Genomic DNA, 72,089 nt, shown 5'->3' on the forward strand with positions numbered 1-72,089 from the left:
ATAGATAAGAGTAAAAAAAATTAAAAAAATCGAATTAGTAATGTTTTATTAGTTATTTGAGGTGTTATTTGAAAAAATAGTAAAATAAAGAATAATTTATTGTGTTTATGAATTTGTAAATTAAAAAAATGAATTTGTATTGTATAGTAAGTGATTTTATGTGTAATTTCAAAATATAAAATTCAATTTAATTTTAAATTTTGTTTCATAATTTGTGAAGTATGAATTTTTTTTAATATGTGTTAACAAAAATTGGAATTATAAGCTTCTTTTAATTTTGGATAATTGTTAAAAATTTTATATTTTAAACATTGTAAATTTGTCTAAATTAATTTAGAAATGAAGGAAATAATTAAAATAATTTAAAACGATTTTATTATTGTATATGAAATTAATTTTTTATATGTTTTTGGTTTATGTAAAATAAGTAAGAATGAAAGATAATAAGAAAAGATGTGCCATTGAATTGAATGAAGTTTATATTTATTGAAAACAAATCAAAGTACAACATAAACTAAGTGGTTTGATGCAGATCATGAAAGTGAAGAGTTATTAGGACAATGATTTCTTGTGTGCCCTTCAGTTCTACAATAGGAACACTTTCTTGATTGTCTTCCTTCCCTAATGTCCATCTCAGTCCTAATTCTACTTGATTTAGGACGACCCTTCTCAGTCCTTTTTGTGGCAGGATGAGGCCAAACCTGTGGCCCTTGGTATGGTGGCCAATATTCTTCATGTCTTAACTCGCCAAATAAATTGTCATATACTTTGACGATGACATCCAGCCTGTAATGTGGACTTATGTACATGCTAAATTCGTGATGTGCATGCTTGCAAGCTGCAATAACATGTGAACATGGTAGATGTAGTTTTTGAAACTTTCCACAATCGCACCACCTTTCATCTAACCTGACTACAAATTTTCCTACCGAACGAACCTCTCTGGGATTGACCATCTCCTCCACTCTAAATCTTATGGTATTTCTATCAAATTCAAGGACGTGGTGCGTGTTGGACTTGGAGTCTGCATCTTGTAGGAAGTTCGTCGCATATTCAGAATACACATGACAAGCACTAAGCATTGCAGTTATTTGTCTACCTCTTTTGGTAAAGTATGTGTTGCACCTGGTGTACGTGGCCAATACTATGGATGAAATTGGCAAATTTCTTGTCTTCTTCAAGATAGAATTTATTGCTTCAGCCAAATTTGTTGTTACGTGACCCCACCTTCTTCCTTGATCATATGCAAGACACCATTGTTCCCTTGGGCCACTTCAACACACAATGGAGTACATGTCATGGTATACTTCAAACTCATTTTTATATTTGTCAGTTCCACAAATGTTAAATGATCCTAAAATGCATCGTCAATCAACATCGACAAATGTCCCTCCACCACCACAAGGTATGGAGGGAACAAGGAATTCAGTTTCACCAAACTCAGAACTAGGCATACCAAGTATGTTTGCAACTTATGATGAAACTCCACCTTCTGCACAACCGTGGTTGCATACATATTCCCAAAGTCCAAATTTCTTTGAAGGTCCGCATCAGCCACAACAAGACTCAGTTTACTACGTCCACAATCCTTACACACAAGCATCATCATCTACTGCAAATGATGATCATGAACCTGATGAGGAACATGAACGACAATCTTCACTGGTTGAAGAACCTAGACCTGAAGTGCATAGGAGGAACCCCACCAGAAACAAGCGTCGACCTCGGTGTGGAACTAGACACCATTATGGTGATTAAAAGGACAAATATGTACTTTAATATTGTATTACATATGTATTAGGTCGTCTTTATGTGTTTGTAAGAGTTTGCCATGTTTAACACAAATTCGCATATCAATAATGCAAGAACTTAATCATTCCAAATGCTTCATTGCTAAATAGTGAACAACAACTTCTTTAGATAAAGTGAACAAGTTCAACCATCTTAAAGTACAATGTTAAAACATATAAAAGAAAACTAAATATGAACAAAGTTGTCACACTTCTCAAGGCATGAAAGTGCCACTATTGAAGTTCATGTGCAAAACATTGCACTTGGGTTACCATTTACTAAGTCACGGGTTGACACATAGGGAATGAATTCATATGTTGTTAATTAAATTACAAAAATTTTATTCCTTAACTCACCAACATATACTCCCCACTGGTAATGACGAGAGTGAAGATTGAAATAAGTTTTGTACATCCTTTCACACATGTTCAAAATGTATACCACAGGTTAGCACTTATGTAGCAATGGGTAACCAAAAATACTGCAAACTGGTAGTGAAGAAGAAATATATACACCTTTATTTTCCTTTTCCAAACAACAAATAGGGGCAAACTAGACTCACTTGAAGGAATATGAGTATGAAGATTTAACTTTATCATATGAACTCAAGGCATGAAAGTGCCACTATTGAAGTTATTGAAGAAAGAAAAAATTCATGTGCAAAACATTGCACCTGGGTTACCATTTATTAAGTCACGGGTTGGCACATAGGGAATGAATTCATATCTTGTTAATTAAATTACAAAAATTTTATTCCTTGACTCACCAACATATACTCCCCACTGATAATGAAGAGAGTGAAGATTGAAATAAGTTTTGTACATCCTTTCACACATGTTCAAAATGTATACCATAGGTTAGCACTTATGTAGCCATGGGTAACCAAAAATATTGCACAGTGGTTTCACACATCCTTTCACACTTTCTGTTTTTTCCCTTCCAATTTGCATTTCCACCTTTTATTTTTTCTCTTTTTGCTTGCTTCCAAAGAAAACCAACGTGAAAATTGAAAAAAATTAAAAAAAAAAGAAAGTGATAAAAAAACGTCAAGTTGTGAGTGAAGTTCTCAATAAATGGATGTTAATATATCATTTTCCTTAAACTTAATACCTACTATAAATTCTAACAATAAATTTTACATTATTTATTTTTGTGTAAAAATAAATATTTTATCAATAAAATTCTTATAAACAAATCAAAATATAAATATATAAATAAAAAATAATTCGTACTTCAAACAAATTTTTTAATTTAAAATATTTAATAAACATTAAAAAATAAATAATACAACATCACATTAAACATTATATATTAAATAATTTATTTAATTATTTCTATTTTATTAATAACAAAAATAAAAATTAATTATATTTATTTTAAAAAAACTTTATGTTTTCATCATTTAAAAAAAAAACCAGTACAGAATTCGGGTCCCTAGGGATCGAATTCAGACTGGTATAAGAAAAAAAAATTGCAAAATTGAATTTAGAATTCAGTTGCCCGGAAACTGAATTCTCAACGGAAAATAAAACTGTGCTATGCATATAAATATTGTGCACAGTATACTATCCAGGGAATATTTTGGAAAAAGTGTGCTACATGGGAAAAAAAAAATCAGAAAGAAAGAGATATAAGCTAATTTTGGGGGAACAATCTTTCTTTTATTTTTCTTTCTTCTTCCCGCAATTGTGAAATTTGTCACGGGCACAACACATGGGCACCATCACTCATAATCAGAGACCATACATAACTTCTCATCATTACACTCTAACGCCTTTTCAGTTTTCTCTCCTTATAACGTACCAGAACACAGATCCAGGATCCACTCCATTTTCACTCTTCATACACTCCACCATCAAGGTTCGTCTTCTCCACACCGCCTAACCCTTGCCGGAGTGGCTACTTCCCGAGGAAAGCCACCGCGCGCCGCCCTTGCCTTAGCCCGTTCGCTTCTCCTTTTGGCGTCGCTATAAAGCGTCGGAGCTCGGGCCTGTCTCTACCATTTCCAGCGTCGATGAGAACAATCTGCCTCCGTTCTCAAGTAAGCCTGATCCTCTCCTGGCCTTGCTCTCTATCCCCTGTTTTAATACCTTTATCTTTATAGTCTGGTCTCTATCAGATTCGCTGCTTACCATTTTGTTTCATAATTGTTCGAATTTGGTGTTTTTGGATAGATGTGATTTTAGTTGGTACATGTTTTTATGATTCTGAGTTTTATTTGGAATCGGAGGAAGCCTATTTTGAATGTTGGTGACGTGACCAGTTTCCAATGGAAGGATGCTTTTGTAAAATTAATTAAGGATCTTTAAGAGTTATGATTCTCACTCCATAAAACATAATAGAGCACTAACCTTGATCCATGAGAGATCCTGTGAATATGCGTTCTTCAAATTTGTAATCTTGTGTGCTCTTCAACCACCGTTTCTCAATCTATCTCTTTCCCTTTCTTTCTCTTCTCACACGTTCTTGATGGGTTACCGTGAAAAGAACCTTATGGCCAGAGACAGAACCCCAAAATCCTTTTATACCAACGTCCATCAAGTTGGTTTTATTTTATCTTTATCTTTATTTTATTTTATTATCACTTCCCATAATAATAACCAATAAGTCTTTATATTTTTTTATTAAATCACAGTTGGGTCCATCATAATATTTCAAATGAGTCACTAATAGAATTAATTTGTCAATTAATTCTAACATTCTCCCACTTGACTCATAACATTATGTGATTTAATACATAAACATAATGCACAATAAAAGACCTTGCATAAATTGGTTCCATCATTATTCATAATTAAAGATACAGAAATAATAAGAGTCATGGCGGTCACACATCATTTGAGATATGATCCCTTCCATGTACTACTATATCATCCCTTTCTCCTTAACATGACCTTAAAAAATGAGAAGTCCATAATGGGTTCAAACATAATATCATTTTACAAAGCAATAACATAACATAATTTGTTTTCTTCATCATAATTTGCATGCATAAACATAAAGAAGAAAACACAGATTTCAGAAATTTATACATTAAGGAGCTCAGAGTGTCACATAAACATTAAAAAACATTAACATTCAACATTTAACATTCACTAGTAGACATAATGCCCATATTCTTTACACGACCATCATACAATTTGGGCGGTAACCCTTTTGTTAAAGGGTCAGCAATCATAAGATTTGTGCTAATATGTTCTATTGACACTTTACATTTCTGAACTTCTTCTTTAACGACAAAGTATTTCAACTCCATATGTTTAGCACCTTTAGAATACTTGTCGTTTTTAGAAAAGAAGACTGTTGCGGAATTATCACAATAAATTTTCAGCGGCTTGGAAATACTGTTGACTACTCCAAGTCCTGAAATAAAGTTCCGCAACCAATTAGCCTGAACTGTGGCCTCAAAGCATGCCATAAATTCAGCTTCCATGGTGGATGCAGCAATGACAGACTGCTTCGCACTTTTCCATGAAATCGCTCCTCTGGCTAAAAGATACACATAACCAAATGTAGACTTTCTTCTATCCACACAGCCGGCAAAGTCTGAATCTGTATAACCTATCACCTCAAGGTGATCAGATTTTCTATAAATAAGCATGTGATTCTTTATTCCTTGTAAGTATCTTAAAACTTTCTTTGCAGCTTTCCAATGCTCCAGACCTGGATTACTTTGGTATCTACCAAGCATACCAACTGCAAAGCTAATATCTGGCCTCGTACAGGTTTGAGCATACATCAAACTCCCAACAACAGATGCATAAGGGATATTTTCCATCTGTTTCCATTCCAAATCATTCTTTGGACATTGCATGAGACTAAACTTGTATCCTTTTCTGTATTGGAACAGGAGATGCTGAACATTTATCCATTCTGAATCTCTTTAAAACTTTATTAATATATGCATTCTGAGACAAACCTAACAGTCCTTGTGATCTGTCACAGAATATTTCTATTCCTATCACATAGTATGCCTCACCCATATCTTTCATTTCAAAGTTATTAGAGAGAAACCTTAGTCTCAATTAATAGACCAAGATCACTAGTCGCAAGCAAGATATCATCAACATACAGAATCAGAAATATAAACTTACTCCCACTGACCTTCAGATATATATACCGATCAACGGTGTTTTCCTTAAATCCAAAGGACATAATAGTATCATTGAACTTAAGATACCATTGCCGAGAAGCTTGTTTAAGTCCATATATCGATCTCTTAAGTTTACACACCATGTGCTCCTTTCCTTCTTCAGCGAACCCCACCGGTTGGTCCATATAGACATCTTCTTCTAAATCCCCATTCAGAAAAACAGTTTTAACATCCATTTGATGCAACTCAAGATCATAATAAGCTACTAATGCCATGATAATTCTAAAAGAATCTTTCTTAGAAACAGGCAAAAATGTTTCCTTATAGTCAATGTCATCCTTTTGAGTAAAACCTTTGGCAACAAGACGGGCCTTGTAACGTTCAATATTGCCTTGAGAGTCACGCTTAGTCTTAAAGACCCATTTACACCCAACTCTCTTGCATCCTTCTGGCAATTCCACAAGGTTCCATACGTCATTATGTGCCATTGATTTAAGCTCATCTTTCATGGCATCTAACCACTTATTAGAATTATCACCATTAATGGCTTCTGAAAAAGAAATTGGATCATTATCAATGCTTAAGTCATTTTCTGGCTCTTGTAGATAAACCACATAGTCATTCGAAATAGCAGACTTTCTATCTTTGTGAGATCTTCTTAATACTATTTCTTGTGGTTGTTCTACTATCGGTTCATTATTAACCTCGGGATCATTAATTTGTTGTTCTTCTTGATTGTTGTGAGTTTCTACAACATGTGGAACAACTACTCTTGATAAAGAAGTACTAGTTATAGGAACTTGTACTCTAACTTCCTTAATCTCCACATTTCGTGAAGCTTCACTCTCACTGGTTTCACCATTTTCAATGAACTGAGCATTTCCAGTTTCAACGATTCTTGTACTATGGGTAGGACAGTAAAACATATACCCTTTTGATTTTTCTGGATAACCAATGAAAAATCCACTAATTGTTCTTTCATCCAGTTTCTTTTCTTGCGGATTGTATATTCTTACTTCTACCTAACAACCTCAAACATGCAAGTGTCTCAAATTGGGTTTCCTATTCGTCCATAACTCAAAAGGAGTCTTTTGAACAACTTTACTAGGAACTCTGTTCAACAAATACATGGCAGTTTTTAAAGCATACATCCACAATGATACAGGTAAACATGAATTACTTAACATACTCCTAACCATATCTATTAAAGTTCGATTACGCCTTTCTGATATACCATTTTGTTGTGATGTGCCTGACATTGTGTATTGAGCACAAATACCACGTTTCTCAAGAAACTTAGCGAACGGACCAGGGTGTTGTCCACTTTTATCATATCTTCCAAGGCATTTACTGACTGAGATTTCTCATGCAGTAGATAGACATGTCCATAACGCGAAAAATCATCAATAAAGGTGATGAAGTACTTTTCTTTATTGAAAGAATTTATATCAAACAGACCACATATATCGGTGTGTATGATTTCAAGAAGCTGAGTACTTCTCGTGGCTCCTTTCTTTGTGTGTTTAGTTTGTTTGCCTTTAATACAATCCACACACACATTCAGATCAGTAAAATCTAAATCCGGAAGGATTTCATTTTTTACTAATCTTTGCATTCTTTCTTTGGAAATATGTCCCAAACATTTATGCCACAAGTAAGCAGATCGTTCATCCATTAAACTACGTTTAGTGCCAACATTGTGATGCAAAGTCATAAGTTTATGGTTCGGGTTGTAAGAAATCCCTGCATCACATTAGAAACATGAGTCGTACATCCAGAATCAATCCACCACGTATTATGGGGAACTTCAGTTAAGTTTGATTCAAAACATACGTAAGCATTATGCTCACCTTTCTTTTTGAACCAAGCCTTATGCTTTATGCAGTCCTTCTGGAAATGTCCAGACTTCCCGCAGAAATGACATTTGTCATTTTTCTTCTGGATTTTGGTTGAGGACTCGTCAATCTTCAGTGGTCCTTTACCCTTTCCATGTTTCTTAGCAACTTTCTTTCCAACAGCTCATTGATTCTTCACATACTGAATATAGTGGCTTCCTAAGTTCTTCAGTCGGGTCTCCTCCTGAACTAGCATACTGTGCAACTCATGCACATTCCACTTGTCTTTCATGGTGTTATAGTTCATCTGGAACGGACCATACTCAGACGGTAATGAGTTCAGAATGAACTGCACGAGAAAACCTTCATCCACTGCCATTCCTAAAGACTTAAGTTTTGCTGCGATATTTGTCATCTCGATCACATGCTCATGCATAGTACGCGAACCGTCAAACTTCATAGTGGTCAACGTACTCATCAGTGTCCCAGCGAGAGACTTATCAGCAGTTTGGGAGCGCTCTTCCACAAATTTCATAAATTCTTTTACGTCATCAGTTTTGGGAAGAGCTGACTTTATATTGCTTGCTATGCTCATTCTCATAAACATTAAGCTAAGTCTGTTTGATCTTGCCCAAGCTTTGTAATGGGCTTTCTCTTCATTGCTACTAGCATCCATGATAGCAGCCGACTTTTCAACTAGAAGAGCTAGATCAAGATCCAACACACCTAAGTGAAATTGGACTTGCTCACTCCAGTCAGGGAAATTCAACCCATTAAAGACTGGAACAGACGAAGCATGCAAGTGTAAAGATACCGGAACAGAGACTGCAATTAACACATGCCTAACATCAATGCTTTGAGTCATAAAACTAAACGTAAAAAAAAACAGATTCAGATATAAACAATCCTTCTATGCATACTAATGTTCTCCTTTGGGAGATCCACTAATACACAAACATAAACATAATGATGTTAATCACATTATAACATTATTGATAATTAAAATATGCATCAACTAGAATCACCTACTACCTTTGGGTATATAAATAAAACTAGTGACACATACAAAATTATCTACAATCATGTTCATTAATTATGAGAACAATTAATCAACCTTTGGGCGATCCTTAAATGTCTTATAATTAATGAATTTTAATTAACCCATAAATTTAATTATTCATAATTTAGCATCCATACTATGCGTAATTAAAATAAAAAACATTAATAATTTGAAATCATATAAACTTTAAAATTTTGGCCACTTTGGTGACTAACAAAATTTATCATACTTAATTTCAAATAAATAAATACACATTTAATTGCTATAAACTTTATATAGCATCTTCATTAATTTTAATTTAACAATAACAAACATAAATATTATTGTAAATTAAAATAAATTATTAATTATTTATATAAATAAAATAATTAATATTATTTATATAAATAAAATAAATATTATTGCAACTTAACTAATGCACGATGCACACATTGGCAGTTCATTCCATTCACATTCCACACATTATCCATTCAAGTTCACACATTATTCCATTTATTATATTTGATTCCAAAAGAAAAAACAACTGATGCATTCACTTAAAAACCATATCATGTGACTCCACGCATGCACTATTCAAATCATGGAAAAAGATAAATCTCCTTTGACATACGCACGTAATTGAGAAGCTTGATCCAAAAACAGTGACAACGTTTTAACACGCTGCTTTATCCCATCAAAAAGAGAAACAATTATAATTTACATGAACGCAGCAGAAAACAATTAAACCCTTAAATCTTTAATTAGGGTTTATAACATTAGGGGAAAACATCATAAGGGATCACATAATAGGAGAATCATAAATCCTAACGTTCTTCAAATTTGTAATCTTGTGTGCTCTTCAACTAACGTTTCCCAATCTATCTCTTTGCCTTTTTTTCTCTTCTCACACATTCTTGATGGGTTACCCTTTTATACCAACGTCCATCAAGTTGGTTTTATTTTATCTTTATTTTTATTTTATTTTATTATCACTTCGCATAATAATAACCAATAAGTCTTTATATTTTTTTATTAAATCACAGTTGGGTCCATCATAATATTTCAAATGAGTCACTAATAGAATTAATTCGTCAATTAATCTTAAACATTCTTAGGAATATAAATTATTATAAACTTTCTTTACTTACTAATATAAATTATTATAAACTTTCTTTACTTATTATCTTTGTCACGTATTCAATTAATTAAATTAATTTTAAATATTAAATTAATGAAATAAAACTCCATCAAACATATATCATTAAAATATTAGTGAGATTACAACTATAACTACCAATATATTTCTGAATGTTATTCATCATGAAATTTATTGTCAAATAAAAAAATTTTATTTTTGCAGAGTCACTAATACTAGAAATTATATTTTTCACAAATTCTCAACAGAAAATAAAATTGTGCTATGCATGTAAATATTTTGCACAGTATACTATCCAGAAAATATTTTGGAAAAAATGTGCTGCATGGGAAAAAAATTCGAGAACTCATCAGTTGGAAAGTTCAAAACCAATTTTTGCAAAAAAGGGCATTCTCATGATATATTTTATTTTTTAGTCTGTTCATAATTTATAGCCACCAAACAGCTCTCACATCACCACTCATAGCACAAATCTATGTTCTCGTGCAGAAATATACTTAAGGGAAGAGCAAGGAGAAAAACAAACTAAAGAAAAACCAACACTGGAAACACCAAATTACACAAGTATGAGTTGGGGTGTTCTAAACTCATGATCACAAATGCCCTCAAAAAAAAAACTTAGTCCTCTTTCCCCAACAGAGTGAGAAGGAACTTCTTGTAATCCCCTGAAGTTTCCTTGGCAATAGCATGCTCAAGAAGAACACTGTTTCTCTTGTAGTAAACCTCTGAGATTATCTTCAGATCCTTCTCAGCCCTACTCACAATCACACGGGTGACTGCATCTTCATCAGTTCCAACCTTCTTGATAGCATTTCTCACCACCTAAGCATTGCAAAAACAAAAATCAAGGTGAAACATCAAGTTAACAATTTCAAAAGTGGGTTCATGTTTCATGACATCAATCAATATGTTATAGGAGCATCTAAAAGACTAATGTTGTGATCAAAGTGATCAAAGTCCAGAGTTCAGGTTCTCTACTGAATTTTTTGTTATCTTCTGTGTGGAGAGACAACACCAAAAATCCTGGATAGGACTATTATCTTGATGCAAGCCAAAATTCAATGATGGAAATACAGTGAGATTGGATAGGAATTAGAGAAAAAAATTGAGTTCAACCATCAAACCTTTTCATAGTACTTGAAATGATCATTGATGGAACGGATGGTGGTGTACAATGCCTGCTCAAAATCATTAGATCCTTCATCCACCAGTTTCTGCAACCATAAGAAATATCAGATATAGGGTCATAAAGTAAAGCATTTAAACTTTTACTTGTTTCTCTTTTGAATGGCATATGTAGAAAACTATGATAATTTTGGTGATATGTTAGTGTTTCCATTTTGTGTACCTTAGAGATGGAAGTGCCATGGATCTCTCTGTAGCGGTTGAAAGTTGCAATCAGTTGAGTCTTGCTCCTTGTAGTCAAGACCCTGATGGCCTCTTCATAGGAACCCTTCTTCTCTTTCACAGCATCATGAAGAATTTCAGCCTCACTTTGTGCCAATTTTGGATTGATCTCATCACCAACATATCTAAATGATGTCACCAACCCCACTAGAAGCTGCTCAATATCAGCCACAAAAACTCAAATCATAAGCACCATAACATTCTGTTTTTTTTATAAAGTCAGAAACTTATACTTACAATTACATATGATATCTGATTAAAATAGAAATTGGTTAAAAAAAAAATAATCTTTTCTATCTTTTCACACTCATCAATTAGGAAAATTCATCCAAAGGGACTATGATGAATATCTGGTGTATCTGAAAAACTAGCAGCTCACACAATCAATCAATCCTCATTGTCCAAATGAACTTTTCCAAAAGTAAAGTGAAGCAAAAACTCAGATCATATGCACCATAACATTCCCTTTACTTATAATTCAGAAACCTTACCTAACTACTTCTGATCAAACCCTTGTTTCCACATGTCTAACAAAAAAACCCATCATGCAACTGAAGCAAAATTGGCATCTGATTTGGCTACTTAGCCTTCAATCTTAAATGTGATCAGATTGTAAACATTGAACAAAAAGTGATCTCTTAAGAAATCGATCAAAAGACCCTTGCTTTTTCAAGACAGAGTGGATCAAACATGTATTCAATGCAGAAGAACTTGCCTGGCGTGTATGGCCAGTGGTGTGTGCTGCAAGATCTTCTTCCAAAGAGTGCTTGTAGCGGTTGAGATAAGCACGTCTAACAGCCAAAAGCTCTTCTGGGGAAGAGATAGTGGCAATTTCCACAATGACATTGTAGTTTTTGCCACTCTTGATAACAACATTGGCCAAAACAGCATCACGATCTGCAGGTTCTAGAATCCATCGGTACACAGCTTTCTGTTCAGTAAGATTAACACAGAACACAGTTCAATTAGCACACAAGAATTTCAAAAGAAACATGCAAAACTAACAAGAACTTGTGAAGGTACCTCAAAGTCTCCTTTGATCTCAGACTCTAAGCGCTTCACAAGATCCTCCTGGTAAATTTCCTCGTACGCTCTTCTGATTTGTTGTCTCTGATGAACAGTTCTATGACCCAGTATTGTTATTATAAGGTTCTCATCAGTACCCCATCCTACAAAATTGAAATCAGTCGATCACAATCATTCCAAACACCCATTCATAGATACACAGAAATACATCAGGTTCACCACTCTCAAGGCAACACTGAAATTACATGGTTAATCAATATTACGATCACAGTTTTCTCATCCTACAAAGATAAAAATCACTTGAGATCGTTCATTTTTAAAGACCCTTTTCAAGCATTTACACAGACATATCAGATTCAACACCTGAGATGCAAAAAAAAAAAATTGTACTTTATAGTTTAAACTGGTTAATCAAGATTGCAAATTTGTCACAGATTTTCATTAGATGAACTATTCAAAATCAACCAAGTTCATGAATAAGTATGATCCAAACAACAAAGGGGATCGTGATGATGGTGTGATAAGCCACCTTCAAAAGCCTTTCTGAGAGCTTCAGCATCTTCTTGGGGAGAGTGGTTGCTGGGAGCAATAAGGGTAGCCATTAATGAGAGTGTGTGTGTTTTCTCTAAAGTGCTCACTATGATGGTGTGATGAAGAAAGCTATGCTCACATACTTTCTATTTATAACAAGGTATGTAGACAAATACCTTATACATGTATATAACTTTTACTGTAATTTTTCTATTGGGATGAGTAAAAATCTATCTAGTACCAATCCAAGGCTTGAAATCCGATAAGGTTTCTGGCTTTTTTCAGACAATAATTTATTAACTTTGATTTTCTTTCCCTTTCTCTTTCACACTATTTTCAAACTTCAAGCCATTCTGGCATTAAGTAATCAACTGCAGAAATAGTTTATTTATTGGTGAAAATTTTGTGCCGACCCATCTGTGATCAAATCAATGCCACATGGAAGGTTGAAATTTGATTCAAAGAATAAAGCAGAATTGTAATCATGGGAATGATGTGGCGCATCTAGAATTTTCTGAGATGTAATCAAGTTCTTAATTTGCTGTTACTACTATTTGGGAAATAAAATAAACACCATTCATAATTGATTACTACCTTTTCTTAATCCTTAATTGTTCTTAATTTCAACACTTAACAATGGGATTACTGAAAGGTTATTACTGAAAAATAAAAAACATGAAATTATTGAATAATATTTAGAAGCATGGCATGGGTAAGAATGGAATGATTGAACAGTGCAATGAATCTGGTCAAGATTATGCTTTGATTCATACACAATTTTCATTCTCACATGCAAAACGAGCTTTTGCAGATTGCTTTTATTTAAAATATTATATATAATATTTTAGGAGTCTCATTTTATAAATTACTTAATATTCAAAACTAAATATAACTTTTTTTTAGTCAATAGCTTTTTATTTTTTTTCTGACCGTACATAGAAAGTTAGGTCCAAAAAGGAAAATATTACCCAACTATATTTTAAAAAAAAGAGTTCTCTAATTTTTTTTTCTACAAAAGGATATATTGTACCAAATTATTTTAAGAAAAATGCTGTTGGAAGCCACGAGTTTTTGCTTCATCTTTAATTATTAACTCATTTCATTTGCTCACAATGAAAAATAAAAAATAAAAACCTTAAAATTAATACAAATTCCTAAGTAATTCACAATATAAAGTTACTCTTTTCTTCAATTTTCTCCTTCCTGGCCGTCAAAAGACTAAATAAATTCTTAGTAAAGAAAACTTCATAGATTTTAAAATTATAGGCTAATTTTATTGGTTAAATATTATTATTTTACAAATTTTATTACCTAAATATGAATCTGTTTATTACTTTTTAGGAATTGTCAATTATCTAAAGCCGTACTTCTGTCTCAATATTTTTTAAATAAAAACAACTGCTAAAATCATGTCATCAGTGGCGGAACTTGAAGAAAATATTTAGGGGTGCCAAACTATATTTTTTATATATAATTTTCTTAATTAAAAAAAAATTATTTCTTCTTAAACCATGCAATTCAAATTTTTCAATTTTTAATCTTTCTAATTTATTGAATTCACATGAATGAGTATTCTAATTTTTATTTCAATTGAAGACTATTCAACTAATTCATTACATGCAGTTGAAAATACAAAACATCAATGGGTTATACTAATTTGAGAAAATATAATTAGGCTTCATGCCAATTTCATACAAAAAATTCCTAAAATCATAATTAGGGTTCATACTAATTTGGGGAAACTTAATTTGGGAGAAATATCGTAATAGAAGAATCATAATCTAACATACATATATCATACTAGGATACTTATTCATGAGATCGTGTGAGTATGCATTATTTATCTTCTATATTTTCCAATTTCTTTTTCCTAATTTGTCTTTGTTTTATTTCACACTTTTTTGATGACTTATTTTGAAAAACCTTATAACCAGATATAGAACTTTAATTTCTTTAATCCAATTATTAATCCATCAAATTAATTTTTATTTTACTTTTTAAACACTAAAATAATATATATATATATATATATATATATATATAACTTAATAAAAATAATATAATAATATAAAATTTAAATATATATATATATATATATATATATATATAATAAAATTAAAAAGTTTGGGGAAGCCATGGCTCTCCCTAATCCCTAAATAGGTCCGCCAATGCATGTCATGTCATGTTACTAAAATTTATAACAGAACAATATTATTTCAATTTTTTTTTCACATGTCAACACTTCGTTGAGTATTTAAAAGATTAATAAAAGTATATAATTTAAAAAAATGTGATACTAAAATAAAAGAAAAGCAACTAGTAAATTCCTAAAAAATAATAAATATTAAAATATAGAACTAAACTCAGATTGAATGGATAACTATTAAAAATATTAGAATATCTCTAATTGCAAGATTTTGTAAAATTTTCTTCACAATCAAGTCTTATTTTACATTAAAATGAATTTTACTACATTACATTATTTTTAAAACTTTTGTTCAGGTCTTATTTTAACGGTAAGATTTTATTGGAACAACATTTCTACAATATTTCAATTTGCAATTCAATATTCTAAAATTTTAAAAATTAATTTAATTATATAACTAAATATTTTCTGTTCTTAAAATGGGCAATATGAAAATAAGACCAAAATTAAGATCCAAAGTATCTCATATCAACAAGTTTCATAATATTTAACTCTTAAATTTAAGAATATTGCCATTAAAATTCTTTGATGATGATAACATACAACTCATAACCTAATCTGGCATGACGTGGCAATTAAAAAAAGTTAAATAATTTTAAAAAAATGAAAATGGTACGTTACGTTCTTATTGAAAACGAACACTTCATCTTATAGATCCAAATAAAGAAATAAAAAGAAAAATAGTTACAATCATGCATTGTTTAAACTTGTCACATGGTAGGTATATTCTAATTAAGAATGTTTTGGTTTGTTCAACTAATCTTGTTCGAATTTTCAAGAAGCTCTTTTTACTTTCTTTTCTTTATTTAATCATTTTTTTTTCATTTTGTATTAATTATTTTCCTGACATGACTTGTTTAAATCGAAGATCAATGTATCAGACATTATTATAAAGGGAAAAGAATGTAAAATCTACTTAATTTGAAACGTTAATATATTTTAAAAGAGAATAAAAAAATCAACTTTTCATAGTGACTCATACCGTGGAATCTTGAGCTGTCTGTTTTTTATTTTCTTTTTACTTTTTTTAAACTATTTGTTTACTCGGGACTCCTTCATGTTCAAGGAGACATTTTGTCCACAAATTTAATTAGCTTAATTGATTAATTAAGAAAACACTTGAATTGAACAATAACACGTGAAACTTAATTATTTAGCGTAGGATGAAATTATACAAATTAATGGGTTAAATAATTTTTTTATCTCTTAGTCCATTTCGAAACTTTAGACCAATTTAGTTCTTCATCTTTCGAAATAAGTTAATTTAGTCATTTAAATCAAATTTTGTTAAGTTTATTTGATATTTCAAACACATCTCATGATAGTATTTGACTTAACATTAAAGCAAACATGTATCAAACATTATAAACAATTCAAATACAATTCTAAATATTACAAAACATCAATAAACCTAATAAAATTTAATTAAAATGACTAAATCCACGTATTTCGAGAGATGAATGATTAAATTTATCCAAAGTTTAGAGATGAACTAATTCCACGATTCACTTAAAATTAAGGAACCAAAAACATATTTAACTCGAAATTAAATTATGGATCTTTTGAGTGAGATATAATACCAATAAGATATCAGTTTATAAATCATTTCTAACTTGAATTCTTAAAACAATAAATATATGATTTTGTTTACATAATATTAAACTTTTTAATTTTATTCTATATAAGACTTAAATTTATATTTAAATTTTTTTAATATTTCAATTCAAATACAATTACAATTAAAAGTTACATGAAAAGTAATAAAGCAAATGTACATGCAAAAAATTAGAGAAAAAAAATATGAATAATACCTTGGAAGGAGTTGTGAAGAGTCTCAGCATCTTGAGAAGGTGAAGTTAAGAATGAAACATGAAGAGTAGCCATTGTAGATGACTAGATTTGTTCATGTTTGTGATTAATTTAATAAAGTTAAGAAAATTTTGTTGATGGATTTGTTAACTATGGTTAAAGGTGATGGTGATGTTATGATTTATAGGTATATGGTAATTTTGGAATTAATATCATGGTTTTGAAATTTGGGTGTTACTTTTTATGAGTAAATTAATTATTTTATGCGTTAAAGAATGAGCAACTTTTGGTTTCAAAAGTTAAAAAAACTGATGAAATATTTCGGAGTTGTTAGTTTTTGTCCCTTGTGAATGGAAATGAAATGGAGGATTCTCATCGCTTGTACAGGGATTTGGAGCAAAAACACAAGTGAGTATTTCTGTCTTAAAAAAAATAAAAAAATAAAAACAATTATGTATTTATACGTGACACATAATTAATATCATATTAATGTATTATTAAAAGAAATGATCCGATTGTAACGAAATTTTTAAAATAAAAACTCAATTAAATCAAATAAAAAATGAAAGATCTATTTAAAATTTTGAAACAAAAATTAGAACATTTAAAATGATTTAACCATAAAAATATTAATTTTAAATCATTCATAAGTTATTTTTTACTATAAATATAAAAATTATAAGAAAAAACTTACAAATTAGAAACCATACAAAAAGAACATATGTGAAAACAAGGACTAAATATACTTCCTAACCATGTAATGAAGGAGTTTTCACTTTTTCTATGATTCGGTATAAACTCAAGTACCCGTACAAACAAAAAAAAATAGCATTTATTCTTATTTATTGTCATCGCACAGTCAAAACGACCTTCTGGTGCCGACGTTTCCAAAGATACTCTATAGCATAAATAATGGGTTTTTGTAATAAAAACAATTGATTTATTTTTTGCTAAAATGTCATTCAAAATAAACATAAAATTCATACAAGAACATCTATAAATCAATTTGAATGTGATAAATGAAAACTCACGATTAAAATAAAAAACATGTATTACACGAGCGGGACAGGACAAGAACCAAAGACACGTAAATAATAGTAAAAGAAAAGAAGATAAGGTTTGAGGCTCATAATAATTTAATATTGTCTATAAAAACAAAACATAAAATAAGTAATAATATAACTTTTTTTACAAAATACTACGATACTTTTCTCTTTAATTGAAAAGGAAAAAAGAATAAAACTCTATACTAAAAATAGAAAATATAATTACAAAGAGAACCGTTAAAAGAGAAATTAGTTATTTTTTTCTCAAATATTAAAGCAATAAAAAAAGATTTTGGTGTATTTTTAATAAGTTATTAATAAAGTAGAAAAAAAAAAGTCACCAGTTCAAAATACAAATTTTTATGTCATTCTTCGTTTTTGAATTTTGAAAAAAAAAACACGTAAATAGAATTAAAAGTTTTTAAAAAATCCGATATTTACATATGAAATGGTAATAAAGGAGTTTCTGTGTCTAAACAAAACAAAAAATGTGCATATCATTACTAAAACTTCATATTTATTTAAAAATAGAAGAAAAAAAATGCATGAGTGTGTTGAAAAAGAGATTAGCATAATTTTCTCAAAATTTATTATAGTACTCAAACATCACAAACAGAGATCTTACACAGAAGTTTACACTGACATAACAAAGACAACAGATACATAACTGATAAAAGCACACTCAGAATTGGGAAATTAACCAAATCATGCACAATAAACCAACAACAATAGCAGATACAAGAAATGTTTCAATGTTGTTGTCGAGTGCAATCACTTCAAACATCCTTCCCCAACAAAGTGAGGATGAATTTCTTGTAGTCCCCTGAGATTTCTTTGGCCACTGCATCCTCAAGATGAACACTGTTTCTCTTGTAATAAAGCTCTGCAATGTTCCTCAGATCCTTCTCTGCTCTTGAAACCACCACACGGGTGAGTGCATCCTCATCAGTTCCAACCCTTTTCATTGCATTGCGCAGAACCTACACATCATGGCCAAAAATTAATGAAGTTTAGGATTGTTAAGATACAAGATTTCAATTAAAACTTGTTAAGAATTTAAAGGGTGTAAGAAGTCTCATCGGATAGAAATAAGTAAGATGACTAATATATAAGTAAAATGACTCATAAACTCATTTTTTAAGGTTTTGAGTTAAAAATGATGTCTTAATCTCTTATAGAGACTTGTTTTACGACTTATTAGTATCGAATCTCCTGGTGTTCTCTATTTGGGAAAACCTCACTCTAGTAAGATACCGAGGGAGGTGTTCCAAGAGAGACTTACACTTGGCTCCCCTCTTGAAAAAACCTCATAAAACAATGTAAAATTGCAAGCAAGAAAATAACATGGTTCCTTTTAAAATGATGACTGGTATACTTAATGCAGGTATAAAGATGGAATCTGACCTTTTCATAGTACTTTTTGTGGTCATTGATGCATCTAATAGCAGTGTGCAATGCCTTCCTGAAATCATCGGATGCATCATCCAACAATTTCTGTGACAAGTACATAAATGTTCATACACATGTTAACTATTTATCCAAAGATGTATATTGAGCAATCAAGAAAGAAAAGTGTTTTGTATTGTACCTTAGTTATGGAAGCGCCATGATCATCTCTGTAGCGGTTGAAAGTTGCAAGAAGTTGAGTCTTGCTCCTTGTGGTAAGGATCCTGATGGCTTCTTCATGGTTTCCCTTCTTCTCTTTGATAGATGAATGAAGAATATCAGATTCAGTTTTTGCCAATCTTGCATTGATCTCATCACCACCATACCTATATGAGGTCACCAACCCAACCAACAGCTGCATAAACCAACCAACCACAAACTTAAAAGTCAAAACCATTAGCATGCACCTAACATTTCATTAAGCATGTACTTTTGACCACCAAAGTTTTCAAAATGGTCCAAATTTGGGATAGTGAATCATATCCACAGTGTTGACATGAACAAACAGATTATGATACTATGTTAAGAAGTGGACTATAAACCTAACTCAACCTTACAAAATCAACTTATAAGGTGAGATTTGTATCTATTTATACTATGCAATCATATGAAATCATATACAATCATCTTATCTTTAATCGATGTGAGATTATTCACCTGTCGAAGATCACCAGAGGTATAAGTAGCTACATCTTCTTCCAAAGATCGTTTGTAGCGGTGGTGATAGGCACGTCTAGCTGCCAAAAGCTCTTCAGATGAAAGCACACAAGCAATCTCCACAATCACATGATAGCCCTTGCTTCCATCCTTGATTGCCACATTGGCCAAAACAGCATCACGATCTGCAGGTTCCAGCATCCAACGGTACACTGATCTCTGTTTTGTTGTTTTGTTCAGACCCATGATTCAAAATCATTAGTACTCTTGAGACTTTATGTCACAAAATCATGTGATGTTTTACTAAATTCTGCTTTAGATCCCTCCATTTTCAGTCAAAACCAGCTTTAGTTTGATCTCAATATGTTCAAATTCAAACAAGACCATGATTTCAATCATCCAATTTTTTCAGTAATTGCAAAGCCATGATTCAAACACAACTCAACACTAATTGATAGGTATGAACACTAAGATCAATTGTAAGAGAAACTAAGGGACTCAAAACAAATTTTATAGTATTTTTTAAAGAAAAAGCCATGTTTTTACAATGGTTACCTCAAAGTCACCAGTTAGTTCAGACTCTAGGCGTTTGATGAGGTCTTCTTGGTACATTTCTTCATAAACCTTTCTGATTTGTTGCCTCTGATAAACATTTCTGTGACCCAATATTGCAATAACAGTTTTTTCATCAGTTCCCCATCCTGCACAGTTCAAAACCATAGATTTTAAATACTGTATTTGTCAAAAGTTACACCATATTGATGATCAATTTTTTTAAAAAAATGGTGGAAGGTTTGAGACAAAAATGTTTTTCCATCACAGAATCCTTGATGGATGTTCACCATGGCAAGAAAACGATAACAAATTGGTAAATCAGAGAACTTTTTTTTTTTTTTAATTCAAGGAAAATGGGAAGAGAAATTATGCACATATATATATATTTATGAACCTTTGAAAGCTTTGTTAAGAGCCTCTGCATCTGCACCAGGTGAAAAAGTGATGGGGGCAATGAGGGTAGCCATTGTTGATTATGATTTCCTCAGAAAGGGGTTTGGTATGTTAGATAGAGTTTGGTTTCCAACTCTATATTTATAGTGTAATTAATACAATTTTTACAGCTCTGAACTCTGCCTTTTACAGTGTCCAAATTTATTTTATTTTATTTTCATTTCAGTGACAATATCAATAATTCAAATTATTAATCTTCCAGAAAAGTTTACCTACTTTTGTTAAAAGTTTTACAAAATTTACCCAGAAAAGTTTGTTTAGAACAATGCCAAGAGGCTGTCACTGTCTATATGAAGCTTCTTGTGATACAATGAATAACCTATAGCTACACAGCTATTATGTACAATGCTTTTACAGAGTCTAATTTGGTAAAGAGCAATGCCATAATCTTCAATTGTGCGGTATTTTTTGACCTTATAGCAGAGGGAAATCGAAGAATCGTGTTGCAACATTATTCGAATTTATTGGTATTAAGTACCATACCAATTCGTTGAAATTGGATGGAATATAAACTTCTTGTACTTTAAAATAGTAAAAAAAAAAAAACTAAAAACAGCACTTTTTAAATTTTATTAAAAAGGTAAAAGAACTTATTATTATATTATAATATAAAGTTAACTTAATGGTAAAGACTAAACGGAATCCATGACAAACATATGAGACTACAAGATTGATTTAAAGATAATAGATCTAAGATAGGTTGGGAGTTCAGTTCTCTTGGTATCAAAATATTAAGACAAATTTCAATTCAAAACTAATACAATAAATTCATACATTTTGTTCATATATAATTAGAGACGTCACACGAGCCGGACCGCAAGCTCGTCACAAAAAGGACGGGCCGTATTAAAATCTCTAACCCGCCAACATACTGTAGTATGGTCTGCTTAGCCTGCTTAACTGGCGGACCAAAGGCAAACCTGTCCATCCTGTTTCGCTAATTCATTTTTTTTATATTTAAAAGTTTTAAAAAATTATATTATATATATATATAATTTATAAACAAAAATTTAAAAAAAAAACAAAAAAAAGGTGACGGATCAGTTCGCCGACTCGTCAACCTCTTTAGGCGGGATGGATTGAATTGTCCAACCCGTTTCTTAGCGGCGAGCTAGTCCAACCTGATCCGTTTTTTGCATACCAAAAACAGGATAAGTCAAAATAGACTGAATTGACCCATTTTGTCATCCCTATATATAATACTCAACTTTATCATATTTTCATATTTGAGACTTGTAATCGCTTCGAATTTTAACCGTATCTCTATCATTCTCTATAGACACATCTAAATCCAAAGAAGACAAGCACTTTTTTTTCTGGTTTAATTTTAATGTAAGAAAAACATTTGTGTTGAATAAGATGAATGATACCTTTGACAGCCTTATGTAGAGCCTCAGCGTCTTCAAGTGTTGATGTGTGATTGGGAACAGAAAGGGTAGCCATAGAAGCTCTCGAAATTGAGCTCTTAATTTCTGCACTCTGAAATTGACAAAGATATGTTGAACTATTATTATGTGTGATGTTATAGTTTGGTTTCTTCGCAGCCCCAAATGAATTAACATTTATATTGCGTTTGATTCCTAGTTGTTATCGCCTTAACACGGTCATTAAATCTCAACGTTAATTTTCATGAGATAATTATTCATTAATTAAGTGCATTAAATATTAAGTAATTAAGAGCACTAACTTTGCCATTAGGAAATAGATTTTAAAGTTTAGAAACTGCCATCAAACGGTGCAATGAAACTTATTAAGGTAGAATTTGACTCTTTAAGAAACTGCCATTTTTATGAATACTTTACAGAGTCTGCACTTTTCATATGAACACGAGGCACGCACAAAGAGCGAGTGAACACTGTCCTCTTCCACATTCCTAACTTATATTATATTATCTTGCGGAAACATATATCCTAATGAGTTGGTAGGTTCGCATTCTTTTATCTTAAAAAATATAAGAGTTAAATATGTTTTTATCCTCAAGTTTTAGTAAAATTTGAAATTAGTTTATTTCTAAAATTTTTGATCAATTTAGTCATTCAATTTTTAAAATACGTGAATTTAGTTATTTTAACTAAATTTTGTTAAGTTTATCTGACATTTCAAGCACATATCATGATAGTATTTGAATCGTTTACCCTGTTTGATATATTTTCGCTTCAATATTAACTCAAATATTATCATAAAATACGTCTAAAATGTCATAAACTTAACAAAATTTGATAAGAATGACTAAATTCACGCATTTCTAAAAATAAATGACTAAATTGGTATAAAGTTTCGAAAATGGACTAATTACAAAATTCAGTTAAACTTGAGAGACAAAAACATATTTAACCCAAAATATAATTTTAAAAATAAAATATAGATAACTTGAGGAGCTGTGTTGTTATTTTTTTATTTGAAGAGTTATGTTTTTTTTTGCTTTTTAATTCAAGAGACTCCACGGTTATATATATTTTATCGAATAATGTATTTGTTTCAATTTAATAAACTATTTATCTAGTTAAATATACTAAAAACAGTTATAAAAATCTTAGGACTTGTGTGTTTTTTTAATAAAAGATATGGAATAGATATAATTAAATTTAAATTATGTTTATGTTTAAGTATTGATTTGCGTTTAAGTAGGGGTAGTGTGCAAAACAAATTGAAATATACGATTAAGGTTAAGGGTGATATAATGAACCATGATAATATGATTGAGTTGGAATTTTTAACTCTTCAGTTCCATTTTTATTATCTACATTTAATTCGTTAAATTAACATATTAAAAGCGAAATATGATAATTTTTTTAAACTAAAGTTAAAATATGTGTGCGTGAGTTTGATATCAATGGATATTTTGCATATATGTGATTGATTGAGATTGGTAATGATTTTTGTTAGTATCAATGATTTTAGTATTTGAATTTATTGATCAATTGTGGATGTTTGTTTGTTTGATCTTGTGCTAATTGGGAAAAAATGGAGATTTGAGTCATTGATCAAATTGGTACCAACTATTATGATTTAAAAACTGTTTTGGACCAATACCTAAAAGAGGAGTATCGATTTGAGCCATGAAACATGTCCAGATTGCCCAAAAATCACAAAATGCATTTGTTGATATCTGATATGGCTCTGAGCGGCAAGTTTCACAGCTAAGCGCAACATTTTGGAAGTTGATTGGCGTTGAGTGTCGCCCAAGTGGCGTTGAACGCTAGTGACCACTACAAGTGTGGCAGCATTTTGGCTCTTGGAAGTTGAGCGATGACTAGGGATGGCAACGGGTCGGGTCGGGCACGGATAATGCCTACTCGCAACTCGACCCGCCAAAAAAAAATTCGCTCGCTACCCGTCGGGTATCCATTTAAAAAATACTCGCGGATATTTTTAAAATTCGCGGGTACCTATGGATACCCGATACCTGCAAATATTTAAAAAAATATATATCTTATAAATTTTTAATATAAAATTATAAAAATTAAATTTTAATTATAATTATAATTAAATTTGACATAATAAAATATACTGTTAATTTTAATTTTAATTAAATTTAACTTAATAAAATATAAATTAAATTTTAATTTTAATTTTTTGCGGGTAACGAATCTGCGGGTACGGATAGTATGATACCGTACCCGACCCGTTTATAAGCGGGTATTAAAATACCCGCTACCCGTTGCTCGCGGATAATAAATACCCGCGGGTAGTAACTATCCACCACGGATTTTATCCGTGGATATCTGCGGGCACGAGTATTTTTGTCATCCCTAGCGATGACATGCTAGTGTTGAACGCCAATTTTTGCGAGGCAAATGGCGTTGAACCTAAATGCCCTATTTTTCCTATTCTTTATTCTTTGCTATTTTTGTATGTTTTGTGATTGATGTGAAGCATGCTTATGGTTTTCATTATGATAAATTTAAGAGAATATGTTGTTGTGAGCATGTATGACGAGGTTTGAAGAATTTCAAGGGAAATTCTTAGTGATGGTATTGGTAGTGTATGCCTTGATATAGGAGATATCTAGAAGGAGGTATCCTGAACTCTAATAATCATTCACACTTAAATAGAGTCTAATGAGTTATGTGGTGAGAGTAATAAGAGATCTTAGTCTTTAGACTTATTTGGTCCTAGGTGTGAAAGAGGATTTACCTTGTGTGGTTAGGTGATAAACCCTTGAGGCTATGAACTATGCGGAGTCTAAGAACCATCATAAGTGCACACCCCTAGTGAATTTTATATCAATGGCATGCATTTGGATAATTGAGTTAGCGTCAACTATGATTAGTAATATTTAATATGCTTTAATTGTATAGGATAACTCTTATATATAATAGCTTACCATTTTGTGTGCTTGTGTTATTTGTCTTTTTCTTTTGTAATGATCATCTACTTGGTGAAAGCGAATGAATATGCATTTTTAGAGATACCTATGGAGGAGGAGGAACCATCATCTAGAGTAGTAGAAGATTTCAGGGAGATCTAGTAGTGGTTAGTCTTCAAATAGTGTTTTATTGGTTTTAGATAGTGTCTATAAATGTTATATTTTTATAGTCTTATATTTTATAAGATTGTATTAATATTTATACTTTGGATTACATGTTTTTGAATATTATGATGAAGTGTCCTATTTTATTAGTTTTAAGCTGCTAAAATGGGGTGTTCAATTTTCATGTAAAGTTAATGAAAAAAAAAACATATTGAACCCTTTAAATTAAAATAATGATCTTTCTAATTTTACCCATTAAATAACCATTTTCTAAAATTTTACCATTTTTTTTTACGATTGTTTTGTTTTTCTAATTTTACCATTTTTTCAGAACTAAACTAACTATTTATAATAAAAAATATTTATAAAATAAATAAATTGTCTTTTTATTATAATCATTATTTATATATTTTTTTAATTATAACTTTATTATTTTTTATTATGGTGAACACCCGTACGCATAGATGCGTTTTCCCTATTATTAACATACAAGAAATGGTGGCTTATTTGAGTCAATCTTATTAAGTGGATCAAAATCATACTTTTTTTTTGAATTAGGTCAAGGTGGATCAAATTAATTCATTTTATCACTCATAATTTTTATACTTTTAAAATTTCACACTATTATATTTTTAAAGTTTAATTAAGATTTAAATTCTTAATAAATTTAAGTTATTTTAATTGAATATCTATTAAATTTTCTTGATATGTCAAGTACTTAAAATATTTTTTACTTTTCAACTAAGCAATTTATTTTGTTTACATTTAAACAATGTAATTTATTTTTTTATTTTGTTTTCACATTCTTTCTCCATTTCTAATCATTGTTTTTTATTTTAAATCCTTTTTACATTATTTTAAAACGTTTAAGAAAAAAAATCATCAATCTTACCCGGTGAATTGATATAAATGACCTTACATATTATAATTTTCAATTTTCGTAAAATAAAATTAATTAATTCCTTCCTTGGTAAAAGAAAAGTAATTAAATCCCTGCAACTATTTCTGACCACGTTTTTGTTTGTTAAGTTGGTAAACTTTAGATATATAAAAAAATATATTGAAAGTTTTAGACTTAGTAATCGAACCAAGACTCCATGGCCCAATGGATAAGGCGCTGGTCTACGGAACCAGAGATTCTGGGTTCGATCCCCAGTGGAGTCGTTTTGAATTTTTATTTTCTGCTTTTTAATATAATATTATTTCTTATTGTTGAGTTCACGTTAATTCTAACTCTTGTAAAAATTTATTATGTTTGTATACTCTTTGTATTTTCTAATACTTAGTCATTTTGATTTCTTACCAAAGATAAATATGTATTTTATTAATATATAATCTACAAAACTAATGTTTTTTTTTAATGAAAACTAAAAGTAATATTATTTTAAAGTCTTGAAAAAAACGAAATATGTTCTATTATAAAAATGAAAACTACGGCTATAATTTCATAAAGGGTTAACGAAAAAGATGGGAGTAATTAAATACATTAATTTTATCTGGAAAAAACGTTATATATTATTTACACTATCATCCATATTAAATTATATATATATATATATAGATATAAGTTTTTTAGTATTTATATTTGTAACACTTCAGGTTAATGAAATTATCATACTAATTTAAAGTATTCCATAATTAGTATTGAACAATATCCCTGTACATGTTTAACCTAAGTATTATAGTATTCCATGTTCATAACAACTTTAAATAAAACAAAAACCTTTATCAAGTAAAGAAGAATTATGTAATTAAAAAATAAAAATAGAAAATAAAAGTAGTTTATAAAGGTTTGCACTCTATTACGAATGATGTCTCTCACTTGCATTATCTCCAACTTTTGTTTTGGCAAAAAGAAACACACTTACAGGATAAGCTGATATATTTAATATATTTAAAAGTAAATAATTCATAATTATTTAAAAAGAATTTATATATCAAACATTCAAAATCAAATCATATATTATAAACACAAATATTTAAATAAATTATCAGCTCTGCCTCTAGAGAATTTTTTTTGTGTTAATAGAACTCTGTGATTATGCACCTGTTATGAATCCAGATAGAGTTAGGTACGTTTTACCTAGGTCCTACCTAACCTTAAAATGGATCTAAGTCCATTCCATATAACATGGTTAGTTCACTATGACATGCTAGAAAGGTTGTCTTTCAAACCAATTTTCATTATAGAAACCTTCATGAACTTACACCATCTAAGTATCTTATTTTATGCGAGTTAGAACACTTAATAGAGTCTGTATAATCCCCTGTAGAATCCTTATTCGAGGTACCACAACATATTGTACAATTTTCAATTGGGTCGGCCTTGCTTGAACGGTCTTGAAACAATATTTTCACCCCTCATTTGACGATAAAGTTCCCCTTAAAAAAAGATATTGTAATTATACATTTCAATTAGAAAAAAAAGAAGAAGAAGAAAATACTATGTAGAGAACTGAGATCTAAACCTAAATAGCTAAAGTAATGCCGATTACGAAGTGATTGAACCTCAATTAGACCTAATTGATAGTCTAGATAAAATTTCATCACGAATTAAATAGATAGTCTAGATAAGGTATTTATGGCTTTTAAAAATAACATCTATTACAACCTAATTGAAAACAAACTTGAACATTAGAGTGAGTCATGCAGGTATTCTTTAAAAAACTGAAAAGACTAAAAAGATAACAAAGCATAAAACTTCTAAAAAAACGTAAATTTAAAAAAACCAATAATTATTGAGAGACAATCGACTTTATAGAAATAAAACCTATAAATCAAAACATCACAATTTGCTTAATTGAACAATTTAAAAACATCCTATTCTTATTCATGCAAATAAAGTAAGAACTTTAAAAAAAATCAACTTTAGAAGAATTCGAACTTATTCAAATCAAAGTTCTAATTCTTCTATCTTGATCTATATACAATTACATTATAAACTGTGGAGTCTAATCATGAAAAATAATAAATAATCAGTCCATAATTTTAAAGAGAATATACAACAATTTAGAATTCATACTAAAATACTAAAATGACATTTTAAAATTTATTAATATCTCGTTTTTGTTCTTCATCTATTTAAACTTTATTTTCTTAAATCTAAATAAACTGGTTCACACAAAAAATACACTAAATAACAATACATCCTTCATTGAAAAAAATATAAAAGTAAAAAAGATATACATAAAGTAGATGTATATTCACGAGACCCGTTTTATTTTAACTTTGCTTCAACATCCTTTATGATCACAGTCAAGTTTATCCGATTTTTTTTTCCTTCAAATAATTGATTTTATTTAAGTGTGAACCAAACTAGATTTCTACAAATGAAGTTTATATAAAATTTGAAAAGATAATGATAAAATTTGAAATCCAAAAAATGATTTTTAAATCTATTTTTACTAACAATAACCCATACACCCCGTTCAACTTCTTTTATGAGCAATTTTTTTTTTTTATAAAATAACTTCCTTTTGTTTGATACTCAAAAAGGGAAAAGAGTGAGTGAATTTTGTTAGCTTAGTAAAAAGAGAAAAAAAGGATTTAGAAAAACAATACAATTCAATGTACTATTTTACATATGTTTTTATCAATCTACTTTTTTACATTTTATCAGATCAATTAAATTGCATAATTAAATAATACGTCAAATAATTTTATTTTATTTTTTCTACTTTATATTAGATTTATCTTTTTCTTCTTTTTCAACTCAACCAAAAAAAATCTTCTTTTCTCAAAGGTGCTAAGTAAAAAAATCCTAATTCCATATTGAATTTTGTAAGTTTTGTTTTGACCATAGAATCAGACCAAGAGCTAGTTGATAAACACGAACCTGTGGGCCCCACGAAAGCAACCTCTGATGCTATCTAAGCCACTATATAGGCCTTCACTGGGGCCCACTGCGGCCCACTACGGCCCACTGGGTCCCACATTCGAACGGAAACACAAAAGTAAACAACCAGTAAGGATTCGGCATTTGATAGACTCGCTCAGAGCCACTACTTTAGATACGCACGCTCACACGTGTCAAGTCGCGCCTCACCTCACGCGCGCTCTCTCTCTCACTCGCTCCGTCGCCGTTTCACTCAAAACACACTTTCTCTGAAGTCTTGAAACTGTTCTCTCTAATTTCTCTCTTTCAGCCTATCTTTGCGCCGCGCGTCATGTGAAGCACGATTTGAATCCTCCGCAACGACGTCGTTTCGTTTCGTTTTTTCATGGTCGTGTCCTTGTTGTTATTGTTGTTGTTCTGCTGCTTCTCTCTGTGTGAAAGTCTTCTGAGTTTGTTTTTTCTCGGCGATGAGTAGAGTAATTCATTCTGTGGCGTTCGATTACGTGTTTCGCTTGTACAATTTCTGTATCTCGCATGTAAGAAATGTTTGATTGGAACGACGAAGAGGTTAGTCTTGTTTTCAAATTCTTTTCTTCAACTTTTTGTTATCATTACTATTATTAGATCCTAGTTTGTTAGATGCTTGTTGTTAATAATTTTAATAAGTGTTGTGTATAAGTTTTTTTTTTTTTTTGTTTAAAATAAATTGAGGTGTATTTTGGTGGTTTGAGATTTGAGTTCGGAACGATTATAAGAAATTGTGATTAAGGTGAGGATGTTGTATTTTCTTATTGCCTTTTCTTTACCCTTTTTGGGGTGAAATGCTTGCAATAAAGTACAATATTTCTTGGAAATTGAATATTGTTGGGAACTTTGACCAACGGTTGGTGTAATTAGTTGTGCTTTTGTGTTCGAGGTTCAAATGTGAGCAACAAGGAAGGAGGAAAGACTTTGTTGCCTTCTTGATTTGTTTAATCCTATTTTAGAAGTGTAGGCTTCTTAAATATGGATTTGGTTACTAGGTTTTGAAAGACTGTGTTAGTGTTAGTGCTTCGTTTGTCCTTGCTTTGGTTTTAGGCTTGATATCAAAGTATTTCAATACGGAATTTAGGAGAAGTGGATTGTGGATTGTGATAGTTTATGCCATGCGGTGGAAATTGGTTGATGGTCTGAAATTTGGTGAAGGGATGAGGAGTGGACTGTGGACTCGATCTAATAAGCAGTGTTTTGGAAAAAAGTTGAGTGGAGTGCGGAAGGAACTTGTGGTTGCATTCTGGTTGAATTCTGAGAGATCCTATCATAATTGTTCTGGACCTTAATTTACCGTTTGGTTCAAAGGAGGGGAAGGATGTTAATGGAGAGGAGGGATGAGAAGGAGAAGGGAGGCGAGGGATTTTGATTAGACATTTTTGTTTGGTTAAAAGAAGAGGAGGGGACTAGAAATTACATTGTTCTTGTTTGGTTCACAAGGGAGGGAAGGGGAGGTAATAACGATAAAAACAGAAAAAAAGGAGAATAAAAGATAGAGTAGGAAGTGAAAGGAAAACCGGAAAAAGATGGCGGCTAAAACTGAAATAAAAAAATAGAGAGGTAATAACAATAAATATATAGAAGAGATAAAGAAGAGATTGTGAAGACAACAGAAGGGCAAATGAAGAAGATTTGAGAAAAAAACAAAACAGATAGAAAAACTAAAGAAGAGGTTTTGCCAGAGTTAGAATCACTGTTGGGTGGTGCAGGTGAGAATATGAGTGGTAATTGTCCCAACAGAGATAGTGGGAGAAGAAAACACAGAAGATTGGTGAAGGTTTTGAAAACCTATTGAAAATTCTTTGAAAAGAAATTTAAAGGATAAAAAGACGGTCCATGTCAATCATGGATTCCATAAACTGCCATGGCGCAATGGCAATAACACCCGCAAAATGTGAAATGACAGAAAGCACTCTTATAGTGTTTGCACAGTATTTACTTTATTTTGTCCATGAATTTCTCAGCTGCCAGTATCTGAAGTATTTTATTTTTCTTGTTGAGTTTCCTCATTGATATTTATTGTATATTTTATTCTAAAATGGATTGTTTTCAGCTTGCTAACATAGTATGGGGTGAGGCGAGCGAGAGTGATGATCATATAGTGCCTTATGAAGAGGCAAGTGAAGATCTTCATGATGAGAAAAAATGGAATCAGGAAGCTTCTCCCAGTAAACTGATTGAGCAGAAGAGGAGGACCGAGACTAAAACTGACTTTTATCAAGAAAAGTTGGGAAGCAGTTCCAAATTTGATATTGTTGAGGGTCAATCTGCCTCAGAATCTGGCACAAACTCATGGCCTGACTTGTCTTTATCCAGTGCAGCTAAAACTGATCAGGGTTCCTGGGGTGCTGAAGTATCGAAAAATTTAGGTGAAATTAGCGAATTTGTTTCAGCAAAGAGGTGGTAAAATTACTTATTATTGGAATTACGAGTAGACTAGATAGCATATCTATCAGTGTATTTGTTTGTGTGCAGTTGTATCTCTTCATGTCCCACCATCATTAAATGAAAAACAGTAAAGTATTTTGTTATAGTTTATCATTTCTAATTATATTTATTTATAGGTGTGACAGAAGAGACTACGCAGTTAGAAAAGGACGTAGAAAAGCAAGGTGAATTTGCCAACTTTGCTTGGGATAACATAGGAAGCTTTGATGACCTAGATCGAATTTTCAGGTAAAGTATATTACCTGTACTATTCTTATGTGGTACATATATTTTGAGGTAATTGTTAATATGATTTTAGTTAGATTTTTTCTGAACTTGATCAGTAATTATAGCGGATAAAATTTCACTTTACTCTTTTTGAAAACTTGTTTTTGCAAATTAAGGTACACGACAACTTTCTCAATGATCAGTCGGAGTATAAGTGCCCTTAAACTTGTTTCTGTCAAATTTAGATGAAGCCATGTGTATGCATAATTGTAACAGCAATAACTGTTAATAGGTAACATTCAAAATGAAAGGAGGAATTCTAGCAATAGTAAATTGGGATTAAGCTGCACTAAATAGGCACTGGGACCCACAGATTAGTAAGTCCTAGATGAAATTTATCCAACGATAAAGAGTGTTAGGGTTTATTAGAGAGCTTGTGTTGTTAACGTTTCTAAAATTCACAAAGTGATGATATTATGATGTCAAATTTATGAAAATCTCTTGTTCTTCACTTATTAAAACTTACAACTTAGACCTTATGCTGTCAACTTTTAACGTTGTCCATAGGTATTCTACAATTCCTGGGATTAATTATATTGTACTCATGATGAATAACATTAACGTAAGTGCTAAGATTCCACTTTAGCACTATATATTATTGAACTTCATCACATCTGTTTTTGCGTCTGTTTAGTACTCAGTTTTTTGAGCTTTTGTTGTTTGCAATAGTATACGTCTGACTGAATATTCTCGCAAGTGATGATTTTGCAGCAATGATGACCCTATATTTGGCCCTGTAAGTCTTGAGAATTCTGCTGAGTTGTGGTCTTCCAAAGACACGAGTAACTGTTCAGTACCCATACACTTGGAAGCACCGAACCAAGCAAGTGCTTTAAGGAACAGCTCCGAGCCTTTGGAAGTTAAAACAGAATATGTTCAACAGAATGGTCAATCATTTTCCCCTTCATTTAAGAGGATTGGCGATTCTTCATCTCATGACGTTCAAAATGCTCCCGGAAACACATTCAATATAGGATATTCTAGAGATAGAATTACTCCTGCTGAAAAGGAGCAACAGGTATGTCAAATCATATTGGAGAATGACTAGTGATGTAAAACGGAAACAAAGAGCCAAAAGAAATCTTAATAATGAAAAATATATTTTGATATCATTATTAAGCTGATGTCCATGCGATAAATAACACGTCTTTTATGGGGTAGACAGAGACCCTAAATCTTTAAAGTTTAGGAAGTGAGGCAACCTAAACTTAAGCCTCAAGTAATCCTTGTCTTAATCCTAATTTAAGAGAAAGCTATAATTACTTATCTCAAGCAAGACCCAAACCTTTAACCCAAAATTCTAAATTTTTTTAATAATCCTTAAATCCCAAATTATACACGTTGGACAAGAGAAATGTTGCCACTAGCTTATCTAGATAGATTAGCCATTAGTAACCTCTCCTTCATCAACTTTATAGCTTTTCAGGCAATGCAACATCCTTTTGCTAAATTTAATTATCCAAACAAGGAATTTTACAAATGTAATATTTTTAGTGATAACTTGAACTGTACTACCTCCAATTTTTAGTTTCAAGCTCTCAGCCAAAACATTTTAGAGGTGTATGGGTAGCATAAGGCTTTTTATCCAATCTATTTTGTGCTCTATGAGGTCAGAGATTTATGTGTATGATGTTAATTTTCCTTCATTGTTAAATTACTTGCAAATTTGGCATAAATTCATTGACATTTTTTTGGAACAAATTATTTTTATATGGAGGATGTGTTTCCTGGTTTGAATTATTTATTTTCTGTGCTCTTTTTATAGAACTAGACTGCTGTTTTGTCTTTCTATCTATGTGAATGTATATCAAAATTTTGAAAGGTTTGTTACCCATTCTTAGCATAACTATGTGCTGCCTCTGGAAGTGGCCTTTTTCCTTCTCAAAAGTCAACCAACCGATTGATCTTTTCATTCTTGTTATTCAGGATTTTGGGCAAAAGAATCAGTTGAAAGCTCGGAAAAAAGCACAAGGTAAAAAAGATGGAAAAGCATTGCAGGAGTTTTATGGTAGCTGGTCTCCCTCACCGACCACATCTGGAAAATTTCAGAATCAGCTGGGGTCTTCAGTCATGCAGTCTTCCCCCGCATCTATTCTCGGGCAACAGAACCAGCTTCAAGGACCTGAGACAATATACCTGGACATCACAAATACATATATATCACCCCCTGCATATGGGAGCCTTACAAATACATATTCTTCTATTTCAGTGCAACCACCGGCTCAGTCAGGAGTTCTTATGCAACAGCCTGCCCTTTCTGGGTATGAAGCATCTCTTGGTGTAATGAATCCTTTGAACAAGTCCGTGGGCTTAGTGAAGCCTCTCACTATGACTCCCCAGGAAAAAATTGAAAAATTAAGGAGGCGGCAGCAAATGCAGGCAATGCTCGCTATTCAGAAACAACAGAAAGAATTTGGCCATCAAGTTCTTAACACTAATAAATCAATTAATAAAAGATGTGCCGTAGAAATGCATAATCAGCATTGTGATGGAACTGATCCTGAGATTGAAGATTTAAGAACTCTTCCAACTCTAGATCTACCAACTGAGCAAGATGATTCTAGTACAATATCTTCGGCAATTGATGATCATTTTGTTGAAGACACAATTCTGTACATGCTTCAGGATGTGATATCAAAGGTGAAATTGCGTTTTATAGTGGTTTAAGCTGTGTTGTATAATTTTTTCCTTTTATACAAAGACAGACATATCTACAATCCTAAGGCCAACATTTTTTACAGTTAGATGTCAATATAAGACTCTGCATTAGAGATAGCTTGTTCCGGTTGGCCCAAAGTGCAATGCTAAGGAATTGTGCAAGTGATACAAGCAGTACAAACAACAGTAGCAGAGAAGAAATTTTAGCTGTTGCCAGAGCAGAAAGCAGTAGCAAAAACAGGTTTGGAAAACACTTAGATGCATAGCTACTTTAATTTCATGATGACTAGTTTATAAAATTGTTATAAGCAAGATTATAAAATTGAGATTTGAATGTGAATCAATGAGCAAATTTTTGAATCATAAATCATAATAACGTGTATTATATTTGTAGCATCTAGAAACAATGAAAAATTATTCAAATGTATCATACAGATGATACATATTGTTCATCCTAAATGTATGTGTTTTTTCTAGATGATAAAATTTTGATATAGGAATCTAGATAAGAGTATATGCATTGTAATTTTAGTGAGAAACAAGTAAAATGATTTGGGAGATTGGAGAAGATGTAAACCATAGGTATCTAAGTTTTAGTATTTGGGATTAATATTATAAAATGATGGAAAAATTAGTGAAGATGTTACACAAATGATACAAGTTGAGTGGTTAAAATTGATAAAGGTATCAAGCTTAAAGAGAAGTTTTATCGTATAACTACAAGTCCAACTATTGTCTATGGTAGTGTGATGAGCTTTAGAGAGACAATGTGAGAAAAAAAATGGGAGTAACAAAAATAAGAATGTTAAGATGGATATAGATGGCTATTAGTGTTAAATCTGCAGTTGGGCCATAGTGATCTTGACCAGCGTGCATAAGAGGTGCTTAAGGTCATGCTGGGTAAGCATCTTGACCAGGGTGTATAATGGTTGAAATTGCTGGTCCAAACGATGATAACAGAGAACCATTGTCGACCAAATTTTGAACAGATGATAATGGGTAGAATAACGATCACCACACTCTCAACCTTGACCAAATCGTCCACCATACCCACAATTTATCTCACGAAGGGTATTGAAGGTGTAGTATGAGCATCGCCTGTAGCTGGACTGAGTCTGAGTGCGGTAGATAGAGGCCAAATCAGTTTGTCTTGCGCTGATACTTCCGAATATGCATTTCTTGGATGACAATGAAGACTTTGGCATCCTCATTTGGCATGGGATCAATGATCAAGATAATTTGGATCATAATCTGAGGGAGCCCTTCATCCGGGCGATCCTGATGGGAACGAGTGCCTTTATGAGGAGCAAGAATTCAGAAACAATACAATAATCTAGAGAAATTTGGTGCAGTTCAGAGTCAAGCTTGCATGCTTTGGCATGGGTTTGATGGTGCAAACAGGCACAAATCTTCTCCAAAATTTGATGGAAATGGGATCAACCAACAATCCTAGAAATAATCACACTTGAGAAAGACGACTGGACTAAGCAAGGAGCATTTTGTCCTGATGCTCTCGTGCAAGAAATGTGGGGTTGATTTGATTCATATCTCAATTAGAGAGTGAGAAACTTGGGTAGCATTTGCGTCGAAGCAAGAACTAGACTAAATAAATTGCTGCTTTTGATCGAACAGATTAGAGATGTATCGACTTATAATTAATTACAATTAATTACATATTTGTGACTTTTAATTACGGTTAACCGTATTAAAGATGACCTTACTGTCGCCGCAAATCAATAGCGGCTTTTGGTTATTGAATATCATGATTTACCTTTTGAGACTCTAACATCTTTTCCCTGTATGAATCGTTTCACAGATATGCGAGGACTACTGATGTTGAAACGAAGACAAATCCCATTGATCGAACTGTGGCGCATTTGCTCTTTCACAGGCCTTTGGAGTTAACTGAGAATTATTCGGAAAAACTGGAGTCACCTATTTCTGCTAAGATACAATTTGAAAGCAAAAAAGCTAACCTGGAGAACTTTCCAATAGAATGCTTGCAAAACGAGGACTTGAAAGGTAATCAACAATTTTCTAGACAAGGGCTTGAGCATCTGCCAGAGGAGCCATTTAAAACCAGTCATTGCATAGACACTTCAGAGAATGCTTGTGACAATGAGGTAGTTGGTGCCGGAGATGAGGTGCTTGAAGCCTCTCAATGAAGAAAACGATTCCCCATAAATCGGAGGGTAATTCCTTCCTTTATTATTTCCTTAGTTATTGCTATGCTTTCCTTATTTGATTATATATGCATTTACTGGTTATTCAAAAAGTTCTCTGTTATTGTCAGTTGTATGGATCATAATCAAGGAAATCGAGGAAGCCTAAATCTCAGAATCTTGGAGACCCGTTTCGCACTTCCACGTTATGAATAATATCTATGTTTCATCTGTCAAAACCATGAGAGTATGTATCTCAGCATATGAACTTACTCAGCTTGGTAAGTGAGTGCTGACTTATGTTAAAAATGACTATGTCAAATTATGCAGTAATAAGGTCACTCATGACAAAGACTAAGTCATATTTGTGTACCTTAAAGTAATGCCACTCACGCCAAAAAGTCAAGTCTTGGCCAGAATGGTTTGGACCAAGCTTAAAGTTCTTGCTATTTTTCTCTTTACATTTGCCCCATATCATATTGAGATAGAGTCTTAATATCAGCTTGTGGTTGTTTATGAAATTGTGTATGTTTCTTACAGTATTGTTTTGAGGGTTAAACTGCATCTTTACAAGCTTGAATTTTGTCCAAAGTTTAATTACTGAGAGGATACGGGTCAAATCATACAAAAGATTAACTTTCTGGATGAAAGATTTCAAATGCATTATATTTGAATTATTTATAATTACATTTTTTTTTATTTTCTAAATATTTTGTTTGAATAGAATAATTAAAATATCTTGTATTTTATTTTTTTTATTTGGATGAAGTAATTGAGTTTCTTTTTTAAGATAAAATTTTACCTTTAGAATATGTATTTTATGGTTAAAATTTAAAAATATTAGTTAAATTTAAACATTCAAATAATATTTAACAATTTAATTTTTTTAATATACATACGTGTATGTATAATATATATTGAAAAGAAATAACTAATTGTGAAATTTTAATTTATTTCTTTTAAATTAATTTTAAATTATATTGTTTTAATTATTTAAAAGATTTTCTTAACATTTTCAAATTTTAATTTTCTTTTAATTTTGTCATCTAAACAATTTATTTTATTTTCAAAAATTGAAATTCACTAAATAAATGAATATTTCTTCTCATTATCTCATCCAAATACATTAAAAGATTGAGTACCATGATTTCTGTATAACCTTGGCTTCCATACTTAAGAGGATACCATAATAAGAAAGCGTTGACATGATTATGAAGACATGAATGGGCTTCTTTAACGTTTTCTAAACCCATGCGCCATAGGCCATTTATTTTCAATCAAACCGTCTGAGGAAACCAAAAAAAAAAAAATGCTTTGGAAAAGGTTGAAGAACTGCTTCTCCTTGCACCTCTCATTTTTCCTCCTGCACCCCATAAATTATAATATTCTCAATTTACTCTTCATTACAAATATATTAAAAATCCTAAACTTTTTCACCCTTTCTCAGCACTGTGGACTGACATGCACCTCACTCCATCGCTTTTATCTGCAATTCGAGTCTCCTCTTCCCCGTCAAAAGAAAAAAAAAATCCAAAACGCGTATTTTGAAATGTATTTTGAATTCAGAAATATCTTTTAGAAACATTTATTTTGAATTCTTTTTTGTATTTTGAAAGGTTTTTCCTGAAATATCTTCCGAAACCTGGAACAATTTTTGTGGAATATAATTTTTTTTCTTCTAAAATGAATGTTTTAGAAAGTATTTCTGGATTAAAAAAATGAATTTCGGAACGTGTTCTAGATTTTTTTTCTTTATATATTCTGAAAGGTTTTTCTTGGGAAATATTTTTCAGAATATTAATATTAATATTATTTTTAATATTTATTAAAATATATTTATATACATATATATGTTAACATATATTTTTAATATTTAATTTTTAAATTTTTTTTCAGAATATTAACATAACTTTGTCCAAATGGTCAAACTCAATGTACATGTAGACTGAATATTAATATTTATTTTCTTATATATATATATATATATATTTAAATAGAAGAGGTATAATTGAAAGTAAGTATGAATATTATTTTAAAATATTTAAGAAAAAATTGAGATGGTTAATCATATTAATGATAGAGCTCACAAAAATAGATTATCACATAATTTTGGAAATGAGTCTTGATTATACTAAAAATAATCTATACCGGTGAAGGTTAAAACAACAAATTTTAACCGTTAAAAATTATCACAAATAACATTTTTGTTGGTTAAAAAGGTTGTCAAAATTATATATATCAAAAATGGTTTGTAATAGTATTTTTGTTAAAAAGTAAATACAATAATTGAAAAATCACTACAAAATATACTTTTATTTTTTATATTTTATCATTTGACAATTAAAAACTAGGGTTGGATTATATATATATATATATAAAGAAGGTAAATAATAAATTTTGAATGAAAGTATAAATTAAAATTAGCCATAAATCACTTAATAAATGTATTGAATTAATATATAAATTATGTAATTTGATAGAAGTTTATTGCTCTTACAACTCTTAATACATTTTGAAAGGAAATCTGTGTTAAATGGGATGAGTTGGGTTGAATATTTCAACTTATCAGTCCATTCAGGTTCGTCCTGTGCAGTAGTCAATTTGACAGGATAAAATACAAGTCAATCCATCCTGACCCGTTAGCTCGTTTTTAAAAAATAAAATAAAAATAATTAAAAGATTAATTTATATTATTTTTTAAATGTATAAATATATAATAATATTATAATTTAAATCATTAATACCTACAAATTAAATTTTAATTATTAGTTATAATTGAGTAATTAAATATGTAAATATAATAATTATTTTAATTAAAAACATTAACTAATCCACTAAAAATTTTAAAAATATTTTATTTGATTATATATGTTTTTAATATATATATATATATATAAACAAATTTTAAAAGTAAAAATTTTAAAAATTTGAAAACAAATTAGAAAGTTAAAGAAAAAGAAGAAAAAGATGGACGATACCAGTTATAATTATTGACCCTTTTTTTTGTTTTTTACAAACCAGTCCAATCCAACTCGTTTGTGACGGACCGAGTCGGCTTTGCCACCGGTAAGAATTTCTTCATGTTTTCATTTTAGTTAACTTATATAAGCGATAATAAGGTTAATATTTGATTTAATACGTAACTGATTGACGACAAAAGACAAAATCTCAAACCCTAAACATCGCACACCATTTTCTTCCACCAAATCTATGACTCACATGAACTCCAAAACCTTATAAAAAGCAACAAGGAACAGCTTACAGTTCCTGTCTTCATACACATGACGAAAATGCCATGCTTTTCTTCTCTTCTTCTTCTTCTTCTACTCTGTCTCTACAACCTCTCTTACTCAGAAGCCCTAAATGGTGGATTCAGTGTAGAGATAATCCACCGCGATTCACCACAATTACCCTTCTATAGTTCCTCAGAAACAAAATTCCAAAGGGTTTCCAACGCTCTGCTTCGTTCCATAAACCGTGGCAACCATTTAAGCAAATCCATGGCGTTTCCAAACACAGTAAGAACCACCGTGATACCAGATTTTGGTGAATACCTTATGAGGTATGCAGTTGGAACCCCACTTGTTAAGGTGTATGGAATTCTTGACACAGGCAGTGACATCATTTGGATGCAATGCAAACCATGCAAAAAATGTTACAGACAAGCAACACCATTGTTCAATCCTTCAAAATCCACAACATACAAAACCATCCCTTGCAATTCTCCCACATGCCATTCTGTGTTTGGCACCTCTTGCTCCTCTTCCACCATCACCAAACACTGCAAATATGATATCAGCTATCTGGATGGAACATTCTCACATGGAGATTTGAGTGTGGAGACCCTCACTTTAGGCTCCACCAATGGCTCTCCAATCCCACTTCCAAGAACCGCAATAGGGTGTGGCCATAACAACAGCATGAACTTCAAAGGCGCAAATTCTGGCATAGTTGGCCTTGGACGTGGACCTGTGTCTCTCATAAATCAACTGGGTTCTTCAATAGGTTGGAAGTTTTCTTATTGTTTGGTCCCTCAAACTCTGCATTCCAATGCAACAAGCAAACTCAGTTTTGGAGATGCTGCTATGGTTGAAGGGCATGGAACAGTCTCAACCCCATTGGTCTCTATACCTAAACATGTATTTTACTACCTAACCCTAGAAGGGTTCAGTGTGGGAAGCAACAGAAAAGAGTTTGGATTTGGAAGCTCTTTGTCTAGATTTGGAGGAGAGGGAAACATCATAATTGACTCAGGAACAACACTCACTGTTTTGCCAGAAGATGTTTACACATGGTTGGAATCAGCAGTGGCACGTGAAGTTAAAGTGAAGGCTGTTGAGGATCCAAATCATGTGTTGGGACTGTGCTACAGAGGGACATTGGATGAACTAGATTTGCCAGTGATCACAGCACACTTCAGAGGGGCTAGTGTGTTGCTGCATCGTATGCTTGGCTTTTCAGGGAACTCGAAGCGGTGCTATCTTTGGAAACTTGGCTCAGCAAAACCTTTGGGTTGGCTATGATCTGCGAAAGAACACAGTGTCCTTTAAGCAAACAGATTGCACTAAGATGTGATTAGTTCTTGTGTATTTACTTGGTCTTAGTCAGTGGGTTGAATAAAATTATACATGTTCTTTTATATTTTGTGTTGCGTTATAGAGAGTTCATATGACAGAGAGAAGATATATTATCATATATGCTAGGTATTGAGTTAGATATTTTAGTTTAGAACTTTTTTGTAAAAAAAAAATTATGTCAATTTTTTATGGATTTCGTGAGAACAAGTATCATCAGGGTAGCGCATGATTTAATCTATTGGAGGAAAATTTCAGAGATTAAGATTTGAAATAAGCGTGAGTTAATTATTAGCATTTAATAACAATTAATAATTGCTCATTAATACTATAAATGAAATGATGAACAAACATTAACCATATAGATCAATAATCATTGATGTCAATCATTTTACCTTATGTCATGATGACATAGGTTTTTTTATTTAGTAAATTTTAAGTTTTTGAAAACTTTCAATTAAATTATTAATAAATTTTTGTGAATTATTAAGTTTCCAAAATTTTAAAACTTTTTAATTAAATATTAATAATTAAAATTCTGGATGAATTATGTGTCGTAACAATTATCTTACATTATCATTTTATTTTCGTATTACCATATAATATTTGGTTAGAAAAGATTAAAATGACGATGAGATCTTCCTTAAAGATCTTAAAGATATGATGAATTTAACAAAAAATATTTTTAAATTTAATTAAATTATTAAAAATTTAAAAAGCATAAAAATAATAAAATTGTAAAATTACATAATATTAAAAATTAAAACATTATAAAATTACAAAATTATAAATTGAAAAACTATAAAATAAAAAATATAAAATTATTGTAGATTTCTTTGAAAATTGTCAAATTTATGGTAAACTCAAAACTCAATTAAACTTTTATAATCTTATACTTTTTTGTAATTCCTTAATTTTGGAACATTGTAATTTTACGATGTTCAAATTTTGTATATAATTTTATAATTTTACTATTTTAGAATTACAATTTTCTAATTATATAATTTATTAATTTTATGTAACCGTGAGTTAATTATTAGCATTTAATAACAGTTAATAATTGCTCATTAATACTATAAATGAAATGATGAACATTAATCATTTAGATAAAAAATCATCAATGTTACTAACTTTATATTTTGTCACGATGAAATAAATTTTTTGACTTAATTAAGTTTTTAACTGTTTAGAAAATTCAAATGAGTCTCTAACATTTTTTTTAATTATTGACTATTCAAAATTTTAACTTTATATTTTGTCACGATGAAATAAATTTTTTGACTTAATTAAGTTTTTAACTGTTTAACAAATTCAAATGAGTCCTTAATATTTTTTTTAATTAGTGACTATTCAAAATTTTAAAAATTTTCGATTAAGTTGATGTGAGTAAATTTTGTGTGTTAACTATGTGATTTATTACATTATTATTTTCTATAAATACAACGTCACATAATATTTTATTATATAAAGATCATGATGATGACCTCAAAGATTTTTTTGTTTTTAATGAAAATTATTTCTAAACTTAATTAAAATTATAAAATTATAAAATTCAAATTAAAATATAAAAATATAAAAAATTATAAAGTTAAAAAAATAAACAAATTATAAAGTTAAAAAAATAAAATAAAAATTATAAAATAATAAAGTTGTAAAATTATAAAATTAAAAGATAATAAAAATAAAACTTAAAGCATTATAAAATTATTAGAGATTCCAGTGGAAATTCTTAAATTTATCATAAATTCAAAACTTAATTAAGTCTTTATAATCTTATAATCTTATATTTTTTAAATTTTTTAATATTTAATTTTATAATGTTTAAAATTTCATGTATAATTATATCATTATTTCATAGTTTTATAATTCTACAAATTTATAATTCTATAATTTTACAATTCTATAATTCTATAATTTTACAATTCTACACTTTTATAAGTTTATAATTCTATAATTCTATAATCATATACTTTTATAAGTTTTGTTATAGCAAAAAAACTAATGTTCTCTTACCACTAGGGATGTCAAAAATATCCGTACCCACGGATATTCGCGGATAAAACCCGCAATGGGTAGGGAACAGATATTAAAAATGGATACCCGCTACCTGTGGGTACGGGTATTTTTGATACTAGCATGTTAACGGGACGGGTACGGGTATCATAGTATCCGTACCCGTGGATACCCATATCCGCTAAACATTAATTCACAAAAATATCCATATATATATATATATATATATATATATATATATATATATATATATATATATATAACATTCTGACCTATTTTTTTTAAGTTGCACATCTTGTCTTCATTCTTCCATCTTCAAATATTGGTATGTGACATTTATGGTATGTTTGTTGTCAAATGATGGAATCAAAATAAGAATACTTGACACGTGACAATTGAGGTTTATTATTTGATTATTTTTTAGGAAAAAAGTGAGCTTGTTGATCAAAGCACTAATTAAAGAATTTCTATTGTATTAAACATTATTTTATATTTTTTTTTATAATTATTTGGACTTGTATGGACTTGAGTTTATTTGAAGGTTTGTTTAAAATTTATGACAATAATGTATTTTATTTTATTTTATTTGAATTTATGATTAAATATTTATTTTTTAAACAATTTTGTAAATATCCGCGGATACCCGTGGATACTCGCAGATATGAAAAAAATAGACGGGTACCCGCATAATGGATACCCGACGAATATGGGTACGGGTACGGGGCGAATATTTATCCAACAGGTAGGGTACGGGGGAGCTACTACCCCTACCTTACCCGCCCCGTTGACATCCCTACTTACCACCTTGAGAGTTAATCTTTAATTTATATGCAAAGTAGTTACAAAAGTAATAAATGTCTCACTAAAATATCTCTCATATTCAAAATGGCTTAACAAAATATCAACTAGTAACAAGACAAATTTATATCCAATTTTTGGACCTATAGACTTTAGGTGTTCTTTAGGATATCTTATCCATCGACGGGACACATAATTTTATAATTTTAGTTAAATTTAAAAAAAAATGATAAATACAACAAATGTAACATCCTAAAAGTTCTAAATATATTATTAAGTTCTTAGAGCATTACTTTGTGATAAACATTATTAATAACATACTTATGACACGATGTTAGTATAAATTACAGTCCATTAAAATTGTATTTCAAAAGACACTTAAAAAGAAATTCCAAAATAATCCAATTCCTATGTACTATAATCGATATTTCTCCAAAGGATTATATACATCATCGCCTAAGTTTACTACTACTCTAAGTCTTCAATGACCTTCCTCAACTCCCATGTTACAAGAAAAACATGTTTTAAAAGTGTACACCCATCAAAATAATACTTCTACCTAAGATGCAATCAACCCTTAGCTAAACTTTTGTCATCCCTTCAAATATTTCAGCCCAACAACTCATTCAACAAGAGATTTATTATATAAGCTATTCAAAAAAAGCAAGTAGTTCACATTCATCAAATCAAATACCAAGTACAATTATGCATTATGGCCACAATAATATATATATATATATATATATATATATATATATATATATATATATATATATATATATATATATATATATATATATATATATATATATATATAAAGTTAGGAATTATGGCCATGATTAGGAATTTATCACAAATCAAATTTATTCATTATTTGTAACAATTATATATATTTAAAACAATCACAAGAGTTTCATATCACTTTCCCAAGCCTTCAAAGCCATCATACATTAGACACAACCTTCCAAGGACTTAGTGTATTGACTAGAATCTAAGACTATGCACATGTTATACTTACCCTCACTTTTCAAGGGTTCTCATCATCCCATGGCCACATCTCATATTCTCGAGTATAACAAGGTTACCTATAGATTTAGTCGACTGAGTGAAGTTAATACTTAATAGAGTTATGATACTCTTAATCTAATTCTTGATCAATACACACACAAACCATCAATAGTAGAATTTCAACCTTGGAATTACTACATTCGCGACATGAATCATTAATACCAAAATTGAAGAAGCAATTATTACTCAACCAAAGTATACACATTCATTTTCATAATTCATACATCTTTATCTATCATAATAGTACCAAGATAGTAAGAGAATCACAAGGAAACATCAAAATCACCAAAATAAACACTGCAAAATAGTGGGACCCGACGATATCAAAAGGGCAACCAACGCCAATGCAACAAAAGAGAGAATATAAGTATCTTGCTTGCTCCATTAGTCCTTAATTGGTACTCTTTATTTTCTTTTATAAATTCCAAATTTATACCAAATGGTTTCAAAGGTACCATTAGAACTAATTGTGCAAATTTCGATCCTCTCATTCAATCTTCTCCCAAATACACAATCAAGGTAGCAACAAATCCCTATTTAATAGTTACAATAAAAATAAAATCCCCATAACACTTACAATTTCAACATGTATCTAGATCAATAGATATTTGAATTTCAAGCAATTAAAATTAAACAACACAAAAGCTAGCTTTTGTTACCTTAAGGAAGATTCCTAGCATTGCTTTTTCCCCTACACGGCTTCAAAACATACAATTGCTCTATCTACAATGACAAAAGTCCGATCAACGATCATGGTAGGATTTCATGACCACAATAGTTAGGTATTCGTTTATAGGGTAGAAAAACGACATGCAAGGAGGAAAATAGATTGCTTTAATAAAAATGGGATAGAAATTGAACTTACTCAAAAGATGAAATTGATCAGTCAAAATATTTTTTAACTGTCAATTTCAACGTGGTGTAGTTAGATTTTGGAAAGGATGAGAAATGAAGAAAAAATTGGGAGAGGAAAAGCGGAGATTAAGCATGGATATGAAAGGAAGCTCATAGTAGAAAGGGAAATGCCTATCACTATTTTCTTTTTTTTTCTTTCCTTTACTTTATTATTCTTTTTTTTATAATTTTCTCTTTATTATTATTATTATTATTATTATTATTATTATTATTATTATTATTATTATTATTATTATTATTTTCTTCATTAGGCACATTCAACAAACCCTTGAGGGAGATCCTCATTGTCTCTTATAACCAAATATTATGTGATGATATTTAATCGGGGTGAGAGTACAAGATAATTATCACATCATCTAGTTAACAAAAAAATTTAATTACAGAACTCAACTGAAAAAATTTAAAATTTTGAGGGTTCAAAAGACTTGAAGAATTTGATAAAATTTAATAGGACTCGATTGAAAATTTTCAAATGAGTCAAAACTTAATAAGTCTATTTTTTTTAACTTGTGTAAAGCATAAGAATAAAATGTATGTTATTTTTATACATGTATTACTTAAAATAAATTTTAAAAGCAATTAATCGAAAAATATGTTAGAATGATATCATATTAAGGAAACATTAAATTAATTATATATATATATATATATATATATATATATATATATTTATATTTATTTATTTGGGTGTATGGTCGGGTACGTCCCGGCCCAATAAGGAACAAATGGCCGGGATCAGCCCGGTCCGAGTATGGGGCACCCTCGCGCTCTAGCCCATCCGTTGGGTTACTTCTCCAACATAACACATAGGGCCCAATAAGTATAATGGTCGGATATATCCTGACCCTTTTGGCCGTGTATATCCTGGTCCAATGGAATGACAAACGAAAAATGGGATTATGGCGTAGAGGTGCAGAGGAGCAGCGTGCAATCTCAGCCAAAAAGGAAATAGTTAATATTTGGAGGAGTGCAGACGAACAAATCCCAGCCAAGAAGGAAAGAGTTGATATTTGGGAAAGTACAAACGAACGAATCTCAGCCGAAAAGGAAAGAGTTGATATTTGGAGAAGTACAAACGAACAAATCCCAAAAAGGAAAGAGTTGGTATTTGGAGAAGTACAGACGAGCAAATCCAAAAAAGGAAAGAGTTGATCTTTGACAAAGCGGCAACATGTAATCTTAGTCAAAAAGGAAAGAACTGACGCGTATAAACTTAGTCAGAGAGGAAAGAGTGGATCCTCGAATACAAACGAACCGCAAATAACAATAGCAGGTCCGTCAAGAGACTAGTATAAAATAAGACTTAGTGAACACATAAAGGTATGCTTTTCTCACTTAACCACATACACCTCATATTGAATCATCGTTTGACTTGAGCGTTAGAGTGCTTGCATGTACCCCCACCCTCGGAGTGCATTCAGTAGGGAGATCCAAGAGGAGTCTAGAGAGGAGCAGAAGGAGATTCGACACAGAGGGTTCTTGAGATCGTCTATTGAAACAAGACAAGAAATGAAGTACTCATTTTTCCTGTACTTCAGTGAATAAGGATAAATGACTAAAACGAAAAAAATGATAAAAAAATTGCAACTCCATTACAAAGGAAACAACAAAAGAAAAATAAATATAAAGATAACAGTTGTTTGTTTTTGTTGAGCTTTATGTGTATAAGTTTTATGATCATATAATTAAGTCGAATTTTGTGTTAGGATATACTTGATAAATGAGGATGTTTATTTTACAAGGGAAGTATAGTTTAAGAAATTATGTTTGAAGAGGAATATGTGATATTTCCACATTGGCATTGCTCAGAATCCTATTTCCTGGCTTTGTTTAAGAAACAAATTAAGACAATATAGAACCTCAGGTGCAAGTTGTTCAAAAAAAAAAAACAAAACCTTTGCCAAATGTTTGATTAATTATAATAGGATAATGATACTTTAACCAACTTTTTTTTTATCCATTTTTAACCTAGCACTTCAATCACCATTAGATTATCACATCATACCACTAAAAAGAATCAAAATAGATGATCTAATGGTGATTGAAATAATGGGTTAAAAATGGGTAAAAAAAAGTGAGTTAAAATATCATTATCCATTATAATAATAGTTGGTTTAATCAACATTATTAAGTGGAAGCTAATTTTTTAATAAATAAAAGTATTTGTGTTGATGTAGATTAGTGTCGACACTTGTTGGAAGTCGCACATCGATTAGGGATAAGGTCAATTCACAATATATAAGTGAGGTGCAAACCTTATCTTACAAGTCGTTTTATGGGGTTGAGTTAGGCTTAAAACTCACTTCTTAACATGATATCAGAGCCAAATTAGAGTCTATTCTAGCAAACTTTCTTGAACATTCTGTTTCACCCGATATTGCGGCCGCTAACGGACCACCCACTAATTTCTAGCCAATTCACAATATATAAGTGAGATCCGATTTTGTGAGATTAATTACTTTTAACTTTTTTAACAAGTAAAAAGAAAAATAAAGAAAAAAAAATCACAACTAAATAATTTTTGTTAATTTTTTTTGTTTGTGTTATTTTTATTAAAGATAAAGACATTATACAGCTTTTTTATTTGAAGTTATTATTATTAGCACCAGTTATGTTAACGTAAATTAAATTAATATTAAAAGTAAAATTTATTTAACATTTTCTAAATTAATTAAAATTTAATATAAGAACGTTGGTTAGTTTAATTGAAACTAAAATGTTTTAATTAAAAATGAACTTAAAAAATAGTGGTGAATTTACGTTGACTCATCAAACATTACAAGCAATTTAGCTTTTGAAAACTAACAATAATGAATTAATATCCATATATTTGTAAAACACCGCCTAGTTTACCACTATTTATTAGTTAGTATCGGTTTTTGGTTGTTAAAAAAAACGAAGTAATGTTTTCATATCGATTTGTAATTATTTTAATCTAATATTTTTTATTTTAAATATTATACGTATATATTTTCTAAATTTTCCTTATTTACTGAAGATGATTCGTTCAATTAAAGACAAAGTTATTTTTAAAGTAACAACATCATATAAAGTTTAAAAAATTTAAAATTATTTATAATGAGTGTAGTATGAAACATTATAACTTGTATAATTGTGTTCAATAAACATGTCTTTTCTTTTTCTTATAAAGTGTAGAAGACAAACTTGAAACTCTTTTATACTTAAAACTGCCTTAGGTTATTTTGAAACCGAAAAAAATATTTAAAAAATAATTTTATATAAATTTGAAAATTAATCTAGAGGTTCAGAATACACCTAGACAGTCAAGAGAAGTTTTTTAAATTTAGAAATCATGTTAAAATGTAGAATTTTGTTCAATGCAATAATTAAATATAAGCTTCAACGACTAAAATTAAATATCATATAATTGGTGGAAATATAAAATGATGTAACTAGTTTTTATTATGATAATAAAAAAAGTTAGATTTTATAATAATCATTGAAATAAAAATTTATTATTATAATTTATATGGTAGTTATAAAAAATTAATAAAAGGAAATAATACAGAATATTGTTTTATTATTTTTTATAATATAACAGTTTTTATTTGTCATAAGTATTTTTCATAAATAATAAAATAAATTATGTTCATAAAATTAAATTCAATAATAAAATATGTTCAACTAAAAATAGGAAGTTATTAAAAGAATTATTTATTAGTACTTAAAGATTTTTCACACTATACCTTCTATTTTCTTTAAATTTCCCGGGCTATCTAAACATTTGTACGTGGTAATATTTTACCATAGGTGGAAAAGATGAAATTTTAATTTTGCTTTGGTTTATTGGATACACCAATATCCTTTTTTGTCTTCTATTTAACATGTATAGCATATTTATAAAATACTTCTAATTCTTGGAATATCAATGTGGAAGCACATTCATATATTAATATAAACAATTATAAACAAATGGTACTTAATAATGTGTGGAAGTACATTCATTCCATCATATTTTTTTTATCAGAACACATATATTAATTGGAGATAATGGGATTATCTCAATCCATAAACAATAATAATAAAAATAAATGCTATGAATTTTTTTCATCATTTTTCACATAAAATAATATTTCACAATTATCAAAAAAAATAAAACCAAAGATTACAAATAAGAAGTAGATTCTATAAGAAAGATCACATTCATTCCATAATGATACTATCAATAGCTTTTGAAGCAACCATAGTACAATCCCTTATATCAGTGCCTTTCATAATATCATTTTGATTAATACCTACAATTGTAATGATACTAACAAGCCTATCAGCCAAGACTGTGAAGATGATTTTAAACAGAGAATTAGCCAAGTTAATACATCTAAAACCAGAGATTGTATTAACATAAATCAGCTTTAGGTTTAAGAGTTATGACATTGGAATTCAAACCTGGAAATAGATGTACAAATTTAAGCCCTATAATGCTGTGTTTTTTCTGATAGAAAATGCCTCCAAACCCATCTGGGCAAATTAAAAACACCTCCTTTAATATGTTCATTCGTAGGCAAAGAATCTCAACACATTTTTGTTTTCTCTCAATCATCTGTTATATCAATAATAAAATGGAACTAAAATAGCTAAAAAATATATATATGTTTTATTTTTAATCCACTGAGTAAAACAAGCAATAATAACAATCACTGGTTAGTACAGTCTTTGGGTTTGAAGGAGACTATTTTCTTTTCTAGGTCATAGCCAACCAAAAGGTTTATCTGAGCCAAATTCCCAAAGATGGCACCAAGTTTACTTGACATGAAAGCCAAGCACACTACTCCTTCTTCCACTTCAACAAATGTGTTCACAGCATTCAACTTCACATCTGCACCTCTAAAATGTGCCATAATCACTGGTGCATTCAGATCACCAAAACTGCTTTCATAGCAGAGGCTCAACTGCTTAGTTGGATCCTTCACACGATCCAATTCAATTGCATCTGCCACTGCTGATTCCAACTTTGAGTAAACATTTTCTGGCAAAAGAGTGAGTGTTGTACCTGAGTCAATTATGATGTTTCCCTCTCCATCAGATTCAGATTCAGATTCAGATCTTCCAAACCCTATTCTCTTGTTTCCCACACTGAATGCTTCCAATGTTAGGTAGTAAAATACTGGTCCAAGTGAGAGTATTGGAGTTGACACAGTCCCTTTCCCAGAAACCACTGCAGCATCTCCAAAATTGAGTCTGCTAGAAGCATTAGTCATTGGTGCCAAACAGTAGGAAAATTTTCCACCAATTGAAGAACCCAATTGAGATATAAAGGACACAGGTCCTCTCCCAAGGCCAACTACACCAGAGCCCTTTCCCTCAAAGGACACAGTGTTGTTTCTTCCACATCCTATCACAGTTCTGGGAAATTGGATTGAAGAGCCATTGGTGGAGTCTAAAGTGAGGGTCTCCACACTAAGATCCCCTTGTGACAGTGACCCATCACCATAGGAAATGGTATATTCACAATTGTCTCCACCTGCAGAGGTATCTTGCACTGATTTACATGTTTTGGAAGAGTAAGGAAGGGTTGTGTATGTGCTGGATTTTGAAGGATCAAACATTGGTGTGGTTTGGTTGTAACAGGTTTTACAAGGTTTACACTGCAACCAAATCATGTCACTTCCTGTATCAGCAATCCCATAAACATGAAACGGTGGTGTTCCGATTGAATAGCTCAGAAGGTACTCACCATCGTTTTGTGTTAAATTGGTCTTAGGTGTGTTCTTGTTGAAATGATTGGCACGATTAATGGAACGACGCACTGCATTAGCGACTCGTTGGAATTGGGTCTCTGTGGAACTGTAAAAGGGTGATTTTGATGAGTCACGGTGGATGATTTCCACACTGAACCCTCCTTTGAGAGCCTCTGAGAAAGTGATGCTGTGAAGAGACAGAAGAAGAAGAAGAACTAGGGTTGAGGAATGTGACATTGTTGTTATCATCAAAGTCTTCAAATTTGTAACTATTAGCACATTCCCAGTGACAATTTATAAGATTCTAGTGATATTTTCAACGTTTGTAGAAGTGTGTGTGAGAACAAATTTGACAACAATTGAAATTGATGGACGCGGATTGATTGAAATGTCATGTTTGAGAGTAACCTCGTTGTTGTTTTCTAAGAAAGTAGATTAGAACCAATTTAATTATAATATCATAGTATATAAATATTTTCTTGCGTTATCATTGAATTACTCGGTTGCTTTTGCGTTTTCAAGGTCGCATCTAATTGAGTTTTATGTATAAAAGTTAAAGTCACATTAAAATTATTAAATTTTAAAGTTTATTTATATTTATATACTATATATATTATATAAAGATAATTCTTTCTTTCTGTGTATATTATTTTTTTTCTAAATTTTATCTTGAATTATTTTTTAAATATTATTATTATTTAGAATGACTATTTTTTCAAACTTAAGTTTTTTATTTTTCATTTTTAAATTTAACTATATTATTAAAGTAAAATAATTATCTATAATAAAAAGTTATTAATAAAACAAGTAATATTATTTACAATTATTAAAATTATTTATATTTATTTTTATTAATAATTTTATTAATTTTTATTATCTTCGTGTGGGAGATAATTGGAGTTATGATATCAAGTCTAAAAGAAAAGAGAAGAGAAACTTATAGGAGTATTCAACATATAATTAAATTTAAATAAATATTTCTATCAATGAATACCATTTCTATTCAAGTTCTCAATTGATCAAAGCTACATTTAATGAGCTATATATAATTATATTAAATTTATTGAAAATAATCTTGTTTAATTTGACTGTTTATTACGTTTAATAAAATGATATTTTAAATAATAATTTAAAATATCAGTTTTTTTTTATGAAAACATAAACAAAATGTTAATAAAGCTAGGATGTTTAACGAATAAAAAATTAATATTTAATTACGTAGTCAACTTAACTATATATTATGTTTAATAATACTAAAATTACGTCCATTTAATATAGAATATATTTATTATTTTATTTAATAAATACATTACAAAAAAGAAATAATTTAGCCCTCAAATAGCGTGGTTAAGATATATATGTAAAATTATCTTTAATATTTTAAAGTTAAAAGATATAAAATTATTTTTAAATTTAATATTGATTTGGTTACCCTTTTAATTTCAGTGTATTTGCAACAATTGTGCAATTGTTAAACTCAACATTTTTTTATCAACAAAAAATAAATATAAATTAAAGAAAACATTTGAAAATACTCTAACCCTTATATAAAATAGAACCTGTACATGATGCAACACCAATATTTATTAAAAAAAATAATAATATGATTTCTTCCGTTAGATCAACATTCATTTAAATCAACGTTATAAGGTGATGAATTAATTTCCACTAAACATTTTTTTCTTAATTCTTTGCATGTGTCCCCTCCTTCTCAATCTCTATACTCATGAAATGCAAGAAATTGAAACATTTAGGGTTAAATTTTCAATTCTAAAATCAATTTCTTTTGCAACACATTTATCTTTTTCAATAATAAACCTAGCAACACATTATAACAAAAATCACCAAAGGCCTAACGTTGAACAACTAAAGCACACCATGGAAGAAAAATTACAAGAAGATCATTTATAAAAAACAATAAAAACACAACCTCGGATTTTACAGGATGGTCATTTGGATTAATCCTTTGCACCTCAACTCCACTGGACACAAAAAAAAAAATACTCACTACTAAAAAAACTCATATTTCCTACCAATTTTGTTAATATTTACAAATTTTGTTGTGAAAAAAAATTTACAAGAAATTGTTACCAATTTTCTTACAAAATATTTTGTATAAAACATTTTTTGCAATAAATTTTGTAAAAAATACATCCAAATTTTATAATTTTGTAGGAGATGATTACCTACGAAGGAATTATCTGTCAATTAAAATTTTTATAAAAAATGACAGAAAAAAAGTATTTTCTTGCAAATTTTTTTAACAAATTTGCAAGAAAAGTCTCATGTATATATATAAGAATTTCTAGTAGTGAATAATTGAAAATGAATAACTAGATTAATAAAAAGGATGTGTAATTAATGTTTTGAGGGAAGAATATAGCATACATGAGAAGAGGGTAGAAGCTAGTTTCACCATTTTTTTTTTCTGTTCAACAATTTCATCTACTATATATGAGAGCACAGAAGAAAGAAAATGAAATGCAAAAAAGTTTCTCAAATATGAAGATCAAACCTTTCTTTCCAAAACAAGAAAAAAATAATTCTACGAAAGACTTCTTCTTGTTGGAGGGAGAAGAAGAAAACAAAAATGAAGAAAAAGAAGAGAGCATATGATATGATGACGAAGAAGAAGTAGGAAGAGTAGACATTAATGATGATTTTACAAAAAAGACTATATTGACTCCTTTTAATAAACATTAGAATCACCTTGAATTTAAAAGAAAAAAAAATTGGGAGAAAATATTAGACAATTATTACAAATACCGATAAAAAAAAGTAATTAAGCCTTTAAATTTACATTATGTAATATATATATATATATATATATATATATATATATATATATATATATATATATATATATATATATATATATATATATTGAGAATGTCTTAGTCAATTTTAAACTGACATTAACTTTTTAATAAATAAAAGTATTTATACCAATGTTAGATTAGCGTTGATTTAGCTCATGTTAATAGAGTTCGGTCGCTTAATATTAAATATTAATAAAATTGGTTTAGTTAACTCTAAGTCGACGTTAATTATTTTTATTTTTTCTGAATGAGTAAAAGTATTAATTTGTATGAAATTAGTATTGACTAATTTATTTTTAGTATTTATATTTATTTAATTTAGTGTCTAATTTTATTTACCTTATTATTATTATTTAAGTTAATATCATTATAGTGACACTAATATAATATATCTTTATTACTTATTTAAGTTAGCTTCAACGTCCTTTAGTTGATTTAAATGATATAAATTTGAATGTCTTTGTTATAATAATATGCAGCTACTAGTATGAGTTTTTATAAGACTCTGGGTATGTATGCATAGTCTTTTGTGGAAAATAGTGTATGAAAAGTAAGAACTGGGTTGATATTGATATTCGTACCGAGTCGATGCAAAATTTCACGTCAAAACGGAAAGGTGTTTAGACAATACTTACATCAACGAGTTTATTTATGATTTTAATTCTATCAGATCGATATATTCTTGATTTTTATTTTCGGATTGAAAAGTACTTTTAGAAATATGATTGAATGAAAATACATGATATATTGTAATACTGGAAATATATTTCTATGTATCAATTGCTCTATAACATCTGATCATCATCTTTGATAATCTATTAAATATCAGAGGAACCTCTCTTTTTAGAAGATTTTTCGTGTGAAGTTTATATCAGTGTCGACATTCAACGTCGGTAAATAAAATTTGTGTCTAAGAAAAGAAAAAATAAATGATTAATAGAAATGGGTGAAAAAAGTTATTTTGAAAACAAAAAAATTGAAAATATTATAAAATTATTTTCTTTAAAAAATGACGATGAAAAAAAAAAGGAAAGAAAAGAGAGAAAGCTTTTATTTTCACACTGTTTTTGTTTTTGGACCCAAGCCACTCTTGTGGGCCAACGTTTACATTTTACACTCCCATGCTTTACTTGCCTGACCTTTTTCTTTTGGGGCCAACAGCCCAAATTGTTTGTAGTTACTACTGCACCTTATTTTAATTTCTGCACATCTTCCCTAGTTCTTCCTGCACCTCCATACTTTCTTGCTGCACCTCCACAAGGAAAGTGAAAGGACAAATTTGTCCTTATCTTCCCACTCCTTCTGCTCCATTGGTTTCTTTGAAGTTTAGTTTCAAATCCCATCTTCCTTTCAATTTACTTAGTCATAGAATTTTAAAGTGCTAATCGAATTTTGACCAATATTTTTAAAAAATAAAATAATATATTTAAAATTAATAAATTTAATCACTATCACTAATATAATAAAAATAATACATCATTGTTTTACTTTTGTTTTCACAAATAACTTTTCTTTTATCACTTTTAAATAAATAATACATTTATTTTTTTATTTTTCGTCAATACCTATGTTTAAAAACAATTTAACCTAGGTCCTTCAAATCTTCTCCATTCTCACACTTCCACGTGTCACAGTTTCCCACTCAAACGATTGCGTGCTACAAACGATTTTAGAAGGAAGGAGAATCCACGTTTTTTCTCCATCGTCACGCCTTCATAACATAATCCTTCACACAGCAGAAGGTTCATAATTTTTTCTCTCTTCTGGCCTCACACTCCCCACGACATCATCATTAAACACGCACATATTATAAAGTATATATATAAAATTTAAACACTCAACTCAAACACAATAAATTTGTTGATGTTGAATTTTTGTATGAGCAATAAATTTTGATTAATATGAATTCGTGCATTGTACTGATTAAAAACAATACTTGAAGAAACAAATTTGCAGTATCATTTCACAACCTGTTCAACATTATTGTATGAAGTATGTAGATGTTGGTGATTTTCTCATTATTGGACTATTTTGAAATTGTCAAATATTCAAATGACGAAAAAAAATTGACAGAATAAACATGAGTAAAAAGATAACTTTCATAATATCTTATTTTCTTATATTATAATAAAATTAAAATATATTATTTAAATTTATTTTTATTAAATGACTAAGTAATGAAAAAAAATATATAGAAAAAATAATTAATTTATTTAGATAAAACTATTTTATGAAATAAAAGTAAAGTATACTAAACAATAAAATAATTAGAAATTATATTAAATGATAAAGTAATTATAGTAAAAAGAATTAATACTTTAAATAAAAATTAGAGGTGAAAATGTAAATTAACTCTATAGACATGTGACAGTTAAGTGCTAAAAAAAGAAAAAATATATCAAATAAAAACAAATAGAACACTTGTAAACAGGATAAAAATGAGTACTAACTTTCTCAGCTTAAACTTGATTTATCGAAGTAAAATGCTATAAAAACATAATATCTATATAAAAAATATATGAATTAATGAATTTCCTTTTTTTTTTTTTAATTTTATCAATCTTATAGAAGAGAAGGGATTGGCTTTGGAACTGGTTTAAGAAAAGGAATTGGATTAACAATGGGAACGAGGTTTGGTTTAGGCTTATACTTCGGTAGGGATTGGCTTCACACGTGAATCTTTCATTGGGTTTGATTTAGGAATGATAAAAATATCCGTGTTTATATGTATTTGTGGATAAACTTCACAATAGATAGTTTGTATATGAAGTATTTATTATTTGCGAATTGACTATTTTAATATCCGCTTATAAATGAGTTAGATATAGTATCATATTATCCGTATGCGGATATTCGATATCTGCAAAAAAATTAAAATTAAAATTTTAATTTATATTTTATTAAGTTAAATTTAATTAAAATTATATTTCATTAGATTAAATTTAATTAAAATTAAAATTAATTTATATGTAATTTAATTTAAATTATATTTTATCTTTTTTTATAATTTTATTTAAAAATTTATAAAATATATATTATTTTTAAATATTCACGGGTACTGCGAGTTTTTAAAAAAATCTGCGGATATTTTTTACCAGATGGGTAAATGGACGGGTAGCGGATCAATTTTTTGTGTGGATAGGTCTTATCTATGTCCGATCCGACCCATTGTCATCTCTAGTTTGGCTTGGATATGGGCATAGATTTTGGGAAAAAAAAAATTGATTTTTGCTTCTTCATTTGGAATTGGCTTTAGAATAGGCTTAACAATGTGAATTTGTTTTGGAGTAGGATTAAGAATATGAATTAGTTTTTGAATTTTGCTTCTTGATCATGTCTTTGAATACTTGGTTTTTCAAACTCTTCATATTTGTCATATGTTTAGAGAGGTCAAAAGTGTTTAACACCGTTGTTGCTGCTGCTGTCATAATCCATGGATGCTCTCCCTCCATTAAATGAGACTCCAAATTAGGTCTTTCTTTTCTTTTTCATTGTTTGGAGAAGACAAATGCTGAATGCCAAAAAAAGTTGATAGCAAGAAAAATGCTACGTTGGATTATTATGATTGCATTATTATGGTTGATTTATGAAACATCTTTCTCAGGCTCACTTATTGAAGAGAGAATCTATCATTATCACACCAAAAACAAAGGTGTTAAAACACTATTTGACCACTCTAAACAAACGTCAAAGCTGCAACCACCCACATTATGATCCTAATTAACAAAATCTATAATTTCGGAGCATATTTCAAAGCATGTAATGACTAATGAGGAATCAACTCCAAGGTTCTAAGTTCTGTTAAGAAAAATCATGAAAGCTAGGCATTATAAATAATGTGATTATGCATCAACTTGTGACTCAAGCCTTCAACATTTCTCCTTTTAGCTTCCATTACTTGTTTTAACGATGAGAAAGGGTTCTTCTCTCTACTCTGCACTCTTGTGCTTCTGCTTGTTGCTACTTGCCAACTTAGGTTCTGTTCTTTCCATATCTCAAATTTCAGGTTTGTGCTTATTATTCTTTTTCAAGCTTTCATATGTATGAGGTTTTTCTTAGTAAGTTTTCAAAATGTATTAAACTAGAGACTGATCCCTGATGAACTTCATTCATTTTGTGTATTGTGTTCATTTCTGCTATTTAATAACTGCACTTTTTGTGCAGGCAATGAAGTGAACAAGGATGGGAAGGTTGTGAATGAAGAATTAGGAAAAGTAAATGTAGAAGGAGACGATGAAGAATCAAAGTTCAAAGGGTTGTTTCCTAAACCAATTCCATTTGCTAAACCTATTCCAAAGCCAGTTCCTCTCATTAAACCTATTCCTATTCCATTTTACAAGAAACCTACACCAAAACCAATTCCAGATATTAAGCCAATTCCCAGTGAAGAAGCAAAATTCAAAGGTATTTTCCCAAAACCTATTCCCATAGTTAAGCCAGTACCAAAGATAATTCCTGTTGTTAAGCCAATTCCTATTCTTAAACCTGTTCCAAAGATAATTCCTATTGTTAAACCAATTCCTATTCTTAAACCTGTTCCAAAGGTAGTTCCCATTGTTAAGCCAATTCCTATTATTAAACCTGTTCCAAAGGTAGTTCCCATTGTTAAGCCAATTCCTATTCTTAAACCTGTTCCAAAGCCAATTGTTAAGCCAATTCCTGTCCTTAAACCTGTTCCGGAACCATTTGTTAAGCCAATTCCTAAACCATTTGCTGTGAAAAACCCTATTCCTACCATTGAGTCAGAGGAATTCTTAAAACCAAAGCCTTTTTTCAAGAAGTCTATTCCTAAACTACCATTTTATCCCAAATTCAAGAAACCATTTCTACCCAAATTGCCTATTCAGAAGCCAATTCCATCTCCTTAAAATGAGAACACTCTACCTCTTCAAAATATAAGGATAATGGTTTTATATATGTGACACCATGTTTGATTCAACCTCAATCATAATTTGGATAATCCTTTGGTACCCGTCTTGTGTACTCGATTCCAAATATATATGTACTTGATGTTTTTCATTAATGAAATTCTCCATATTATGTTAAAATAACAAATGTTACTTATTTTATTTTGCATTTTTTTATTTAATTAGTATTTCCATTTAAGATAGAACATGTTAAAGTTTGTTTATATACATGTTTCCTTTCCTAAATATGAGAGTAATCTTAATCCGTTTATAATGTTCCATGGAATAACGTTGTGATTCACATAAGCCTTTCTTATCAAAATAGAATCAGTTTCGATCCAAAGATTGGACTAAAATAGAATCAATTCAAGCTAAATAGAATAAATTCAATGCATTGTTTAATATTTTAAATTACTCAGTAAACACTTCTTATATTCGACAAACTTCAATTAGATCATTTAATTTTTTTTTTTCAATTCTTTAACTCTATATCCATTTGTTCAATCTCTATGAGATATCTGAAGGTTATAAATCACATTCATAACATAACATGCATAACAAAAAAGAATTGGATATATTTTTGGTTAAATCATGCATACTAGATACGTAGACAAATATTTAAGTAAAAATATCTTAATCGGCTATGATGGTTCTAAAAATTTATTTCCTTCAAATTCTTAAACTACCACCCAGGTCCGTATTTGCTTTTTTTTTCTTCTATCTAATAGATCGAAATCCAAGTTTTATTTCCAGTAACAAAATATATCATTAAATCATATTTAAATTTTGAATTATCAATCTTTGATTAAGTCTTACTTAATCAATTTATATATATATATTCTTAAACTACTTTTAGTGCTACCAAAAAATATAATAATGTTCCATTTAGAGAAAATATATTAATTAATTAAAATTAAATCTTTTAATTTAATCAATAATATATTTCCTGTCAAACAAACACGAGTCAGTGTGTGACTCCGTAGATTCATTAATTTATTAATAGTATGAAGTACATTTTATTTTAGAATCATTAGAAGATTAATATAATATTCTTTACATGTTTATATCTCTATATTAATTCTACAATATATAACTGTTAAATAAGAATAAGTAACACATGATAAATGATTTAAAAAACTCCTTTCTTCTTTTATTCATAATACTCTCATCAAAGTCTATAGTCTTTACTAAGAATTGATAGATTCTTTCTTATAATAATTAATCCCACGAGAATTTATAATCGTACTCAATAATCATTTAACTAACATTACAAATTAGTAAATGTCTAATATCAAAGTATAATAAATAATTTATTAATTTTTGTGATAATTTCAAGTCTAAGAAAATTATATATCTTTTGAAAAGAATTTTTCAATTGACAATTCAAAGATGATTTTAACTATCATAAAATTTTCCTTTGAGTCATATCTTTATATGTGTAACTTAAAAAAAAGAGAAAATATTTTAATATTTATCTGATAAAGGTCATTACATATATATTACATATATATTGATTTATATGGTTTAATGATCTTCTATCCTCGACAATCCTTTAATAAAAAACAATTTAAATCAAAATTATATAAGATTTGTTTCTCGTTATTAAAATCCCTATTATAACAGCAAGCCAAAGACTTTATCATATGATTCAATAAATATAACCATAAAATAAATAATAATAAACACAATTTTATTATTAATAACTTGAAAATTTTGATTTATGCAATATCTCAAATTCAACTATATCATTAATTTATGATCAAGCAGTTGTATGAGAAACCAAAAATGTTTTTATGATGTTTATATTATTGCTGAGACATGGGATACTAAGTCTGCAGTTTCTAACCTTTATCAATGCTCAAAACCAGATTTCTGGTCGTGTTAGGTTGTTAGGCTTTAACTATGTAGTGTACAGGCAATGTATTTTTCTGGGATGATATATCAATTATGCCAATATTTATATGAGAAACTTGTGACAAAATTGATACAAGGACCTCATATTGAAAACGAGTGAGAATAAATGTTCGATACGAAAATAACTTATATTTTCTACCAATTTTGTTTTAAATTTTTTTTAGAAAATACTTATAAATTTTGTAATGAAAAAAAAATTTACAGAAAATTGCTGTCAATTTTTTTGTAAAATATTTTGTAATAAAACACTTTTCACACCAAATTTTATAGGAAATACTTGCAAATTTTATAATTTTGTAGAAAATAATTATCCACGAAGAAATTACCTGCCAATTAAAAGTTTTAGAAAAAATAACAGAAAAAAGTCTTTTCTTACAAATTGTTTTAACAAATTTGTAAGAAGATTTTCATGTAATATAAGAATTTTAGTAGTGATTTCAGCCTCGAAAAAGCTTGTCTTTATTTTATTTATACATACTTATTTTATTTATTCAAAAATTTTATTACTTTCAAATTTAATGATTTTTAATGTGAGTTTAATGTTTATACGTACTTATTCAAAAGTCAATTATTTACTAATACAACAATTTAATGAAAATATTATTAATTAAAAGTTTATGCTATCAGAATATTCCAATAAAATTGTCTTTTTTCTGAAGCACAATTCAACAAACAAACACTCACACACCAATATAAATTGTCACAAGGAATGTGGTATAGTGATTATTCAGGAGATTTTGTTTAATCACTGCATTTTCAGTGATGATGACATCAATCTCACATTCTTCTCAGACCATTCTTTTACTGTATCTTTACTTCTTCTCTTTCTCAGAGGCTTTCAATGGTGGTTTCACTGTGGAGATCCTCCACCGTGACTCACCAAAATCACCATTCTATCGTCCCACAGAAACTCAACTCCATCGAGTTGCCAATGCTGTTCGTCGTTCCATTCATCGTGCTAATCATTTCCACCAAAATTTTGTCTCTAAAAACACTGCTGAATCCAGTGTGACACCAGATATAGGTGACTACGTGATGAGTTATTCAGTTGGAACCCCAGAAGTTAAAGTTTTTGGCATTATTGACACAGGCAGTGATCTAGTTTGGACGCAGTGTCAACCTTGTAAAACTTGTTACAACCAAACCACACCAATCTTCAACTCTTCAAAATCCACCACCTACAAAACCCTTCCTTGTTCTTCCACTTCATGCAAATCACTGTCAGATAACTCTTGCTATTCACACAAACACAAAAACTGTGAATACAGTATTTTGTACGAGGATGGAAGATACTCACATGGAGATCTTGGTTTGGAGACACTCACCTTAGGCTCCACCAATGGCTCTTCTGTCAAATTTCCCAGAACTGTGATAGGATGTGGCCGTAACAACAGTGTTTCCTCTGAAGAGAAAAGTTCTGGCATGGTTGGTTTAGGTCATGGATCTTTGTCTCTGATATCTCAGTTGAGTTCTTCAGTAGGTGGAAAATTTTCTTATTGTCTTGCACCGATATATAACAAACCTAGCAAACTCAGTTTTGGAGAAGCTGCTGTGGTTTCTGGGAATCACACTGTTTCCACCCCACTAGCCTATCATGGTCATTACTATCTGACACTGGAAGCACTCAGTGTTGGAAAAAACAGAATAGAGTTTGGAAAATCTAATGAAGAGGGAAACATCATAATTGATTCTGGGACAACACTCACTTTTTTGCCGGATGATGTTTATTCAAAGCTGGAATCAGCAGTGGCAAATGAAGTTAAGTTAAAACGTGTTAAGGATCCATTGTTGAGCCTTTGCTACAAAGGTGCACTTCATGAACTGCATGCACCAGTGATAACAGCACATTTCAGTGGCGATGCAGATGTGAAGTTAAGTGTTGACAACTCCTTCATTGATTCGGGTGATGGAGTAGTTTGCTTTGCTTTCATGGCAAGTAAAAGCTCTTCGATCTTTGGAAACTTTGCTCAGAAAAACATCTTGGTTGGCTATGATCTGCAGAAGAAAACAGTCTCCTTTAAGCCAACAGATTGTGTTCAAAAGTGATTTCTTTGTTTGATTTGGTCTATGATTCATGCTTGTAATAGTAAAACCAATTAATCGACATTCCTTTGAAAATGTTTTTCAAAAACTCAATGCAAAATTATAATTTGTGCGTCCATAATTGATTTGCACCGGTGCATAATGATTTTTTACATAGCCCTGTATTTCTCGGTTTACCTGCAAACGAGACATATAAAATACATACAAAGATGTGAAATACATACAAAGATGTGATGATATTTTTGTAACTTTTTTGAATTTTTATGTCTTTTGAATTTTTATGTCTCGGTTGTATTTAAAATCGAGATATAACCACCCTAAAATGATATGAGTAATCAGTGACCATTTGACATATAACAAGTGAATTCTATGTAAGAAAATAATTTTGTAATATTAAATTTTGACGACTTTTATTTCAAGTTATATTTTTAAGTGATTTTTTATTTTTTTACTTTTAAATTTCAAATATTACTCTAAATTATGAAAGAAAGTTAATAAAATTTCAAATACAATTTTTTCAAAAATAAGGTATAAGTATTCTTGGTCAATATTATTTTATTTTATATTATATTAATGATTTATATTATTTTTTCCACCAAAGTTAATGCTTCTATTTTTTTTATATTTTTGTTTTCTGTCTCTTTCCGAATTCTTAATCTCAATCTCCATACATGGCTCCAATTTTCAATTAATCCCAAACCGCGTCTATTTAATAAATTAACATAAAGTGATATTCTTTATTAATTGTAGGATTTGTAACCAACACAAACTAGCTGTTTCGTTTTGTTTTTGTTTTTATTTTTTTAAATATTTTGTTTTGGGCAGGACATGACAAAATAAACCTAATTGTATTGAACTGTGGATTATCCATACTATATTTTACTAAAAAAATTAAACTATTTCCAAAAAAACTGAATTGTACGTTCAGTTAAAGAAAATTGAACTCTTTATGTTTATGGTTCGGTCAACTAGTTAACTGTTTAAAAATGTTTTTTAAAATTTAAGACAGTAAAACAATAAAATTAAGTATTACAATATGCGCAAAATGATACAAATATGTGATTACTTGAACTTTTAAGATAGCAGAAAAACTAAAGATTCAAGTCTACTGTAAATCATGTATTGATTTGTATGTTTATTATTTACAAGGTTTATGTGAAAAGAAAAAGTTTCGTGAGTAAGAAATTAAATACTTTTATTTATATATATAAATAAAGTCAAGTAGTTCATAATTATTGGAATTTGGTTTGTGATATTTTCTTGAAAATGATGTTTCTAAATATATATATATATATATATATATATAAAAGTTTACGAAAACTATTCTATATTAAAATTATTAGAAAAAAATAAAAAAATAGAGAAAAAACGAATTATGAAACTCTTTTTATAGAGACGTTTTCATGTAACTTTTTTTGAGTATTTACGAATACAAATAAATAATAGATAATAATTAAATTAAGTTTGTTTAGAAAAAAAATAGTTAGGTGTTACAAGTCTTAATCTTATAAATTACTTAATATGAAACATGTATTACATATAAATAAAATATAACATTAAATCAACTAAAGTTGTTAAAACAAATTATTTAATGTGCAACATCTATTACATATAAACAAAATATAATATTAAATAGGTCTAGGTAAAATAAATATTATTTGACATTTATGTTCCTGTAACTGAATAATTTAGTTAAGCAATTAAAAAATAATACACAATTAGTTTAGTTTAAAAATATTGTAGTTCGGTTAAAAAATAATGAAATTCAGTTTAAAATAGTGCAATTCGATTAAAAAATAGTGTAGTTTGAAAAGAAGGTTTAATTCAATTCATATTGTAGTTCAATTAAGTTCAATGCAGTTCAATCTTTTAAAATAAAAAACAGTTCAGTCAATTCGCCTGAACTATTCTTCGGTTCAGACAAGTTATTCTTAAATTCAGTACAGTTTTTAACTGCTCCAGTACAGTTTGGTTTCATTTTGACCAGCACTAGTTTTGGAATCGGGGGCTTTCTAGGGCATGAAAGTGAAGAGGCATAAATTAATCATATGTCATAATAAGTCAAAACTTGTGGATTTAAAATTTTAGGCTTAGAAATGATCAATTAATATGAGTAAAACTAGAAATAAGTTTTCACAATTAATCGATTGGGTAAAAATATAATTGATTATTATAGGACTTTCTTAAAACTTGCCAATACACAAATAATTGATTTAAGTAATGATTTATTAATATTCAATTTAATCGATTTATACGTTTGGGGAAAACAAATTAATTGATTATCATTAAATAATAATTTATTAAAACAATTTTTTATAACAAAATTTCTTCTAAACGAACCTTTTTTCCTTAGAGTAAATAGTTTTCAGAATTACTTAATTAGGAAAAAATATAATTAATTATTATAGGACTTTCTTAAAATTTGTCAATACGCAAATTAATTGATTAAATTAAGTAATTATTTATTAATATTCAATTGAATCGATTTATACGTTTGGGGAAAAACAAATTAATTGATTATCATTAAATAATAATTTATTAAAACAATTTGTTATAACAAAATTTCTTCCAAAATAACCTTTTTTTCTTTGAGTAAATAGTTTTCACAATTACTCGATTAGAAAAAAATATAACTAATTATAATAGGACTTTCTTAAAACTTGTCAATAAGCAAATAATTAATTAAATTAAGTATAAATTTATTAATTTTCAATTGAATCGATTTATAAATACATTTGGGGTAAAACCAAATAATTGATTGTCATTAAATAATAATTTATTAAAACAATTTGTTATAACAAAATTTCTTCCAAAATAACTTTTTTCTTAAAGAACCTTTTTTTCTTAGAGTAGATATTTTCACAATTACTCGATTAGGTAAAAATATAATTGATTATTATACAACTTTCTTAAAACTTGTTATTCCGCAAATAATTGATTAAATTAAATAATAATTTATTAATATTCAATTAAATCGATTTATACGTTTGGGTAAAACAAATTAATTGATTATTATTAAATAATAATTTATTAAAACAAAATTTTATAACAAAATTTCTTCTAAAAGAACTTTTTTCTTAAAGTAAAGACACAATTTTTGTTTAGGATATTAGAAAGTACAAAAAATGATATTTCTAAGAAAATCATACTATAGAAATAATTTTTTTTTTCTCAAATTTCATCTAGGGACAGCTATTATGTGTGATAGGTTGTTCATAGTAAAATTTAGGCTTAATTATTTGATTAATTCCAAGTTTGGTTTAAAAATTTCAAATTAATCCCTATTTAAATTTTTGTTTTAATTGAGTTCCAAATTTTGAAAAAGTTACTCACTTATGCTATTTCCATTAGTATCTTACAAGCGAAATTAAAGACATACCACATATCAATTTGTAATTTCTTTTATTTTACAAAATTTTTATTTTTTCACATATCAAGTCTTGTACCGTTAGTGTCATATTCATTGTCTTCTATTCAATTCAGTCTCATCTTTTCTTTTTTAAATTGAGCAATATTGTCCTTCTTTTAATTAAGATTATGTTTATTATTTGTATAGATGTTAAACTGATATTTATATTAAATTTGAATTTTTTATTAAATATTTCTGAAACTATTTTTAATTTCTAACGATATTCACCAGTGCAGTAAGGGCTTTTTACTCAGGTTATTTTTCTCATTTTGCCTTGGGTCTGGAACCGAGGTATATTGGGGTGAGGCCAAAAGGTACCCCTTTTGGCCTCGGTTGTTACCCGAAGCCATAGAGTCCCTTTTCTGCCCCGGGTCCATGAGAACCGAAGCCATAAGACAAAAATATTTTTTTTTAATTAAATTTTTCGCGGCACAGATCTGAAAGCCAACTAACGTCGGACCAGAACCAGAATCCTTTCATCCCTGCAACACTAGAATCAGAACGCGAACGCAAACCAGAACGCGAACCAGATCAAAACCCCCATCCCAGCAATGAACGCGAACCAGAATCCTCCATCGACGAACCACCATTGTCGTAGCGATGAACGTGAACCACCACTACAAGCCATCATCGGCGTCGCTGCGACGAACGACGAGAAGACAAGTCCGATGACGGTGCAGATTCACGACCTCTATTGCGGTGACGGTGGCTTTCTGCAGCGGCGGAGATCTCGACGGTGGTTCCTCTAGTGGAGCGCGATGGCGATCTCGCAAAAGGTGCTGCCATGGTGGATCGCGTCGCCGCGTTGCAGTGGTGGTTCGCATTTGTAGTGGAGTTTCACGGTGGCTAGGGTTTAGGGTTCCCATATGGTTCTGTGCGCGCGAGGAAGAAGATGGAAAAGATGCAGCGGCGGGCGAGGAAGAAATAGAGGGGTTCGCGTTTTTGTGCCCTAATTAAACTATTTGGCCCCGGTTCAGTGCCACCCGAGGCCAAAGACATAACCTTTTGGCTTCGGGTCTGTTCAACAAAAGCATATAAGCACATTTTGGCACCGGTTTTTTTTAACCGAAGCCTATAACCCCTTATTGCACCGATTTTTTTTTTGAACCGAAGCCTATAACCCATTTTGGCCTGGGGTTTTTCTTGAACCGAGGCATAAAAGTTGCCTGAAATTACAAAAATGCCATCGCACCGTTATATGCTCCGGTTCCTTGCAAACCGAGGCCTATAAGGCGAGGTAAAAATGCAATTTTGCACTAGTGATTGTTGGTTCCATTTAAATTAATTCGTTTTAGTCTTATAAAACATATGGATAATAATAGTATAGTAATTTTAAATACTATCTCTTTTTATATTTAATAAATATAATAATATTTGTACTATACTAGAAAAGTAATGACAGACTTAAAATAAAATAAATATAGAATAGATATATGTCTGACTTAAAATATTAAATTTTAAAATGAAAATAAATTAAAAAATAATTTTTATTTTGTAATAAAAAAATAAAAATATGCAATAATGTAATGTTAAAAGTCAATTTTAGTAAAAATACTAATATAAAATTTATACAAATAATAAATTTGATTTAAGTTTAAAGAGAAATAATATTGCTTCATGTTAAAGCAAATTGTGATTGAATTGATAAAAAAAAAACACATTTAGGAATTAATTTGAGTACAACACAATGATATTTGGCACTAAAACTAATAAGTGGTGTTGTCGTATTACGCGGTTCTGTATTACACCGTGTTTTCTGACTCGTGAAAAACAAAAACTTTTACAAAAGAATAAAAATAAAAATATTTCAAATTAACACATAATATTAATTGTAACACTGTTTATAAAATAAATGGAAAAGATTTAATTGAGTTAACTTCTCAAAAATTGAAACTCAATTTAAACAAAATTCTAATTGGAAGTCGATTTAAAACTTTTCAATCAAGCTTGGCTCCAATTAAGCCTAAAATGTATCACATATAAGGTGATATTGTTCTTTTACTTTTTCTACCTCTTCAATTTAGATCTTACACCATTGTTTGATGTATCCTATAAGTAATCAATAGGATTCATTACCTTGTAGTTTTCTTTTCTCTCTTTAATAGTGTTTCAAGAGGAATTTTTTTTTTTTTTTTTATGTTTGGTCTAGCTACGTAGGAGCTTATTGTAATGTTAAGAATTAGTAAAAATCGAGCTAAGGTTGTTTAGACTGAACTAAATGTAGATTGAGGTAAAATCAAAACTTTGTGTTGTTTTTTGACCTTTGTGTTCTTGCTTGTACTTATCAAGACTCTCAAATACTATATCTAAAATTTGTCAATCAATAGTTTTCAAGAAGTTTTTGAAGTTCAGTTTTTGTTTTCAGGCAATTCACTCCCTCTTGCATGGTGTTCAAGTCATTGTAATTTTTATCACTAACTTATCTGTTTTTAATAATTTTAGTTAGTGTTTGCTAAAGCAATTCTAATTTATTTATTTTAATGAATATATAGTAAATGGACATTAACCTTATTTATTATTTATTTTAGTTAGTGTGTTAAGCTATGATGCACGGGTACGATACGTGTATCGGATACGATACATATCCGATACGTCGATACATTTATTTTGAAAATAATAGGATACGATACATGATAGAAACATTATATGTGAATATTAAAAAGTTTACAACAATTCTTAAAAACATAATAAATATATGATTTTTATTGTGTAAATCCAAATTAAAACCTTAATATTTAATATTAGTGATAAATTTAAAAACCAATTTATAATAGAAAATATTTTAGTTATCAATTTATAGATCAATTATAATTTTTTGGACTATTTTAGTTATCAATGATGTTTGTTTAGTTTATAAATTTGTACCTAAATTAGTTAGTGACTAATTATTTTTTGTTACTAAAATTAATCATTATTCAAATTTTTTTTGTAGTCTATTATGACTTCATGAATTAGATACTTCATTAATAAATATTAATAAAGTATCTTAAAGTATTATATATGGATACGTCTCAAACACAAATATGTAAATCAAATTGAAGTATTGATACATCGTAACTTCACCGTTAAGTCTCACTCCATAAACCGCTATTTGTGACGATAAAAAAAATAACATTTTCGCATGTCAAAAAGTATTGTGACAATATTTTATTAAACGTGGGCATTTTTTCTACAAAATCAAATACTTTATTCTCAACTTTTAAGTATCGGTTTTTGATTTTCCTAGATATTTTCATGATTGATTTTACTAAACTGAATATTTTTTTAGCAATTATAACCGCCACAAATAGTATCTACTATTTGATTAAATTTATTCCTTTTTTCGTTATTAAACTCCTCATAAAACTATTATCAGTTTATTTACTTTTAACACCTATTTAACAATTTTATCTCCAACAATATAAAATTTTAAAATGTTGAACAAGCCAATTTTTTCTATTTTGAAAATCTGCAAATATTTTGACTATTATTTTTGTTGATTAAATTTATTTTTCATTAACCTTTCCAATTTAGTTGCAGTCATAATGATACGAGAATTAAATTGAAGTAAAACCTTCTTTTATAAAGATAAGAATGTCTTGAAGGGTATGTTCGCACAAGAGGATTTTCTGTTTCAATGAAAATTAAATAATGGATCAGCAGAGAAGTAAAGTGTTCGTTTTGGATGATATATGAGCGAGTGTTTGTAATGATTTGGAGGATGAATGATATTTTTTATATCTCACGTGTGCAGGGCAGATTTGAAGGATTACTTCAGCAAATAACTTTTTTACCCATTTTATGGACATTGGAATGAAATTGGATCCGTTCCCATTAATGTTGGATCCAATCCAATGCAAATGGATCGATCCCAATGATATTGGATCCAATCCCATGATGCTTAGATCCGATTCCAAGTTTACATATATATATATATATATATATATATATATATAAAATAATAATATTAATAACAATATTAAATAATAATGATAAAAATAATATTAATAATTATTGTTTTATTAATAATAATAATAATAACAATAATAATAAAAATATATTAATTTTAACTTTAAGGGTAAAATTGTAATCTTACATTTTAATACATTAAAACTTTATTTTTTATTTATCACATCATTCAAATCACTCACAAAATTTCATAAACTTTATTTCCAAATCTACTCACTTTCACCCTCAATTTCCTTAAAAAAAAACAATACACACTTCACACTTTAATCCACTCAAATTCATCCTCTCACTCTCTTTCAAATCCACTCAAATTGGGATAAGTGTCATGATTTCTAGTCTAAACTTTTAAATGAACTTATGGTATTTGAAGAAAGGTTCATTGTCACATACTAAGACTGGTGGTTGTGTCCAGATTTGTACATTAAATCAATAGTAGATTAGAAGTTTGTTTTTCTTTTTGGTTAGTTTGGGAATGCTTTTGTAGTTGTCTAAGGTGTAGTCTTGTCCACACGCATCACATGGTGCTTGTTTGTTAGGTGCTTTGAGATATACTTTTTTTGCGATATCTTTTTTAAGTTACACTCTTATTCAACTATTTATTTGTGTTCATCTAATATGTCATCTAGACTCAAGCTAGAGATTTCTTTTGCAGAACACAAAGTGTGGGTTATGGATAAGATGAACATGCATAGAAAACAAAAAAGAAATCTTGCCACAAAGCTGGCTAAGACAATGGTTTTTCCTTAAGCTTGTGGAATCCTAAACATTCTTTTGTCTCTTTGTCTTCAGAAATCTATTATGTTTTGCTTGTAAAATAGTTATCTTAAACTATTTTATCCTTTTTCTTGATAGGTTATAGGTGTTGTTTTCTTTTTTAGTTTTATACGTTTTCTTTGTTTTTTTTATGTCTAAAAGTGTTGGAGTACCTCAAGTGTTTCTTTATTTATATATTTTTTATTGTTAATAAAAAAAAGTTCATTGTCACATATAAATGACCGTACAAGCATATTGTAACAATTAAAGGTAGAATTGTTCATAAAAATATATAATAAATTAGA

At 29.6% G+C, this 72,089-nt stretch overlaps 6 protein-coding genes, 1 non-coding gene and 1 pseudogene across 7 annotated transcripts; 5 read left to right on the forward strand and 3 right to left on the reverse strand.

The window, feature by feature from the left end:
• Window positions 1-10,286: 10,286 nt before the first annotated feature.
• Window positions 10,287-13,177, reverse strand: LOC114169746 (annexin-like protein RJ4). The gene is made up of 6 exons (XM_028055030.1): window positions 12,877-13,177; window positions 12,345-12,490; window positions 12,037-12,252; window positions 11,263-11,475; window positions 11,039-11,128; window positions 10,287-10,736 (listed from the first exon to the last, which is right to left on the reverse strand). The coding sequence occupies exons 1-6, from the start codon at window positions 12,947-12,949 to the stop codon at window positions 10,533-10,535; spliced, it is 942 nt and encodes a 313-aa protein (XP_027910831.1). The 5' UTR covers window positions 12,950-13,177; the 3' UTR covers window positions 10,287-10,532.
• A 5,316-nt stretch (window positions 13,178-18,493) lies between these two features.
• LOC114168614 (annexin-like protein RJ4) lies at window positions 18,494-21,142 on the reverse strand. Its single transcript, XM_028053500.1, has 6 exons — window positions 20,992-21,142; window positions 20,598-20,743; window positions 20,043-20,261; window positions 19,528-19,740; window positions 19,344-19,433; window positions 18,494-18,919 (listed from the first exon to the last, which is right to left on the reverse strand). Exons 1-6 carry the CDS (start codon window positions 21,062-21,064, stop codon window positions 18,716-18,718), a joined length of 945 nt encoding a protein of 314 aa, XP_027909301.1. The 5' UTR covers window positions 21,065-21,142; the 3' UTR covers window positions 18,494-18,715.
• Window positions 21,143-26,615: 5,473 nt separating this feature from the next.
• Window positions 26,616-26,688, forward strand: TRNAR-ACG. The gene has a single exon. It is a non-coding gene; the product is annotated as a tRNA-Arg (tRNA).
• Window positions 26,689-29,556: 2,868 nt separating this feature from the next.
• On the forward strand, window positions 29,557-37,445 carry LOC114169455 (protein LNK2-like). The gene is made up of 8 exons (XM_028054609.1): window positions 29,557-29,926; window positions 31,443-31,758; window positions 31,954-32,065; window positions 32,816-33,122; window positions 34,031-34,744; window positions 34,846-35,003; window positions 36,579-36,954; window positions 37,056-37,445. Exons 1-7 carry the CDS (start codon window positions 29,903-29,905, stop codon window positions 36,925-36,927), a joined length of 1,980 nt encoding a protein of 659 aa, XP_027910410.1. The 5' UTR covers window positions 29,557-29,902; the 3' UTR covers window positions 36,928-36,954; window positions 37,056-37,445.
• Window positions 37,446-40,210: 2,765 nt separating this feature from the next.
• On the forward strand, window positions 40,211-41,681 carry LOC114170663 (annotated as a pseudogene).
• Window positions 41,682-50,886: 9,205 nt separating this feature from the next.
• On the reverse strand, window positions 50,887-52,391 carry LOC114170514 (aspartic proteinase CDR1-like). The gene has a single exon (XM_028056008.1). It carries the CDS (start codon window positions 52,238-52,240, stop codon window positions 50,948-50,950), a length of 1,293 nt encoding a protein of 430 aa, XP_027911809.1. The 5' UTR covers window positions 52,241-52,391; the 3' UTR covers window positions 50,887-50,947.
• Window positions 52,392-58,624: 6,233 nt separating this feature from the next.
• Window positions 58,625-59,874, forward strand: LOC114170582 (protein PELPK1-like). Its single transcript, XM_028056091.1, has 2 exons — window positions 58,625-58,816; window positions 58,975-59,874. The coding sequence occupies exons 1-2, from the start codon at window positions 58,720-58,722 to the stop codon at window positions 59,676-59,678; spliced, it is 801 nt and encodes a 266-aa protein (XP_027911892.1). The 5' UTR covers window positions 58,625-58,719; the 3' UTR covers window positions 59,679-59,874.
• A 2,522-nt stretch (window positions 59,875-62,396) lies between these two features.
• On the forward strand, window positions 62,397-63,677 carry LOC114169375 (aspartic proteinase CDR1-like). Its single transcript, XM_028054514.1, has one exon. It carries the CDS (start codon window positions 62,397-62,399, stop codon window positions 63,675-63,677), a length of 1,281 nt encoding a protein of 426 aa, XP_027910315.1.
• Window positions 63,678-72,089: the final 8,412 nt, after the last annotated feature.

This window comes from Vigna unguiculata, chromosome 11, assembly GCF_004118075.2.
Source record: "Vigna unguiculata cultivar IT97K-499-35 chromosome 11, ASM411807v1, whole genome shotgun sequence".
NCBI classification, from domain to species: domain Eukaryota; kingdom Viridiplantae; phylum Streptophyta; class Magnoliopsida; order Fabales; family Fabaceae; genus Vigna; species Vigna unguiculata.

Coding starts and splice junctions, on each gene's coding strand:
- LOC114169746 (XM_028055030.1), bottom strand. CDS start 12,949: ATGGCTACCCTTATTGCTCCCAGCAACCACTCTCCCCAAGAAGATGCT. Junction 12,491..12,876: donor TCTCAGAAAGGCTTTTGAAG/GTGGCTTATCAC, acceptor TCAATTTTGTAG/GATGGGGTACTGATGAGAAC. Junction 11,129..11,262: donor ATGGCACTTCCATCTCTAAG/GTACACAAAATG, acceptor TTATGGTTGCAG/AAACTGGTGGATGAAGGATC.
- LOC114168614 (XM_028053500.1), bottom strand. CDS start 21,064: ATGGCTACCCTCATTGCCCCCATCACTTTTTCACCTGGTGCAGATGCA. Junction 20,262..20,597: donor AACTAACTGGTGACTTTGAG/GTAACCATTGTA, acceptor ACAACAAAACAG/AGATCAGTGTACCGTTGGAT. Junction 19,741..20,042: donor CCTCTGGTGATCTTCGACAG/GTGAATAATCTC, acceptor TGGTTTATGCAG/CTGTTGGTTGGGTTGGTGAC.
- LOC114169455 (XM_028054609.1), top strand. CDS start 29,903: ATGTTTGATTGGAACGACGAAGAG. Junction 29,927..31,442: donor TTGATTGGAACGACGAAGAG/GTTAGTCTTGTT, acceptor GATTGTTTTCAG/CTTGCTAACATAGTATGGGG. Junction 33,123..34,030: donor CTGCTGAAAAGGAGCAACAG/GTATGTCAAATC, acceptor CTTGTTATTCAG/GATTTTGGGCAAAAGAATCA.
- LOC114170514 (XM_028056008.1), bottom strand. CDS start 52,240: ATGATAACAACAATGTCACATTCCTCAACCCTAGTTCTTCTTCTTCTT.
- LOC114170582 (XM_028056091.1), top strand. CDS start 58,720: ATGAGAAAGGGTTCTTCTCTCTACTCTGCACTCTTGTGCTTCTGCTTG. Junction 58,817..58,974: donor TTCCATATCTCAAATTTCAG/GTTTGTGCTTAT, acceptor CTTTTTGTGCAG/GCAATGAAGTGAACAAGGAT.
- LOC114169375 (XM_028054514.1), top strand. CDS start 62,397: ATGACATCAATCTCACATTCTTCTCAGACCATTCTTTTACTGTATCTT.